Genomic DNA, 72,089 nt, shown 5'->3' with positions numbered 1-72,089 from the left:
TTAAATTTTATATTCCCTATAAAACATAAGAAATAGCTCTGTAATTTATTCTTTTTGTCAATTTTAATTAAATTAATCGGTAAATCGCTTAGAAATTATCTTCACACAATTTAATATAAATGGAAAAAATCTTGTGAAAGAATCAGAATTATAACAAATTGTAATCGTAAATTTGTGTCTCTAAAATTTTAAACGCACTCTAATGTCTACGAGCTTTTCACCATTCACCTTTCTTTCATTAAAAATGATGTCAATTTGTCATATATTATGTAGCTTAATTAGGATTTGACAGATATGTTCATTGGTTGATTAACGCGATCACAATTTGCCAATACTATAAAGTCATCTAAGTACTGTACTTAGAAAGTTTCTAAATAAAAATTGAATGATTCGGTTTGTTTGCTATAAATAGTGAGAGAATCTCACATTTGCACAAATTTAAAATATTAAAGATATTTTTTCTTAAATATAATTTTTTAATTATCAAATATTTTACAATTTTATATATTAAATTTATTAAAGTATTTATTTTATTTTTTATTTTTTCTGCAACCCGGTCTTAAACGAGAATTGTTGAAAGTATTTTATAATAATGGATTAATAAAAGCATTTAAAAGGGAAGACAACCAAATAATATTTTGAAATTTTTTTTAGTCTTTTTGAATGTGCTTAAAGAAATAAATTTAAAAAAATTGTATTATGTATAAATACAGTAGACTCGCATTTAAATGAACTAAATAAATTCGGAATATATAGAAGTAGAAATATAAATGTATAATTCACACATAGTAAATGTATAAGTTACAACTCTGACCCATAAATTACAAATGAGAAGACGACAATGACTAACAGAATTATGAAAAGCGAAGTAAGTTTATATATAACAAAGGCTATTTATAAGACTATACGAGAATAATAATTGGTTTGTTTAAAAATATTTTCTGCAACAAAAATCAAAAATTTAAGAAACTGCATACTCCATATATAGAAGGGAAGCAACATCTTTTTTTAAAGAAAAATTAATTATTTTAAAAGAAAAATAAATATTGTTTAAATATACGAATACATATATATTTTATATAGGATAGATAGAAAACATAGCTTTAGGCAGAGATGTTAAATATTAGTCGATTTTTAAGGAATTCGGACGCAAAAGGAGAAATCCGGCCGTATGCTACAACGGGTTACCTTTGTTTCTTTGGTTCTTTATCATTACCGAAAAAGGGATTTAAAAAAAAAATTAATTTGGTTTTTGATTGAATGAATGTTATACCTGCATGTACTAATTTTCTTCTCTGTTCCTGAAATTTTGATATAAATGATGTTCTATTGTCAGTATATATATATATATATATATATATATATATGGGCATTATTGTAAAATTTTAATGGTAATGAAATTTTTTTGTATCGTTGTTGTTTTTTTAAGAAAAGTTTTGGAAAATTATCATTGAAAAAGCTTTATTTTATTCATTTTGATAAAAATTAATTTTTTTTTCTATTCAGAAGAAGAAAATTTATTTTAATTTACTTTTCACAATATAAAAAATTTTTTTTTACTATACACACCTAAATTATTTTTTTATTGAATTGTATATAAAAGTCTACAATTTATTTGAAAAATGTTATGCCTCATTACTTTTTTGTCAAAAAAAAATAATAATAATTTCAAATGATTTAATAAGTATGTTTGAAAATATAAAGTGAAATTTTCAATAAAAATTATGATATATGTATATACATACATACATATATACAAAAAATACTTGAAAAACAATATATGTATGCCACTTAAATTGTATTGTCCATTATAAATTTATGAAAATATAAAACTGGACTAACAAATCTTTTGAAAAATTAAAATCACTATATCCATATATTAAATTGTAAGTTAATTTTTTTGGGAACGTTTCGAATTGTATATGCAGTTTAGCATTCATATACATATATGTATATCGAAATATTATTAGTGTTTATGTAGCTTTCAATTACTTTAAATATGAGGTGTGTTCATACAAATATTATATGTATGTAAAATATATGACAAACTAAGTATGCTTAATATATTTTACGCACTATAATATAAGATTTGATCAATCATAATTGTACAAGTTATACCTATACTAGATACATACTGTAACTTTACTAGAAATCACAATGTCATATTAAAAATATTGTAATATTATATGTATGTATATACGAGCTCGAACGCGTGATTTATTTTATTATTTAAAATTTAAATTTTGTATTAGTAAAATCATACATAAACTATTTCAGTAACTGTTATACTTATTATAACCGTTTTATTATATCATATAATGAATTATAAATAATTATTAGTACACAAGATTATAGTTTCAAAATTTTCTGCGATTCAATGAATATTAATGAGGTTTGTAATATAGTACATAATTTTAAACAATTTTCAATTCTTATTATTTCAAAAATATTGTCATAAATACGAACAACAAATTATTGACATGCAAATGATTCGTTTCTACTTAAATGATTCATGATGGTAATACTACCGACTTGACAATAGTAAATATAATATACAAGGAGAGTTTCCGAATTGTAAAAGCTCACTTTAAAAACAAATCACTGCCACCTGGATGTGAGGAGTTCAGTTGGGATTTACCTATTTTTCCTTATATCCTTCAACGTTATATGATCATTGGAGCATATGGATTGAGCTAAGAGCGTTCCGGAATTTCCGGATATTGTCTATATATGCTTGTCCATGAAATTTTTGGATGAAATATAAAACCGCACAAATTCAAAATCGCATAAAAATTTAGTTACACAGTTAAGAAATTTTTGTATAAACATTATAGGATGTGCAATTCGATATCAGGATTAAATTAAAGAAGTAGAAAGAAGAACATATTTTAAAAATTAAAGAAGAATGTGTAGTAAAGGAGAGAGATAAATTTTAAGACTTTAATTTAATATTCATAAATATATATAAACTTACATAAAAATTTTTAAGAAATTTGAGTAAGTATACATATTACCCTATTTTTTTAAGAAACAACGCAACAGATAAGAGGTTGGCAATGGGTGGATATGCAATTACGGACACAGTCAAACATTTTTATAAATTGTGTGAGAATAGGAAACAAAATAACCACAATGTTGTTTTTTTTTTTATATTTTATCCATTGACATTTTTCTTTTAATACCCAGCAATATTATGTTGACTTACTTTCTATTATTATTATTTTTATTTATTATACGGTATGAGTAAAATGAACACGAATTTCTAAATTCGGAATTTACTTAAATGAGCGCACAGCCCGTCAAAAAAATCTCATACTCGTATTTCTATTTTTTTTTTACTGCTTTCTAATTTCAAATTGTTCTGCTTATTGTCAATTTATATATGTAAAGGGCGAACATAAAATTTAAATCAGACTATTACTGGTGGGTTCAATTCGGTTACCTTATTCGTATACAGGTATGCCTCGATATATAATTTTTGCGACCGAAATTTTCCTATGTTCAGTGAATTTATGTATATCGAAAGAAGCAAGGGAAAAATTTAAATAAAAAGAAAAATGGTATTAAAATTTTTTTTATATATATCGAAATTATTTTTATCGGGAGTATGTATATTGAGGGAAACCTGTATACCCATTTTGGTAGATATTTTGTATTTCAAAATTAATCTTATTGAACATTCATAATTTTTTTTTTGTTCGATATATAAAAGTTTCACTGTAAATGCATTTTGTATGGATGTATATATATATATATATATATACATATAGATGTATATTTTAAGTTTATATAAATTTTAGGTATTAATAATATAACCTTATTTTGTCTTATTATTATAAATATTGGATTGTGTGTTTTATTCAAATATTTATTTCAAGTTTATTAAAAAAATATTAACAAAACAAGAAAAAAGCACACTGAGAAAAAAATGCAATTAAATCAAGGCGAGAATTTTTATTAATTATTTTGTTTGTTTCTTTTATTTTCGTTTATGTAGTGTTTTGTTATTTTTTAAGTTTCATTTAAAATAAAGAAGAGAGAAAAAAATTATACTGCGAAAATTTTAAAGTTTTCAAATTTTTGGTTAATTAGAAAAAAAAAACAAAAATGGTGATTTTTGTGTTTCCCTTTTTTTTTGTGTATTTATTATTTTTAATATTTTGAATTTACCACTCTTCTACTTATATCAATATTTATTTTTTTTGGATTTTATTATTCAAAAACTTGTTAAGTTTCTATTTTAATATTAAATTTTTTTTATTTTAAAATATTTTGCCACTTTTAAATATATTTTATTGGGGGGGAAAAATTGAAAACCAAAAAATCAACAATGTTTAATTCACTACTTTTTTTTTACATGTTTATTTGTTTTCCTCAACATTTTATTTGATTTTTTTTTTGCTTATAAGCAAAACATTATAATAAATATCTAGTTGCAGAAAAATAAACAAAAACAAAAAAAAATTAGTAATATAAAAAACAAATAGAATGTGTGCATTTGTATTTAAAATGTATGTATATACAAAAACAAGTAACTCACCACACCACTACACTATCAATAATATTAAATTTTATTTATCAACATAAATTTATAAATAAAAATATGATCGAAAATTTTATTTTGCAACATTTTACAGAAAACACTCATCAACATGTACATACAGGGTGTTTCACATAAGGTGGTAAATAATTTCAGGGGTGATTCTCGGATCAATTTCAAACATAAAATTTAAAGAGCTTAGTATTAGAGAATTAAAAGAGGGTGCAAATATAACTCGTTTTCGAGCTACAGGCTGTTTAAAAAAAAAAAGTGTATATCTTTTCTTTTTACAGTACATTTTTTGTTTTTTATTTTCTTACAATCAATTTTATTTGAACCATAGTCTTCGAAATAATACTTGCCAAAATCAAAATTTTTGTTCTTTTTTGTTTAAAATTTATGTTTTCTTTTTTTTTTTTATTTACAATTATTCGCTACAATGAGATCTAAAAGTTAATCTTATTTCGGGTAACGCGATTGTCATGTTGCAGTTTTATTGGATCGAATTTCTTACCGGGAGAATCCCAGTAACTTAAGGTCAGTGAAGCTTTTTAATTTTACCGCGTCATAGTACGGACTATTAGGGGATGCATATATTGTGCAATATTAACCAGTATTCGCATGTTTTTTGTGCGAACATAAAGAGGAGAGGATGCTAAAGGCCAGACTACAGTAGCATTGAGTTTTTTTTTAATTTACTCCTAGTTTATGTGATGCTTTCTATTAGCTTGTCTTACAGTAGTTTAAAGTAATTTTAATTTACTTATTATATTAATATTGAATTAATACTACTATTATTTTTTCCTTTCTCTTCCGTTTCCATTTATAAATGATGATGGGTTAGTTTTAGTTACTGATAATCACGTTCGTTGGCTAAATATTCTTTACTTTGCTATACTAAAATACTTGTACAAAGCAATCATCTGATATGATTATAAAAGTCAACAAATATAACATTTTCCTCTTTCTTTCATAGTTTTGCCAGTAAAACGAATTTAATGTGTTCAAAAAAAAGGCGAAAAATTCACATTTTCAATCGAGTAGCTTACTTATGTAATAACGAAAATTGTCTTCTGTATGCACTATAAAATATAAACAGAATGGTATTATACAAAAATATTTTGACAGTAAGTAGCATTCTTTTACAGTAATGACAATAAATATTGTAGTTTGTGCAGCTAAAAATATTTGTATGCATTTTGGATAGAATTTTGACATTTACTACATCTCTGATGAAAATTGTAAATTCTTTTAAGAATTTTCACATTATTTCCATTCAATATTAAATTTTCAGAATAAGCTAAAGATGATACACAAAAATCTATAGTTACACATAATAATTATTTTAGTTTTTCTTTTTGAGTGATAAAAATGTTGCTACAAAATAACCATATTATGTTTATAAACTATAATGCACAAAAGCAAAACAACAAAAAAAACACACACAAAATTTGTCAAAAAACATAAAAATTAAGAAAATTTCATTTTGTCAAAAAAATTTTTGGACTTTTTTTTTTGCAATAAATTTAGTTTTTTTTTTGTTAAATAATTTTTTAATATTTCTTTTATATTTTTACCACAATTATAATTGTATGTACATTTAATTCAATTTAATTTTGTTAGACTTATACATATTATGCACAATAATCATAGTACACTTATGTATATCAACTTTTAACAAGCTGCTTTCTTATATTATAAACGAATATTTATTTTTATACGATGAATATTTTATATGTAATACATATTTATAAACTTGTTATAATATTACATAAATATGAAAGAATAAATAAATTTAATTAAAATTTTGATAATTTTAAATATTTTTATATTTATAATGAATAGGATTTTAATATAAAAACCGAGCTAGCTAACTTTGAGAGTACGCAAACGTCAAAAAATATACTTATATACACAAAATATACTTATTTTTTTCTTAACTTGACAAGGTAAAAGTTTTTACTATACATACATGTTGTTTTTTTTCTTATTTTGTACATTTATATTGCATATAGGCACAACTACACAAACACTATACATAGTTTTCTATAATTGGGTTTGTGTTTGTTATTTTGCCACAGTGATGGAAATTCAAAAAATTTTATAGTACTGCCGTAAGTTTTCTGAACGTACCAAACCAGAACTGAGAGTACCACTTTATTCATCTATTTAATATTTACTATATTATAATGGCAATCCATAAATATTCGTACTTGTATATAATAATCATAAAAACGTTAGTGTTAGGCAATTTCTATTTTCTTGCAATTTTAGTCAAATTTTGTTTTTTTGTTGGTGTTGCTAGTAAAGCTTTCAATACCAATGATCTATTTTTTGTGTCTTTCTAAAAATTTGTGCGCATCTGAATTGGCATGCCTTTGAATATGAGAAACATTTTCAGTAATCGAAATTACACATGTATTACAGTTCTTATATGGGCAGAATCAATTATCTAATTTAGCCATATATTTTTCTTTTGAATTTTTTTTTTGGAACTTCCTTGGGCACTATTTTCGATTTTTATGTTCTGAAGCATGCGCGGACTTTAAATATAATGTAGTATTTTGTACCGTTACATCATATCTATAATATTTTTTTATGATTTAAGACTTAAGGATAAAATAAAATTATCAATTAAAAACTTGCAATATCCCAACTGAATATGAAGTTTTCGGTACATTATTTGTAATCCACGCAATTTAAAAAAAAATATGTGTTTTCAAGGTTAAAAAATATCTACAAACCCTATCCGCAAATTTTTCGGCAAATCATAAACGAAAAAAAAAGAAACACTGTTATACTAGCTAACACAATACATGACGTATTAACGACAAATAACAATATACATGTGCAATCAAAAATAGTAGCAAGCTTGATAAACAAAATAAACCTTTGCATTTAACATAACGCAAAAAGGATTTTGGATTTTATTCCTTATAAAAATAATATTTTAAGATAATGAAGATACAAAAGTAGTGAGTAACACTTCTTAGTTAAACGTTCCACCGTACCAATGTACCTCTGAAAACATCACATTTGGTACAATAGTATCACATTTTCCATCCCTGTTTTGCCATGAATTTTTTTTTGCTTAGCGAATGTATTCACCAAAAATAATAACTACATACATACATTGGGAAAAATAGTAAAAAAAATGTGTAGAAAAGTGACAGCTAAAATATTTATGTAATTTTTTTTCAGTAGAAAGTTGAGAGCGTAAATAAATAAATCAATTTGTTTAAGTCAAAAGTTGCCAAATTCTTAAAAAAATCTTAACTTTTCTTAAAAAATCTTCCACTGTTGCAGAATTTTTGTATGCGTTTAAACACTTTTTTGTGAAGGAAAGTATTTTAAAATAGTAGATTTTAATTTAATAACTTTTTTTTTGGGGAGGGATCAAGTTAAATTTTAAATTGGTTAACTTGTAGTAATAAAATATAATATATATACTTTGTCTAGAGAGCACATTTTTCAACAAAAATATTATTTGACAAATCGTATTAATTTTAACATATAAATTATACCTTGATGTTGTCAAAAAATGACATATGTGTTAATTAAGTTGTTTTTAGAGCTTACATTATCAAGGCTTATTGTTATTATTCAAATTTATCTGAAATATTTATAAAATTGCTTATGTTATATTTATATATTGCTTATATTATGAAATATAAGAAATATAGCTTGAAAGATTGTGTATGAAAGCAAAACATAGGATTAGTAACAGTACTCTTGTCATTGTTAATGTAATTAATTTGCTTTATAGTAGATAGGATAAAAATCTTTTATGAACAAAACTGTTTGGTAGCACTTTTTCGATTGAACTGATTGGTAACATTTTCAAAATAGTACAACACGGACTACATATATGTGTATATGTATGCATAATTTTTTATATTTTTTAAAATGGACAACAGATGGGGCTCGAACGTTTTTCAGAAAGGTTTAAAAAGTTGTCATTTTAATGCTTGTAAATATTTTGTCATTTGGGATGATATATGTAAATTCAACATGAAAAATGGAATTGCTTATAGGGGTAGACTAGTAATTCTAGTAATATTTTAATTATAAAAATGTTATTTTTTTTTAATCGGATCGCGTACTCAATAGATTTGTTTACTCAATAGATAGAAGATATGTACATATATTATGTTAATCGCACCAAATTTCATGATTTCGATCTATCTCAACTTTATCTTTAGGCTTACATAAAAATTTATGCTATTAAATTTTCTATTATATGAATTTGATTGGATTTAAAAAATTAAAATTCACCGAAACTCTAGTTTTTTTAATCAACTGAATTTCGATGAATTCTAATGAATTCTTGTTGAGGTAAAAAATGGTGACTTAAGAGAAGTGAGGTTAGAAATTTCAATAAGACTATATGTATACATACATGTACGTAAGACAGATTTACTATTAGGTTTAAAAATGAGTTGGGAAAATCCTATAAGGAAACAATGGGATTGGTTACATTATGTGCTGCTTAGATTTTATATTTATATATTAATATAATATTAGTTCAATGAGATAGTGAAAAAAATTAATGAATTAAAAAAATAAAAAAACTTACATGAAAATTTAATGTTGAATTATGAATTTCACCATAATGATATTGTGGTGGGTAGCGTTCAATTGAATGTTTCTCCTGAATTTTTTGGCATTGTCTTTTCATCTCTTCTTGAAGTTTATTTTGTAAACTAATTTTATCTTTCGATAAATTTTTAAAATGATCCTTTTCATCACTTGCATTATTAATATTATTAGTTGTTTCATTATTCCCTGTATTATTTGTTAATGAAATAATATTGCTGTTATCATTTATATTAGAATTATTATATATTGTATTCATTGAATTATTTTTTGATAAATCTAAAGATGAAGTATTTATTAAATTTGTTAATCTACGTTTTGTTGTTTGATTATTATTTGTAAATTTTGTTGTTATACCGATTGTTCCTGTTGCTGTTGTTGTTGTTGTAGTTGTTACTGTTGTTGATGATGATGATAATGGTACTGTATTGTTATGATTGTAAGATTGATGATCATTTAAATTAAAACGTTGTCCTAACATTTGTTCAATTTCTTTTTTAGTTTGATAAAAATTTAATTTTTGTGGTGTAATTTTTTTGGGTGATGTTTGTATTGTAGTTGTTGCAGCTCCATTTATTGTTGTTTGTTGTTGTTGATTTGGTGTAACTGTTACTGGTGCTGCTGTTGTCGTTATTGTTTGCGTATGATCACGAAAATTCATTGCATTTTCTAATAATTGTATTCTAGCGTGAAATTCCATCATTTTTGTTTTTGTTAATGGTGATTTTGTTGTACAATTAATTTTTGATAAATTTTGTTGTATTGTTGTTGTATTTAATGTAGAAGCAGTTGTAGCAATAGTTATTGTTGTTTTATTCATATCCGTAAGATTAAATGGTGATGATGATAATAGCGATGATGATGATGATAATAACAATTGAGTTTTTATTGAATCAGTAGTAGTATTATTTGTTATTTCATTACTTGTACTATTACATCTTATATGTTTATTATATGGGTTTGTTATTTGTTCATAACATTTTTCATCTAATTGTAAGGGTTTTAATGTAATTGATGATGTTGTTGGTAATGATGTTAATAATAATGATTCTTTATTATATTCTAAATAATCACATTTATAATTTGTTGTGTTATCATTTTCGATAGTACTACCATACAGTTTTTTTGATAAATTAATTAGTTCTGAAGCTGCTGCTAATGATGATGATGATGTTGATGAAGAAGATAATGATGATGGTGCTATGGAAATTGTTGATGTTTTCATTGGGGGTGAAGATTCTTGTGATAAAAATGTATTTTCTGTTGTTGTTGTTGCTAACGCTGGTGATAAAGATGACAATGATTGTATACTATTTTCCTGATAAATATTTGATATTTTATTATAAAAATTTTGATCAAATATTGATGATGACGATGTTGTTGTTGTTGATGTACCTGCCAATTGTTGAATCGATGTGCTGCAATTATGACTTTGATGTAGATATTGATTAGAATTCTTTGATAAAATTGGATCATTAATAATTTTTATGTTTCGACATTTTTTATGTTTTTTCAAACTAAATATGTAAATGAAAAAATGAAATAATTAAAAAAAAAGTGGGTATGCTTTGAGAAGATTATAATAGTATTTTATTTTTAGTTATAAAAATGTCACTTATTTATTGATAGAATTTGAAACAAGTTAACTTTGGAAGGTGAATTAACAATTTATTTTTGCCTTATTTTGAATAATTTTATGTCCCTCACTGCTTTTTTTATGAAGTAAGTTAAAAAAACAGTTTTCAATTATTGCAGAATGATGGCATGCGAATAATTTTGAAATGTGGTAGAAAAACATATATAAATTATACATATGTTGGGTAAAGTAAACTGGATTTCGATGATGTAGTAAATGTTAAATTTATTTATGCTAATGAAATAAAAAATATATAAAATACATGTAAATATATATTTGTAATGTATATTTATATATAATACATAATATGTACACATAGGACCTGATCGTTTATCTCGCTATTTTACTCGGAAATTGAGTAACTGTCATACACTTGTATAATGTAATTTTCGAGTGAGAAGAATTATTCCGATTTCGTATCTCGTTTTTTATTTAATTGCATGCAAAAGTGTTTCACTTTGTTTTTGAAAGTGAAGCATTGAGTCGATAATTTGAAAAAAATGCAAAAATCTAGTTAAAAAAATAAATAATCTTATTGGAATAGTAAAACATCCATTACAAAATATTTAGAATTCCGATTTGAAAGTAAGTAAAAAGTGAGTAAAAAGGCGAGATATGTATACGATCAGGCTGATATTTATTTTTTGTTTACTTACTCATTATTATTTTTAGATTTTTTTAGTAAAGATGATGATGACGCTCCCGATGTTGATGCTGATGATGGTTGTTGTGACAAAGAAATTGATGATAATGATATGCTTGAATTTTTATTATTATTATGAAATATATTTGAGTTTTTATTATTAAATTTTGAATCAATATCTAAAGAACGAAATGGATTTGTTGTAATATTACAATCCATATTGTTATCTATATTTAATTTATCATTTATTAATTGTTTATTATTTGAATTATTATAATTATTATGTATAAATAATTTGCTATTATTATCAATTATTTTTAAATTTTTGTAATCAATATCAATATTAATATCATTGATATTATTAAATTTTTTATTATTTAAATTAACATTATCAAAATTATAATCATCGTGATTAGAATTTTTTAAATGATTTTGTTGTTGCTGTTGCCCTAAATTTGTTGTAGATGATGATGATGTTCCTATATTATTATATAAATTATTTCCTATATTATTAGAAAGATTATTTGATGATGAAGATGTTGTTGTTGTAATTCCAATATTTTTCGATATTATATTACTAGTAGAATCTTCATTTTCATTTAATAAAATACGATTTTTATTTAATAAATTTATATGATTAGAATTATTTTTTTTATTACATTTATCGCTATAAATATTATGATAAATATCATCATTAATAGTATTATCAAAATTAACTGAAACAGTCTTTAATTTATTCCGTAATATTTTTGATGATGATGGGGATAAAGATGACGATGACGATGATAATGATGATATCGTTGTTGCTGCTATCGGTAAAGTTGATAATGATGATGTTAATTTTGTTGTATCTTCTAATATTATATTATTTGTTGTTGTTATTGTTGCTGTCACTGATACTGCTATTGAAGTTGTTGTTAATATTACATTAATATCATCATTATTACTATCAATTGATAATGATGATCTATTTTTAATATTAGATAAATTTTTAGATATATGTATTTTGTTATTAATATTATTAAATTTATTATTAAAATTTTGTTGCTGTTGCTGTTGCTGATTATTACTATTAGCAATTATTTTTTGATGATGATGATTATTATTTGAATTATTGATTGTATTAATTGGTGGTATATTTCTAGGTTTAGCTGGCACTGTTGGCTTATTATTAATAATACCCGTTGTATTTATTGATGTTGTTGTTGTTGACGATGATGTTATTAATGATGTTGTTGCTCCTGTTACAATTGGCAATAATGCTGACGATAAAGATGATGATGGTGAAGACGATGTTGATGATGACGGTAATATTGTTGTTGATTTTTGTGTATATAATGTTTTCGGTAAATTGTTATCATTTTTAATACATGATATTTTTGTTGTATCAATTTTATGAAATTGTAGTTCAGTATTCAGATTGTTATTTTGTAAATAATTATGATGAAAATTTGATTGTTTTGGATCTTTTGCTTCTGATGAATCTGGTTGTTGTGGTTGTGTATGATGTTTTGATGGTGATTTTGCTTTCAAAATATTTTGCATCATAATTTTTCTGCTTTGTTAAATTTTTGTTTTGGTTTACATAATTTTTTTTAAATTTTGATTTGCTTTATTTAAAAAAATTTTCTTATATATTAAAAAAAAAATCCTTAAAAAATCTCGTAGCAAATATAGTTATCAAATAAATATTGAATTAAGTAGAAGAGTTTTCATTGTATAAAAAGTTTTTTATCTTTATTTTATAAAAATTGTAAAAAAATTATTTTTTAAATTTGATAGACTTATAGCATTAACGTTTTTAACAGTTTATTATTAGGCTAAAAAAAATTAAACAAGTAAAATAAATTTAAGAGTTGATAATTCTGGCTGTCAAAACTCTGTTGAGTAAATTACTGAGTTGATTATGTTGAAATTATTTTTTGAAAAAACACAGATCTTAATATTAGTGCAGTCATTATTTAAAACAAATTTTCCGTTAGAATTTTCTACCTTAAATAATTGTACTTCAATTAAAATAATTGTACTCCAATTACAGCAATTATAGTAGGCGCGTCACTGGAACAATATTGCTGATTGTTTTAACCGTCTACACAACATTACTGTACATAAATCAATTTGTCGTACAAAGTCTACATTAAGAATGTTCCTTAAATTGTCCAATACAATGTAATCTTATGAAAAAATGCGCAAAAACAAACTTATTGCTTTGAAAAAAGGATAGTCTACAGCTCCCATAAGAATATATGTAAATTCGTCAGCTGTGAACTGTCATTCTCTCCTAGGGTGCAGGCCTATATTTCTGTCAGCCGTGGTTTATACACTGAAATTTTCAAGTCAAGTACAGTGTTGGGATATTAGCATTTTCAATGCGACAATTGGCATAATAAATTTTACTTCTGCGTTGAATTTTAAAAGATTATGCTAAAAGAATTTTGGCAGCAAATCAGAATACTTCGTTAAAAAAATTGAGTATTGGGACTTGTTAGATATAAAGACATTATTTCAAGTTTTATGAAGTAAAATTTAATGTTTTAATGTTTTAAAAGCTTTTAGCTGTCTATACTAAACAGACCTATTATATACTGCGTTAATAAGCAGCTTAAAGCCGATTTAAAATGTTAGAATACTTGGTCGAGTAAATTTTACTAAATTATGCAAAATACAATGTCATTTTATGCCAAATTTCATAAACTTGGTAGTTAAAAAGATTTTAGTTAAAAAACAAACAATTTGTATTTTATTCAGATTTAATTTACCTATAGATATATAAATAAATGAAACCATCCTTTAAGTTTTCATATTCAAAGTGACAAATAATTAATTTTACAAAATTCGAAACAGTTGAATAAAGTAGATGTCTATAAAATTTTTTTTAATTTTTGGGCTTTTTTTTCAAAGATCTTTCAATGCAATAATGCCAAAAACCCATAACTAAAAATGCAGAACTAAAATTTATTTTGCCACTTTTGGCATTAAAAATGTTATTATCCCAACACTTTACTTGATTTGAAAATTTCAAAATATAATGCCGTATTTTTTCAGAAAGAGAAAAAAAGCTGCGCAGAAAATCTGAAAAATAAGAGAAATTGAAATTTTCATGCAAAATATGTACGCGCGCATTTCTTCGGTGCACGTCAAGGCGAACCAATGAATTCACCTTTTCACTGTACTTTTCACTTCTATTTTCCTCTTACGTCTTCTTATTTTTGTATAAGAGTATACTACATTTGCTTTACTTCGTTTGTAACACTAAAAAATAATGATTTGAAATACAGATTTAAGTATGTTTTTGATCAGTGTCGAATTCTGAGTCGATTTAGCTTTATCTGTCATTTCGACCGTCGGTCCGCTCCAGCGACAATTCAAAACCTAATTGTGCTAAATTTACCAAATTTTCACAAATGTTTTATTATAGTAAATGCCAGAACCCCATTTAAATTCAATATGATCGGAATACTGGTTTGGGTAACTGCCATACAACTTCAAAATTTATTTTTCTATATCTAAAAAACTATTTAACCCACGGTGCTGAAACTTTGCAAAATAATATTTGATAAAATGGCACCTGTATTCATTAAAAATTATTGAAATCTCATGAGTATTTGTGAAACCTGCCATACAACTTCAAAAAATATTTGGCTTTATCTCAGAAATCATAGAAGTTATAATATAGAAGTTTTGTGAAAACAAAAAATTAAATTTAATTGTTTGGCATTATCTCAGAAATTATTGGAGCTATAATAAAGAAATCTCGTAAATACAAGTGTATTATTAGGGCTGTTATGTATAATAAAAATCGTTGAAATTTCTTGACTCCTTGTAGTAGCTCCCCTACAGTTTCAATAGTAGTTTGGTCATATCTTAGAGAAACACAGTACCGATTTTTGCATAAATTAACATGGCAATGCGCCGACTTAAAGTCATAGTCTGACGCATAGTCAGCTGTAGTATATTTAACACAAAAGATAACAAATTCGTGCGGGTGTCATTTTCTCATATATTTTCCCTCGTTTTTTTTATTTTTTTTTATAAAAAAAATTTCAATGCCTATGTGTGTAGTTCTAAGTGGCTATGATAATTAAAAACTAGATGACTTCACACTTAAATGGAAGAGCTTTTTAAGTAAAAAATCATATAATAGATATAAAAAATCGCGGTCCAGCTCAATTAATAAGCCCGTATTCTGTATTGTTAAAAGCAAAGTTTTGAAACCGCCTTTTAACCGTATTTAAACCTGAAAGTTAATATAGTGATATTGCATTTTCGGGCACAAATTTTGATTTTTTGATGTAGATTTTTTCTTTTTAAATTGAAATTGTATGTATTTTTACTATATATGATTAAATTTTGCAGTTTGTTGCAATAATAGTGCCTATGAATCATTTAAATCCTTTTTCGCGATCCCTAATTATTTTTGCATGACTCTCGCATCCAAAATTATAAAATTGGCTGTTATGTGATTTTTGCTCTCAAGTTTTCAATACTCAAAATGGGTACTCAATAATAATTTCGATTCCATTTTAAATATTTTTTTTCTCTTTCTAATGTTAAAAAAAACTTGTTTTAACATGTTTAACGATCTTTATGAAATAGAAGCGTCATTTTGTTTGAATATTTTAATATCAGCAATATTAACATTAACGGGATAAAATAAAAATTTTAATAAATAGTGAAAGCGTTGTAATTTCTAATTGGTTTTTTAAACGGTTCGAAGTGAGTACCTTAAAATTATTAAACTATAATTTAAAATTTAGCATAGAAAAGTGCTTTTTGAAATTGTGAAAATTTATAATTTAAAAGTATGAGTGTGCAAAATTCAGAATTTGTTTTTTGAAATTATTAAATTGCTTAAATTCAAAAACATAAAAAAGAATTGAAATTTTGTAAATTTGTTTATCAAAAAAATCAAACGAAATAAACATTTAGTATAATCAAAATATGTATGTACATATGTATGTATGTACATACATATATGTATGTACGTAAAATGAAAGCATACCTAGCTAACAAAACATTTTCATGGACGTAATGATCATATAAATGACTTCCGAAGTCTTAAGGTACGTCTCCTTTTTATTAACTGCATTATTGTAGTAAATCGTTTAAATATATGTATATATTGAATTTAAATTGAATATTCACAATTTCAACAATAAAATTATCATTTGTGTTTGGATTACAGGTTTAATTTGTACTACTTGATTTCTCCTATAAGACATAAATATTACTAAAATTAATTAATGAAAAATTAAGGAAAGGATAATAACATTTTAGATCCGCTATTGTGGTTTAAAACAATTTAAGTATTTTGCGAGGAAAAGAGCAAAATGGAAATGAGAAAAAGGTTAGTAAAAAAATTTGAATATTAATATTATTTTCAATATTTTAGTTAAATATTATAATAATATTGGAAGTATAGTTATATGATTACAATAATTTGCATACATACGTAATTATTCCATTCTGGTTTTGAATCATCAGGCTCTTGAACAATAACGATATAATAATAGCTCATCAGCTCTTCAGTTTCATGGTTGTCGTTTTGTAGTTAAAAAATTAAATGAATTAAATTTAACGAGCATTTAAAAGATAAGCGCATATCCACTTACATATATGCTGAATTATTTATTTAAATTACTTAATTAATTATATAATATTATGTAAATTAGTTAAAAAAAAATTTATCTGATTAAATTTGTTTGTATAATATACCCTTGCGTCAATTAACCCTTTAATTAATTAAGTTTTTATCGGTACCTACATATAATTATTTCGTTTTGGATCCAATTGCTGAATTGTGCATCGATACGGTATTATTACGGTGTCCGGGTATATGTGATCTTGGTAAGTATCAAAAGATTACATTGCATTGGAGAGTTTAAGGAATATTCTTAATGTAGACTTTATACGACAAATTGATTTATGGTTAATAATGTTGTATAGACGGTAAAAACAATCGGCAATATTTTTTTTAAATGAAATGCCTGCTACAATTTATGTTTCCTGGAGATTGGAGTACAATTATTTAAGATGGGGAAATAAAATTTGAATTGAGAATCAAAAAAAAGTAATAAAATAAGGAATATATGTATACGGTATTCAGAAAAATGTATATACTGTATTATGAATTATGTATGTATGGATATATGTATTTATATATAAATACACAATATTTTATCCAGTAGTTTATAACAAATGGAATATACATATGTAGGTACAACATATGCAATGAAAAATAGGGGTGGCCCTTAAAAGGAATAAAAAGGGTTATATATATATTATTCAAAAAAATTGTACAAGGATTTGTATGTAATAATGATAATAATAATTTTATTAAAATAATAAAAAATATAGTTCTTTAGAAATTTTCATACACGAACTGTAGGTATATAATAATTCGTTATTTTTATAATATTAATTTTATTTATTACCCTTATTAATAACAAGGAATATAAGTAAATATAAATAGTAGATTGTGACATTTTACTATCTTTGCCTTCCAAATGGCAATATTAAGGTTTTAATACGTAATTCAGCAATTGACACTTAAAAACAGAATCGGGTATTACTTAATACTGTATTACGGAATTTTGGAAATCAAGGTATATATGTATGTATACGAAAATCAAAGGGTAGGAGTGTAAGGAAACAAATAGGGAAAATTATAGGGAAATAAATTTACATTTATTTGCAAAAACAAAAAGTGTTTTTGAACATTAATAAAAATATAAAATAATATTGGGTTAAACCAATGGTTCGTAATGTAGCACTTTTCTATTCAACAAATGAAAATAGTGCTTTTAAAACCAGGCTAGCTATATCCTACAATATTAAAATTACTTTCAAAGATAGGCAAAAATTTCCTCTTACGGAAATAAGTTTCTTGTAAAGATCTATATAAATTTTTGGATATGGGTGTAGAAGTTTTGTAAACATGTTCTCGCACGGACGGACGCACAGAAGAAAACGAATAACCACTTTTTTTCAAAAATTTTTTGGAAAATTGCTAAAAATAAAAAAAAAATAGGCATTTTTCACTTTACTCTATGACGATCGGAATTGCAGTAATTACACTCGAACTCTACTGTCTCTCTTATTACACAAACATTATATTATTCAATTATAAATATTATTTATTTCAAAAATTGAGTGAATTGTATGTGGGTGTGTGTATATTATTGCAATTCTGATATCGCCAGCTATATATATATATATGTATAGGGTTCATTGTATATCGAAGAAACAAATGTTGTTTTCTATAATATTGAGATTTGAAAATTTTAAAAATATTAACTTAAAATTAATTTGTTTAATTTTAAATCCCGGCGGCATCCAGCAACGCCCCCCCCCCCCTCCTGCTCTTCCTAGAACACATAAAAATATTTATAAATTAAATATTATTATTAAATAGAATTAAAAATATTTCTTTAATTTTTGTATTGTAATTTGAATTTATTTTGGAATTTGTAGAGGATATATTTCAAATACAAAATTCTGAACTCAAGTATATTTTTTAAAATCTTATCAGTATCAAATATTTTAACAAAATTTTATTAAAACAATACTTTATTTCTGCTCTCTTGAACCAAAAAAAAAGTAATGTTCCCGGTCTGGTGATACAATAACCATAAAATTTTTAAATTGTTAATGTCATAGAGAGAAAATATTTTGAAAATTGTATATATATACTTATGGGAAATGTCCAGACTCCAGACTTTTACTAAAGGTATATATAGTAAGGTATAGAAAAAAAATAAATGTTGTCGTCTATGTATAGCTATGTATAGTTTATGTATTTTGAGTATATTGAGATCGAGATATTCTAGGCAAGATTTTTAAAAAATAAAATGAAATTTAAGAATTCTCTACTTTATTTTCACACTTTTTTATTTTTTAATTTCACCACCGCCCTATGGGGTTCTTTTCTTTTACTTTCAATATTTTCTTTACTATTTTTTTTTCTAAATCTCTTTAACTAATTATTTAGTAATATAACACATTCACATACATATTTCGTTTGTTTGTATTTTTTTAGTTTTTTTTATAATTTAATTTTTAATTTTTAAAATTTTAAATTTTATTTAATTTTTGCATTTTTATTAATTTTATATTTTTTTAATTTTTTGTTATTCTGATATTGAATTTGTTTTTTGTATATGTAGTAGTAGTTAATCACAAAATAAACATAATAATTACATATATATATATATTATATATATAAATATATATAAGAGTAACAAAACAATAAAAAAAAGAACAAAGATTTAAACGCCAAGTCTATATGAAGTTTAAAATTCAAATGACAGTATGTGCAACAACACGCAGAATACTTACGTATTAATTTTATTTCGTCCTTTTTTGTATTTGTTTCTAATTTCATTTTATTTTTTTGTTTTTGTTTTTGATACATAGATAAAAACGGTTTTAAAATTTTTTTCAACAACATACTACAGTGAAATACTATTAAACCGAACACTGTAAAATTATGAGGATCTTAAAAGTAAAATGTGGTCTAATCCCAAAAACGAACTTTAGATCCGAAAATCAGAAATTTTGGGGTTTCTCAGGGATCTATGAAAATATTAATTTTGTTAATTATTTGTTAAATCTGAAATAATTATTTAAATCTTAAATAACTATACCTGAAAAATCAGCATTAGAAATTATTACCATAAATGTAAGGTAAAGATCGATTTTGTTTAGAGCGTTCATGTAGAGTTTTTAATAAAGAAATACGACGGCATTATAAAAATACTGTACAATCTAATGAATACGAAGGTAATTCTACTTCGATCTCCATATTAATCGTATTGAGTCTTTTTAAATTTTTTTTTTTGAGATTTGCAATACGTCTGCGCTTCCTTTTGGAAACGCTTATCATTTTTCCTCCTTTTGAACTCAAATGAATAGTCTCAATTTAATTAACTTACCATATGTACTTATAGTAAAAGAAGAGGTGGTGTTGAGATGTGCTATTCATTTTTTAGCTTATATCTGATTTAATCTCCTCGCATTTCAAATAAAATTAGTACTGACTCTGAAAATGGCGTTCTGATCCTTCCGATTCTTTTTATGATTCTTCGTAGGACCGAATATGTGTTTTTTTCAAAATTAGATGTTTTTAATTTAATAGATGTATGATTGTATTTTAGTACTCGTAAATATATGTGTATGCTATGTGATAAGTTCAATTATTTGAGAATATTTTGTATCTTTTAAAGGATATTTTATTCAAGATTTTATGTATGATGTGCGCAAGGACATTTCTTACTATATAGTATTTTTATTATGTTCATGGAAGCATATATATACACAATGTATATATAGTTATGTTATGTTGTTTTCATGTTATAAATTTGATATCATAGTCATAGTTCACATAAAATTTTTTATAACATGTAAAAAGTTACTGAACCCTTTTTTACATCTGACACTTTTTTTTCTTGTGTGAATATATACACTCAAAAAAAAACTACAACTCTAAACCTTAGGAGTTTATCAATTTTTATTATTTAGAAATTAAAAAAAATTTAATAAATAAAATGAGCAGGCAGTTTACAGTTTACTTCTCTCATTTCCCTTTATAAGTTATTCAAAAAAAGTAAGTCACCTTATGCGATTCTTATACTTATATTTATAAATACTTATTATTCCGAAAGAACAAGTGTAGTACGAAGTTAACCTTCCTCATTTCTAAAAGTCCTCAATTCAAACCTATTTCAAAAAAAGTCTGTTCAAAGCAATAACAAATACCTTTCTTAGACCTTCTTAGTAAGAACAAGTAGGTAGTTGTATAAACTACTACAAATTTGTGTTAAAACCGTTGTATATTTCTCGTAAATCCTTGAGATTTGGAACCTAGTTCTGAGCAAAAATTTTATCAATTTTTGGTGCCCTAGTAAACGATATAGTATAATGTTAAAGCATTCAGTACTGAATAACTTATTGTTCGCGTTTCTGTCTTAGATGTAGATTAGTCTTTGCAGTGTCATTCAGATTTAATGGTTTTCATTATATAATTTGGAAATAATTTAAGGGATATTTACAAATTATACAAGTAACTTTTAATTGCGCATACGCATATCCGTATCTATATAATAGAAAAAATGACGGGAATTTAATATTTTCGTGTTAGAATGACAGGAGTTCAATATTTTTTTCAGTTATAAATATTTAATTTGTGAAAAACTTCTTATTTTTCTTAATTGCTAAAATTTATTTTTAAAGGTCATTTTCATTTTTTAAGGTCACACATTTTGTCAAAATTGGTAGAACAGAAATTTCTTGTCTGACTGCGCACTCTATGAAATCATTATGTGGAATCACTTTTTCGCTACAAGAGTCAAAAAAAAACATTGTATTCGAGGTTAATAGACGCAAGTCTGATAGGGCTAATTAAATACTTAAAATAGTAAATTTAATTAATATTTGCGAATCTGATATAGGAGAGTAAAATTTCTTTATTTTAATCTGAAAATAAAAGTTTTACGTTTAATCTTTGCCTGAATTTTTTTGAGTGTACTTATGAAATTGTATTGCAGCAAGGCTTTTCCTCCATTTAACATTAAATATACATATGTTACACATTTATACCTCGTCTAGAAATATGTATAGGTATTAAGTCCACAAAATCATATATATATATATATATATATGCAGTTAAAGTTGTATAAAAGGAAATCCTATACAAAATAGTAGTGAAATTATTTTATCATGTTTCTTGAATTTTTGGATATTAACAATACTTTTATATAAGTGAAGTTTATTTGTTCTTCTTATGAATGCTCCTAATTTTGGCAATAAATTTTACTCTATAATATAACGCATTTTTAATTATATACAGGTTGGCTCTCGTTTCTCATTTGTATGCACCGGTAAATACCATTTTGCAGACAATGACAATGTCCAGAAGAGAGGTACACTCCTCCATACAGGGTGATCACCAACAAGTTAGGAGTCGCATACCACCGGGTAGAAGCTCGAAAATGAGTAAAATTTTTGTTCGGAACATAATGTTAAATAGAAACCGTTAAAATTTCGGCAAATTTTTTTAAAATTCCTGCAGTTCCGAAACGGTTCCGATCTAACACTGTATTCCGAATAGAAAATTTACTCATTTTCAACTCTCTACGCTATGGTATATGGCTTTTAATTTCTTGATGAATCACCCTGTATATGTGACAAAATTGACATTACCTTTCAACTTAAATTTTCTTCTTATATAAAAAATATCAAAATAAATGAAAATCTAACATAGAATCATATAGTAAGACTTGTCACTGGATAAATGACATTTTTACCGAAGCATTGTGTATACACTAAGGTAGGTTATGTGATAGCACCAAATTTTGGATGTCGCGCTTTCGGTGGAAACGCACTTTTCCATGGTAGGGGAGTGTAAATAAACTATTTTTAGCAACCTGTCGGTCTGTCTGTCTGTGTGTGCACGCGTGCATCTCAAGTTCGGCTTATCCGATTTTGATGAAATTTTATATGTAAGTTTATTTCGACTATGGCACGGATTGATCAAATATCAGACTTTTGGGAAATATCAGACCTCGGGAAATGGATCTTTTAACGGGCCTGTTTTACATTTTTTATCATTTTTAAGAAAATATCCAACAGATTTACTTGAAATTTATAATATTTATTATAATTTGAATTTTAATATATAAGCTTCATTCGTCCGTCCGCGATACCTCCTAACTTTTGGAAGAAATCAAGCGTCAGCAACTGAACGTTTACTACAGAACAAATACACATTTTTGCGTATATAAAGAAAACTAATCAACCGATTTCATTAAAATTTAATATTTAAATTCAAGGAGTTTAACAACGAATTTATAAATTTTTTGAAAATATCAGGGCTCGGAAACTGGTCTGGGGGTCGATTTTATATATTTTGCCTAATCTACGGAAATTCGGAAATGATGGAATTTCTTAATTAATATTTCAGCTCTGATTCTTACCAGAAGTTGCTGACGAACTTTTCATATAAAACGGACGGCATAACTCTATTAAGAGCCAAATTAAGATTTTTCTAGGTATTATAACTAAAAGTTTATTAGCGTCCTTAAAATTGTAAAAAAGTGCTTAAAACGCATTTTCATAATCTTCGGTAATACTTTTACTAATCTAGATAATACATATTGCGGTCGGTTATATGCTTATTTTTTTTATTTATATATTTTTTTTATTGAATTTATAAGAAATTTTTATATATTGAACAACTATATAAAGTTGTGAAGTTCTATAAGACCTACCAAATGATTATATTTAATGATCTATACTAAGTTATACCAAACACAAAAGATTATTGTCTTTAATATGTTTCTTAAGGATAGCACCGGGGTATACTGTATTAATTATTTAAGACTTTCACAGCTTAAGACTTGCAAACTTTATAGAATATTTTTGAAATGCTTCTTTACTTTAAGAACAAGCAACACAACACCAAGAGGATCCATTACTAATAAGAGAATTGCACATAAGAGGATTTAGATAGACTAAAGCAACAATGGTCAATAAATTTCAAAAATGGTCGAATCACTAAATTGATAGTTTAATGGTCGAATCGCGGGTTTAATGCTTGCGAAAGAAACTGATTGGTTAAACTCGCTTTATTATATTTATATTTATTTCATATACGGTAAAGATATCTCACACATATTTGCTGCGAGGAGTATGGAAACTCTTTACTTTCTTGATATTTTGATCCTGACCGAGGTTAAGTTCACAACATGGGATCGTAATATTTTACGGACTTAGAAGAATAAGATTGAAGAACACTCTCATTTCTGAGTCAAACACGCTAAATTTTGGTCGTAGTTAACTCCTTCGGAGTGTGGCATCAAACCGGTGCTTTGTAGTTCTGCCTTGGAGTGTCTTGCAAAAAAAAAAAGAACCAAGTAATCCAACCAACCGATCATTATACTTTTATTCTTTTATAGGATACTACAGTTAATAATTAACAACATACACCTGATTTTTTTATAGTTTAAAATGTTGACAAGAAAAATTTGCAGAAAATGTAGTATCATGATTTTTAGAGAAATTTTTAAATCTGAAAAAAATAAATGCAGGTAAAATTAGAGCAATTCGATATACAGCCAATGAGCAACTAAAATTAAAAATAATCCAAAAAAACAGTACACGTAGCATGATCCAGTCTTGACAGTGACAAGAAAATTCTAGTTAAATCTGTGGACTTGACAGAATTTCGTGACAGAAACCATAAGAATTACCAAAAAAAAAACAAAAATTAAGAAAGGTGTAAAATGAACTCGGAAAATTGTGTTTATTTTTTGATACTTACACTATGAGTGACAGAACTCACTTTTGAGTGACAGAAGTAAAATTAAATATATTGCTTCTGAGGGCTAAGTAATCATAAACTTTCTATGTACAATTTAAATAAATAAATTTGAAATTTTGGCTTGTCAAACTCTCAATTATAGAAAGATTTAAAAAACGTAAAAGATTTTTTTGTACACACGCGAATCAATTGTTTTTTCAAGTACATTTTGTGAATTCATGAAACAACATGCGCAGAACTGCAAAAATTGTTTTTGATATAGTTTAAAAAAGGTTTACATTTCAGTGTCAAAGCAGACATTTAATGTCATTATTTTTCATTTTATTTTCCACATCAAAAATTTTGGAGAGAAAACAACATTATTTTTCAGCAGATAATATGACAGTTGTAAATTTTCAAATATTTTTAGAAGTCATTATGGAAATCTAGTATACAAACCCCATATGTTTTTAAAATTAAATTTGGAAATCTAGTACAAACTCTTCCAATTACTAATATTAATTACTTTATTTATAAAAAATTGTTGTGGGGGGGGGGACGCTTTTTTTTTATATAATCGGTTTACAAAAAAGTTAAGACAAAAATAAATATAGAGAAAGCTTTTCTCTTTTATAATGGCAAAAATATAATTATGTATCCCCGTTCTGTTTTAGATTGTATATATAGCTATCTCTTTTTAGTATTTTATATTATTTTATAGGTTCAAGATTGTTTTTGCTATTTTTGTTTTTTTACTATTTTTAGAGATAACACATAGTATATCTCTTCTTTGAGTTTATTTTTAAATCATAAATATATATTATGTAATACATTTGAACATTTACATACACACACTTATATATACATGCATATTATCCTTATGTTGTTTTAACTTAGATATTTGAAATTTAAAAAGGAAAATTTAATGTTAACTGGCATATAACAATTGGTATATAACACATACACACACACACATATATATATATATATATATATACACATATATGTATGTATAAATATATTTCTATTTTGGGGAAAAACCAATAATTTTTGATACACACACAAAAAATAATAAAAAAAGGAAAAAGAAAAAAAATTAGAAACACAACACACGGGGGGGAAAAATTATTCTAATAAAATAAAAAAAAAGGAAATTTCTCCGAAAATCGTGTAAAAAAAATTCTTTATTCCTTCATTAAATATACTTTATTGAAAAATAAAAAAAATTTTTTTTTTTTTTGAAAAGTGGAAAACAAAAAAAGAAACGTAATTGATAACGAGAAATTTTTTTACCGAGAATTTGAAAAAAAAACAACGGAGTAAAAAAATCAATAGTTAAACAAAAAACAATATTTTTTTTCGGAAAATACTTGAAAAAAGAAAAAAAAATTTGTAAGTGAGCGGTGAGGCAAAAAAAATTTTTAATAAAAGTTCTTATTGAAACTTTGAGAATCAAAGTTTATTAAAAAAAAAAATTTTAAATTAAAAAAAGATATTATTTTTTTTTCTTTATTCACCACCCACTATTTTCACCACAAAAATAGTTGAAAAAATATTGAATAATCTTAAAAATATTAAAAAGTTGTTCTGTTTAATATTTTCGGCGGCAAAAACAAATGTAAAATTAAGAATTTTTGTATTTGAAACAACAACTACAACAATAACAAGAGCAGTGACAACCCAGTAAAATTTTTAGTGTAAGAATTGCAAGTTTCTTTTATTTGTGAAAAATCTTGAACTTTTTATTGAAATTTTGCAAAAACGAAAAAAAATTTCATTATAAAATTATACAGGAAAAATAGCAAAAAATTTTAATTATACAAAAAAAAAAACAACAACAAATAAAATGGAGATACATGAAATACGAAAAGAGAAAAAATAGTTAAAGTTTACCAAAAGAAATCAAAAATAGGAAAATAGAAACAGATAACTGTGAAAATCAGAGTATAAAATACAGAAAAACAGAGCGGGGGCTCCAACATCCCAGGGGGATAGATAAGAATCAGGTGGAGAGGGAGAAAAAGAAAACATCTTAACAGAAATTACAAACGTCAGCAGTTTTGGAATATTTGATCGAGTAAATTCTCAATCCTAATTCAAAGGAAAAACCAATGTTGGAATATTGTTTCCAGCATATTGCGTTTAATTAGACCAAAAGCTCTTACTTTATCAAATTTTAAGAACTTGATGTTTTAAAATTTGTTGAACAAAAAAAATAATACTTTTTTTTTATTTTAATTGACTTATTTAAACTTGACTTTGACATTACACAGGATGTTTCGCATAAGGGAGCAAATAATTTCAGTGATGATACTTTAATCAATTTCCAGCAAAAAATTGTGTGGTGTGAGGAGGGGGTTCAGATATTCTTGTTTTCGAGCTACAGCCTGTTGAAAAAGAAATGTACCGGACCTTTCCTGTTTATAAATAAATGCACATAACTTTGCAACTATGCGACATAATGTAAAAAGAAGAAGCCAACGGTATGGTTTGTCGCATGGTTTCGCAGTTTGAAAAATCAATAAATTTATAGAATCATTGTTTTAATACCCCAAATTTAAATATTAAGTTTCAAGGAATTTAATTATTAAATTTCAAGGATTATTTCTCTTTATACATATACGCAAAAATGTAAAATTGGCCCGCAAAAAGGTCCAGTTCCCTTGGCCGGATGTATCCTCAAAACTGATGAATCCGTGCCAAAGCCAAAATAAACTCACGCATATAAAATTTCATTACAATAGGTTCAACCGAATAAAGACCGTTATAAAGAAGTTTATTTACGTTTCCCTACTCGGCATTCAAAATTTGGTGCCATCACATAACCTACCATTTTGTAAACAATGCGGTCGGTAAAAATTAAACCATCCTAAAAAAATTTACAGAACAATTTCAAGTTTTAATAAATTAACAAAATTCGAACTACTAAGGCAATTTTTGAATAAAAATTTGGTCTCGATTTTGGTTAATTAACACATAAACTGAAGGTAGAAATTTCGTGAAAATTTGTTAAAATCCCTATGTGTCTCGGAAACCGTTAAGATTTGACACCTATAGTTCTCTGAACAAAAATTTTACCTTTTTGCGATGCCCTAAACGATGATATACTGTTTATTGTACGTTTTGCTGAATCACCCTGTATAAGGTTATACTGTTTACATTAATTACATGTGTTATATGAGATTTACTTAAATATGAAATGAAATGGAAAATGTTTTTGTAATTAAAAATTGATAATTTAATAGATATTTTCGTCTATTTAAATATGTTTAAAAACTTGCAAAAAATGAAAATAATATTTGCAATGTCATTTAAATTTAACCCTAATTTTTATTTTTTCCATATATTTTTTTTAATTTCATTTGTTTAATCAATGAGAACTGGAAATTTTATTTGAAACTATGAAATTAAATATTTTTGGAAAGAAATTGCATATATTTAGGGGTATGCTATTTTGTTTCTTTTTTTATAAAATTGTACTAAAATCATTACCATATTTTTTTGCCACTATTAAAAATTCTCATTTTCTCAATTAGATTTACATAAGCGTATTTAAGAAATCAAAAGTTTGTACTTTATATTATGTATTTAGACTTATTTTCCAAATTTTGTTGAAAATTTGACAAGGTCAACAATAATATAAGCATAATGCATGTTCCAAATTTTATTTCCTATGCCGTCGCCGGGCAGAAATCAGCGCGGTTAAGCTAAAAAAGTTTAAAAATTTTGTTTAATTACAATAGAAATACAACTAAACAAAATATGCCAAAGGAGTAGGTAGACTAATGGAAGCTATATGTTGAGATGAGCTGATAAAATATATCATTGTCAAAGAAGAATTGTCAAGTAGTAGACGGACTGAAACTATGTGGTGAGAGAGAGTAATAAAATATATCATTGCCTTGCTTAAGAAAAATACACGCAAGTAGTATTAAAAAAATGTCGCAAATAAAAAACTGTTAAATGCAAAAAATCATCTGACAATACTGGAATTGATTTTTCTGGTTAAAGCTCATACAGAGCAAATTGAATTTGAATGAATGCTGTGAAACAAAAACTACAAAATTTACTAATATTTTCGGCCGTTTTTTTTTTTTACAAAACAGAGGAACACTATAGGGTGAAATCAGCTCTCATAAATTGATCTTTTACAATTCTATTTTAAGACACGAGTTTATTATACCCGTACGAACGTATCTTCGAAGGGTATTATTAATTTGCCTTCACGTTTATAACGCTAAGAATAATAGGATATTGGTATAAGTATATATTTGTAATCAGCGTCGAATTCTGAGTCGAATTAACCATGTCTATCCGCCTGTCCGCCTGTCCGTCTGAAAATAAAAACTAATTGAACTAAGCTCACCAAATTTTCTCAAATAATTTATAATAAGAAATGTCGGAACTTTATTTAAATTGAGTGTGATCGATGCAGAGTTTCGGGTAGTAAACCCGATCTCTGCCATGCAACTTTAATTATTTGCTGCTTATATCTTAGAAACTACATAAAGTAGGGTGCTAAAATTTTTTTAAACAAACATGGCAACATAGTCATAGCAATCAAGACATCATGAGCGCTTATGATAGCTACCATACAACTTCAAAACTTATTTGCTCATATATTATACTCTTTATGAAACAATTGAAATCAAGCGAATTTTTCATAAATGAATACGGCACTATGGCCATTATTTTCAATAAAGGTTTGCCTCTTTCTAACGAGTTCTATACATATTAAAAACGAGAGTATGCGTAAAACACTTGGCAATTAACATAAAACTCTAGAAATGATTCATTCGTACAGGAATTATAGAGTTGACATGGTCAACTTTACCTCTTCTCTTTTTGAATATATACGTTCAGTATAAAATATACCCGAATTACAAAATATTTTTTTATTACGTAATAAAATATAGTATACAACGTTTAATACAATATAAAAGTAGGTTATTTTTAATAAAATTTAAAGTATGCTTTAATTTTTGTATCCTAATGTTATTTTAAATTGCTCTTAAACTTCGTTTTGTTTTTCTAACCTTCACCTTCTTATTTTTTCTTCTTTGTTTTGTTCTCTACTTATTTTCTGCCAGCGTTTCATCATCATCACTTTTGTTGTTGTTGTTTTTGCTCAATATCCTGGAGAACTCTTTCTCTATATATAGGTACTTTACAGACATACTCCATGTAGAATTCTTTTTTTATAATATATACCTTTCTCTTCAATATATGATAAAAACAATATGAAGTACATGTACGTATATAATATTACTTAAAAAAACTAAGAGGGTAGATATCTCATATATATGCGATTGCGATAATTTAAAAAAATAATAATAATTGTAATAAAATATGTTGCAATTTGTTTCTTTTTTCGTTGTAAAAATTAAAAAATAAATTTTTTTTTTGCATATTTATAGGGAAGGGGAACAAATTTTGTGTTTGAATCCCGTACAAACGTGTGCTCGAAGGGTATACTAAATTTGCCTAACCTTTTGTAACGCTAAGAAATAATAGTCTGAGATAAAGATATAAGTGTACCATGACTGTCCGCCTGTTCGTCTGTTCTTACGTCCCAGCGATAGTTCAAAATTTAATTAAGTTAAGTTCACCAAATTTTCACAAATGATTTACAGTAGTAAATGCCGGAAATCTTTAAATTAGATATGATCGAGGCACTGGTTCAGGTAGCTGTCATACAACTGCAAAATTTATTTGGCAATATCTCAAAAATTATAGAAGCTATATATTATTAGGGCTATTGTATTTGATAAAAGTCGTTGAAATCGCGTGTATCCTCCTGGTAGTTACTTGGCCACATTTTAAAAACTGTTTAACCTACAGTACTGAAATTTTGCAAAAACAAATATGGTAAAATGACAGCTATATTCGTTAAAAGCAGTTCAGATCTCATGAGCTCTTATGATAGCTGCCTGTAACTTCAAAAGTTATTTAGTCATATCTGAGAAATCAGTCTAGCGTATAATTTTGAAAATTTGCACAAGCAAATATATTGTTTAGGGCATTTAAGTTTAATAAAAGTCATTTGAAGTCCTCCACTGGTTGTGGTAGATGCTATTTGTGCGATTGAGCCCAAAAACTATTAAGCTTATAAAGGTGAAATGTTAAACAAAGGAATTTGATGATGTGACCATGATTTTCATTAAAATTCATTTAATTTGTATGGATTTTTACGGTAACTATCATTTATGTATAACATAATACTAGACAGATAAAAAAGTAAGAGGTTGTATGAAACTGTATATTAATTATCTCCGACATTTGAAATCTTTTATTCGTATTGGTATCACAGAGTTGACACGGTCAACTATATAGATTCTCGTTTTATACTAAAGTTTTACATTTTTTTAAATTTTTTCAATATTTCTTTTCAAAAATTTTTATTTTTACATGCATATATATATATTTATATTTATATAATGTGTTTCTATATTAATACATACAATGGCAAAATAATATTTTCTGACAAAAAAATGTGTGTTAAATATATTTTAACATATTTTTGTGTAGCTATAGTCTTACGTGTTGTGATATTACAAAAACAAGAATTATTTTCTATATTACATTTATTGTACTTGTCCTCGTACATTTATGATTAAGGAAGCAAAAAAGAAACCAGAGAAACTAAATTAAGTTATAAAAAACAAAATTAAAAATATTGCATATTTAAAGGGGGTGGTTTAAAGGAAATTCCTATAAATAAGGAAATGTTTTTTGGTTTAAATTTTTAACAATTTAAAAATTTTGCGCGGGAGCGTTTTGAAAGTTTGCAAATTTGCGAAAAGAAGCCAGTTGATTAAAGTAAAGCTGTAATTCTAATCTAGAGCTTTCTAATTAAATTACGTACTTAAATTAGTTTTTATATTTTTTTTATTTCATATAAGTTTTTCTTAATAAAATTTCGAGTTTTTCCCACAAATCACAAGACTTAAATCAAATTTGTCAAACAGCAATGTTTCGACAAATCACAAGGTTAAACATCCTGAATTTGACAAATAATAAAGTTTAAAAGCAATGATTTGACATACGAGTATGTATGTAGTGAAATTGACGATGAAATAAATTTTCATATTTACAAAACGGATATTCCGGTAGAAAATTTTGTTAAACATAGTTGCAAATAAAATATGTAATAGATCATGTGGTAGCCCTCGAAAATTTTTGTTTTTTATATACTTTTTCGATTCGATATCTGGTCTGAAGTTAGTATATGCAGAAAACGTGAAATTTTTGTGATTTATAAAAAAAATTCCCATGTATTTTTGTTGAATTCTCGCATAATATGGAAAAAATTTCTCAATATCACAACACTGTAATTATACATTTATAATCTGTATGTGTGCAAAAATATATATATACGAGTATATACATTACGTATATACAAACTTGGTCTCTATTCTCTCTTTTTCTCATTTTTATTACACTTTCTCTCTCTTTCTCTATTACTCTTTACGTTTGCCTTTGCGTCCCTATTACTCTTTACTATTGTCACCTTGCCGTTCGTAATTGTCTTTCTTCTCCTTTATATAATACAAAATAAAAAAAAATATACAATATGAATGGATGCATATAAATAAATAAAGTGAAAGTGAAGTACACACAAAAATTTAATAATAAATTTTTTTGCATTAAATAAAATATTTTTCTCTGTGTGTGTGCATTTTCTTACTTATTTATTTAAATTGTTTGTGATTTTTTTTGTTGTATTTTTCTGGTATTTTTTTAATTTTGTGAGATTTCAATAATTAATATATTATTAAAAAAATCAAATAATTTTGAAATTTTTGGAATGCAAAATTAATAATAGTAATAATACTTAAATAGAAGAATAATTTGAGTTGAAAAAATATTAAATTTTTGATTAAATACTAATAATAATAAAAAAATACTAAAAAAAGTGGTGAATGAAATTTGAAAATTTATTTTAAAGAAAAAATATTAGAAGAATTTTAATAAATCAATTGAAACATTATTGTTGCTACTAATTCCAATAATTTGACACATTGTGAAAATTAAAAATTAAAATATTTAATAAAATTTTATTTTTAATTCAAAAAAACAAAAAAAAAAATCCCCCATATTTAGAAATAATCAAAAGTGAATTTTGATATTTGTAATTTTTGTAACTAAGAGCTGTACGTAAGGGAGGGGTACCTTATGTACAGCTCTTAAACGAAAAAAGCAAAAGCACTATTAAAATTTGACATGTGTGTACGAAAAAAAACAAAATAAAAATCAAAATTAGAAAATATTGCATACTTTAAGGGTTTTTTAAATAATATTCCTTTAAGAAATGCAACACGGAGATTACAACCCAAAATGTTATTAATATCTAAAATTAAAAAATATTAAAAAACAAAAAAGAATAATGAAAATTTATGAATTGAATTTTCGGATTTAATTTAATTTGTATGAAAAGTGTGGTATAAAACCAAAAACAAAAAAAAAAAGAAAAACAATAACAACAATAATAAAATTCGCATATGAGTATTATACAAATTGTGTGTGTGTGTTTGTGTGTGTGATTAAGAAATGTGTGAATTTTTACGAAAAGAAAAATGTGTGAAAAATTAATGAAATTTTCGAATAAATATTGTGTTTTTTTAATGAAAAACAAATGAAAAATATTATTTTAATTTTTAAATGTTTGTGAATTGAAAAAGAAAATTTTTAGTCAATTTAATGTTAGAAAAATGTAAAAGTTATAATTAAAGAGTGTACTACCTACAATATACATACACAAGGATATTTGGAATTCTATTTATTTAAAATTAAATTAAAAAAAAAAACACAAACAACAAAATACAATTACCAGCATTTTACAAAATACAATTTAAAAAAAAAATTATTTATTGACGTCCTCCCTCCCATATATTTATAAACAATATTAATTTTCATACTTTTGAAAAACAAAAAAATTAAAAAGTTATAAAATTTTTGTGTTGTTTCGTATGAAATTTTCAAAATTTAAGTGTCGCGATAATTCAAAAAAAAAATAAATTACAAAACTTTGATTTTACTTGTACGTCATCCTCATCCTCCTTCTGCACCTCTTCTCCCTTCTTCTACCTCCTCCTGCATATATGCAATAATCTTAAATATTTTGAAAATAATTTTTGGTGTTATTTTCTTTGAAATGGTTGAATTATTTGATTGAAAATATACGAATTTGAAAAAAAGCATAAATATTAAATTAATTGAATTTTAGAAGAGGAGATGGGTTTAAGAAAATAAGGGATTTAAGTGTTTTCTGCCTAAACTAGAAGAGATGAAGCGTTTTTTTGAGAGAAATTTTTAAAATTATAAAAAAATATTACAAATATATTATTAAATTTCAAATCGTATTAATATATACAATATTTTTATACTGCATCCAAAACTTAAAAATTGAAAATTGAATGAATATAATTATACATACATATATTACCTACATATAATATATTTAATAAAAAATTGCATACTTTAAATTATTCAAATATTTTAATAAACAATAAAAAACTAAATTTTATTGTTAATTTAGAGAACTGTTATACTATTACAGTTATTATATATACTATTGTCATTCAAAAAAAAAAGTCAACTAATGTGTAATAAAGAACAGCTTATTAAGCAGTTCCGCTCATCTTATTTGAATCGGACGGATTAATGAGCAGTCAAGTAAGTTGGACCAATGAGTAATCCAACTTAAAACACATTGACGAAAATTTAAATTATTTGCTTTATAGTAAAGCCTTATCCCAGATTTGAATTAATTACTAAACTGATATGGTTTATGCATATGGTTTGAAATTTATTATATTTCGAAAATTCTCTTACCATTAAAATCAATCATGATTTAAAAATATCAGTATGGAATATTTAGTATGATCATTATTTGTAATTAAATTCTAATTAATATTCCAGAACATTTTATTTATATTATTTTTGGTCTCGTAATTCTAAAATATATTTGAAACGAAATACATTTTATATACTATGTATTTGTAAGAATCAAGAACAATTCTTTTTTAGCATTTTTCCAAAAAAAAATTTGAAAAAAATTCTTATTAGTTTCAGTTTGTTCGTCCGCTCCTCCGTCTTTCCGTCTAACAAATCTTTACAAAACTTTTACAGCCTTGCAGATAGAAACTTGAAATTTCATATGTACATAGATCTTTACTAGAAACTTACTTTTGTAGAATAAAATTTTTCTCTATCTGCTCTCCTCTTAAAGTAATTATTATGAAAAATTTTTTTAATTCGACAAACGTAGAAAAGCAACTTTAATTTTTTTTTTGTTTTATTTCAAAGATTGCATGCATTCCTCATCCCAAATATATGCAATTTTTGAAACATATTCGTATATGAATGAAACTAATTTTCATAATGTAGAACACAGATTGTTTTTAAAAGTAGTATTTTGAAGGGAAAAGTGCTAAATTACAAACCATTGATTTGACCCAACTTTATTTATTATTATTTTTATAATCAAGATTAAAAGTTTAACCCTTTATGATTATAATGGATGCCTCTTATAGTTAAATTTTTTCATTCATATTCATTTCAATTTTGTGTGTGTTTAGGATTTTGTATTTAATAATACGAGAATAAAAAAGAAACATATGTATATATAAATATATATACAGTAGAAATATGTTTTAGTGAACACTCAGCCGAGCCGCATTGATTTACCTTACAACACTGTGAGCAAGAATTTGTATAAGAACCCAACATCATTATAACGAAAACTTTCTAATTGTAATTAAACTTTTCAAATTAAATTAGAATACTAACTCTATAAAAAAACCTTATATTATGATAAAAGATTACGTGTTCATTTAAAGTGTTGCTTTGATAAAATAAAAGTAGTTTCAAATTTTCTTCTAAACCACCGAAAACAATTACTATTTAAAGAAAACATTTAAGTTTTAATTCTAAAATCATCACATATTTGCAATCAGGTGTATCTCAAGAACAACAATATCTCAAGAATTTAGTATTTCAAAATCAACTGCGTACAATTTTTATTAATTATTAGATTAATTGCAGAAAAGTGCAGTTAAAACTCAATTTGTAAAAATGTTCATATTTAATAAAATATATGAAAACAAATGTAAACCTAAGGGAAAAATTACTTTTTAGTTTAATTTATTTGTTACTCAATATAGTGTACTGGCATTCTGAATAGAATTCTGAATAGAAAACATGGGGTTTTTATTGTGTTCACTATATCAAATTTCAACTGTATATTTGTACATATGTATATACAACAAAAATAAAATAAAAATACGTTGTAACTATTTTTTGAAGGCCGGAACACATACTTTTACTTTTTTTTAAAATTCAAATTTATGTCAGAGAAAGAGAGAGAGAGAGAGAACGCGATATGTAATTTTCTTACTGTTCGTTTGTTCTTCTTTCCTTGCATTTATTCGTATTTATACATACAACAATAAAAATATGATAAAAACCCAGATTTATATTGTATTAGAATATTTTGTCAAAATATTATTTGATATAGAGATTCACTTTTTACTACGGATTTTATTAAATTTAGAAATTCTATGTTAATAATCTTAATATATTATTAACATGTGCAAAAACAGGGTTCAGTTCTTATGCTAAAGCTTTTTTCGTAGAGGTTTTCCTGATTCAGGTTTAGGAAAAAACCTATGAGAAACTCTCTTTACCTATGAGAAACTGCAATTATAACATGAAAATAATGTGACAAAGTTGTAGGGGATAATGTAACACATCGCAAAAAATAAAATAAAAATTGCAGATTTTTTGAGATAATTGGTTTCTTTTTTAAATCAGTTTTCAAACCTTAAAATTTCGTGTTTGAGCAGTTCTTCTTGAAAACGGTTAGTCCGACATACCAATGATATACCATTATATAGATCCATTAATTACACAAAAATTTGAATACTCTGGCTTTAAATCAAATTGTATTGCATAATGATTGAGAGAAAGAGAGAGAGAATGAGTGCAGGGGTACACGAGTATCTCATTGATACAATTTATGCAAATACGAGTATTAAAAACATCATATAGTAAAAGATTAGGCGGAGATTAGGAACAAAAACAATACATTCTTATATTTAAAAATATATATGTTTACAGTTTTGTGTATACATTTAGATAACAACATGCAATATTTATGGTATCCTTGTAAAAATATATGTATACATAAATTGAGATAAATAAAAAAAATCATATATAATATATAAAAATCAATATATATATCTATATATATATATAGATTTCTGCATACATTACATTATGTGCATTAGTATAAAGTATACAATTTTAAAATAAAAAGAGTAAAAGTATGTATGTTACGAGGATAATCTTGAACATGAACATGAAAAATATTTTTGTTTTGTGTTTTTCTTATAATTTTTTTCTTTTTTCTTCTTGTTTTTTAATTATTTTCATTTCATATTATTACGTATATGACTAGTATACCTATATACGATTATAATATTTTTAATATATCATAAAATATAATTGCAAGTTAGGTATTGTTTTGGTATTAAATGTATGAAATGATATGCATGCATGTGATTGTATGATGATATAAAAAAGTATGATATGTAGTATGAAATTGTATGATGGTAGGGAATTGTATGATGACATGGAAATAATTACAATCATACAATTGCATTGCATCTAATTTAAAATAAATGATAGTGAAAAATAAAAAATCATTTAAACAATTGTAAAATTGAAAAAATTTGAGGGCTTTTTTTTGTGAATTTTAACTGAATAAACCACTTGTTGACGTACATACCAGTATATATACCATAGATTAGATGAGTCCAATATTGGACTAACAATTTAAATTGTAAAAATGCTTAAAAATTTAAATGACGAAAAAAATTTTTTCTTTAAGATAATTTCTCTCTCTTTCTCTCTCTCTCTTTCTTTCTCTCTTGTATCTCACCTACAAGAGTATCTTATTGATTACGCTTTCATAAAATACCGTAATCCGAGTTTTCGATCATATGTTGTGCACATGCAATATAAGGACTAATTTTTGTTTATTTTTTGTAGAAAAAAAAAATGCTTCATATTTTACATATTCCAAATTCTAATGTAAATATTGAAAAAATAATATTAGTAAAAAAAAAATGAAAAAAAACATCAAACAAAAAAAAATAAATAAAACGAGAAAAAATAGAGTTGACCGAATCAGCTCTGTGATACCCGTACGGATTTCTTATCTTATGTGCGAGTAAATATGCCATATGGCTCTGGAGCAGACTATGACTTTAAGTTGCGATATTAACAAAATGCCGTATGCAAAATTTCAGTACTGTGTTTTCAATATTTTCTAAAACATGGCCAAACTACTATTGAAGTTATATCGCAGCTACCAGAAGGAGCCAAGAAATTTCAACGACTTTTAATAAACACCTTGGCCCTACTAATATATTCCCTTGCACGAAATTTCAATATCACCGTTTTTTTATAGTTTCTAAGATATAGCCATATAAATTAGGAAGTAGTATGGCAGGTACCCGGACCTGTACCCCATCATAACCGATTTAAAAAGGGCTCTGGCATTTACTATAATAAATCATTTGTGAAAATTTGATGAACTTAGCTCAATTAGTTTTTGAGTTATCGTTGGGAAGGATGGACAGAGCTAAATCGACTCAGAATTCGACGGTGATCAAAAACATTAACTTGAGTCTATATATCAGACCATTATTTGTTAGCGTTACAAAGGGTGAGGCAAACTTAGTATACTCCTCGAACATACGGTCGTACAGGTATAATAATAAAAAACTATATATACAACGGTTATGAAACGGGTATAATAGTTATCAAGACTCTATGAAATTAGATTTGAAACTACAAAATTAATAATAGCTATAGGTTATTGACACAACTTATTGGCCTTAAAACCCCTTCATAACTTTTTAATTTCAGTAGATGATGAAAAAGATTAAGTAAGAGCGAGGGGGGGGGGATAGAATGTATGGGAAATAATTTGATTAGAATTAAGAAAAGTTCTTCTTATAAAAGAATGCTTTACTTAAATCTTGAACTATATTTCAAATAGCCTTATTTCACCTATTAAGTAGGTATATGGTTATATTATTATAAAAAATGACGACACAAATAATTGGCGGTCGTAAGTATTTTGGAGTGTACGAGTATAAATTTTATTATTTCAAATAATAAAAAAAAAAAGAGAAAAAATAGAGTTAACCTTGTCAACTCTGTGATACCCGTACGAATTTGTCATCCTATGTGCGAATAAAGATGTCATGACTGACTATGGGACAGACTATGACTTTAAGTTGACATATTACCATATTAATTTATGCAAAATTTCAGTACAATGTGTTTTTCAAAATACTGTGTGTGCCAAACTACTATTGAAGTTGCATGGCAGCTACCAGAAAGAGCCAAAAAATTTAAACGAATTTTATCAAGCACATCGGCCCTACTAACATATTTGCTTGTGTGAAATTTCAATACGACAGCTTTTATTGTTTCTGAGATATAGCCAAATAACTTTTGAAGTTGTATGGCAGGTGCCAGAAGGAGCCAAGCTATTTCAACGACTTTCATAAGACACATTGGCCCTGCTAATATATTCATTTGTGTGAAATTTCAATGCCACAGCTTTTACAGTTTCTGAGATATAGCCAAATAAATTTTGAAGTTGTATGGCAGCTGCCCGAACCGGTACCCCGATCATACCCAATTTAAATAGGGTTTTCGCATTTATTATAATAAATCATTTGTGAAAAGTTGGTGAGCTTAGATCAATTAGTTTTTGTGTTATGTTTGGGACGGACGTACAGACGGAAATATGTATGTGTATATTATATTATATCATGTATAATATGTGTATATAAGTATATACGTCTATATTATATGATATATATGATATATATATATATACATATATATATATATATATATATATATATGATATATATATATATACATATATATATATATATATATATATATATATATATATATATATATATGTATATATCTCGCACTTTTTAAAAATTTGGTGAACTGAGTTCAATTAGTTTTTGAGTTATCATTGGGACGGACGGACTGACGGACGGACAGACAGACTCAGAATTTAACGCTGATCAAAAACATACACTTGAGTCTATATCTAAGACCGTTATTTCTTAGCGTTACAAACGGTAAGGCAAATTTAGTATACCCTTCGAACATACGTTCGTACGGGTATGAAAAAGAAAATCAAAATTAAATCAAAATATTTTTTGGCACATTTAAAAAATTTTTTATTTTTTTTTGGTGACGAAAATATGAGAAAAAAATAAATTATTAGTCTTCAATAATGGGGCAAAAATTATTGCATAATTTAAATAAAACAATAAAAATTAAATGATATTTAGAAATACAGTAAGAGTAGGCTAATTAAAGATAAATTATTAAAAAATATATTTAAAAAATAAAATAATATTATTATAATATTCATAAGTATGATGTGAATAGCACATATTTTATCTTTAATTATCGAAAAAACGTTTCCTTCGTACAATTGAGTTTAACAGAACTTGAGACATAAAAGAGTACAGAAGCAGATGGATCAAAACAAACAATGATTTACAGACAGATAGACAGACAGACTTTTTCTAAAAATAGTTTTAATTATATATTCCCTGGAAACATAAATAATATAGTTTATATATTGTTAATTTAATGTCGCTAAAGCCGATATATATACGAAATATGTCTCCACCACATAATCTCCCTTATTGTATACAATGCAGTCATTTAAAAATATATGGTGTCATATTGCATAAATATAGACGATAAATTTTTTAATTCTGAATAGAATAAAATGTACTCAGCTTCATATGGAAAAAATTATTGATCATTCTTCTTAAATTATACTTATACAAAAATTTGCAGACAAAAGTCTGTGATTTGTTATTATTTTGCCAGTATATATGCACGTTATTTTAAATTTTTATAATTTGTTTCCTCCAAGAAGTATGGAGACGCATAATGCGGATTATATGTATACCAAATATAAACTTAATTTTGGATGATAATCCTTGGGTTTTTTTTTGGATCCATATCTTTCGTTTATTTTTTTTTTGGATTAATAAAAAATAAAAAAAACATAATAAAATTTTAATATTTAAATCTTTTTTTTTCAATCACACTTATTATGTTTACCAGTGTGTCGATGTACCGTGGCTGGGTTTGGCCACAAACAGAAACTTCAGGTATGTCAAAATAAAGTTCTTAAAAAAATGTTTTTAAATCTACCTTGATTTATAACTCAATTAAAGAAAATTAAAAAAAAAGTAAAGGCGAAAAGCATTTATGAAAATGTTTATGAAAACCTTGTATATTGTATAAGAACGTTTTCTAACCATATATATTAACTAATTGCAAAGTTGTAAATAAGCTATTTGTATATAAGGGCTATAGCGTAAGGTCATGATAAGCAATAACATTCGTAATTGTTTAGTTTTGCTTGCGTATCCTGAAAAATCAACTAGATCACCTTGGAAGTCTATGGAAGAGTTCTTACGGCATTTTCGTGATTTTCGACTTTCGATGGCGTATGAACTAATTTTGCACTCAGGCGACGATATTACGCTTTTTGTTATAAATATTTTAATTATACATTTTTTCCTATTTAATTTTATTTTTTATTTTTTTTTCAATTTTAGATGAAACAAGAATGCATAAATAAATATTTTTGGTTGTCGATGAAAACTGATATACAATTATAAAAAGAAGTATTTAATTAAAAAAAATAATTAATATTGTGAATACAAAATAAAAACAACACCGAAAATATTTAAAATTTATTTGTGTATAACAGTTAAAAAAAAAAAAATAAATAAAATAAATATACTTGAGAAAATATGGAAAAACAACAGTTAGATGCATTGCATAACAACGGGAGAAGATAAAAAATTTAATTTAATGTACGCATATTTAACGTTAATTTGATTTATTCAGCAATTTAAAATGTCTTACTGAATAAATCAGCTTAATGCTAGATCTGCATTTTAATAAATGCTCTACTATTCAATATTTATATAATATATATGTATATGTATGCTTATATTTTCAATTTACTGCAACATTAGGTTGACGTTTACGTCCATCTAATGAGTTGAACAACTATACTTAGAAATTTGAAAAGAAAGCTTTAATGTTATGTCACCTGAAAAATTAAGGTATTTTTTAATAAAAATTTTAAAATTTCAAGTTTTTTCAACTTTTGAAAATCATGTGATACCGAAATCTCTACAGATTATAAATGAAATGTAGATTATTTATGAGGATAGCCAATTATTTTTTGAGGTTTCTCAATCATATTAAATATAATGCGTTTATTTAGTAAAGGCCGTGGATTTATATTACTTACAATTTCCAAAAGTATATAAAAATCAGTCTAAATTGATTTTAAGTTACTGTAACTCGAATCTTGTTGAGCTGTAATCTCTATAAATAAAAGTTTTATCTACTAATATACGGGTCTGTATATTTTATTATTCTTATTACTATTTAATTTATTTCATAAATTTAAGAAACAATAAGTTTTAGCAACTTCAAGTTGAATAAACAAAATTCATTTAAACTTAAATTCACATAAAAAGAATATAAGCGTATTTCAAAACCAAAATTTGGAAATATTATATACGATGGTGGTATATGGCTGAATTCTTATAGATACGAGACAACCTTTTATATGAATAATATATGCCAAATTGTAAACATTTTCATGCTCTGATGTTCATACAGACGCATATTCATACATGTATATGTAGGGAAGATCTGTAACCTGTGGACAGTTGGAATTTTTTTGACTTTGTAATGATGTAACTTTGGTTAAGTTCTAATGATCATACGATCTAGATTTTTTATATTAGAATTTGAAAAATATTTTGAATAGGTTTCTCAAAATCGCAAATGCTAAAAAATAACTTTCACTTGTGCATATGTACGCATACACATACATATATTATATATATATATATATATATATATATATATATCTATAAAAACATATCTATATTATGTTTTGCAGATCATCATTCTTCTATAAAATAATGCACAACAAATCATGATAAAGAAACTTTTACCGAGAAAAAAACGAAGAAAAAAAATTCACATTTAAATTAATTATATAATATTATATATATATAAAGGATATATATGTATATATAGAAAGAGAAAAAAGAAACAAAAACAAAAGGAAAAAAAGTAATAAAAAGAAAAATAAACGAATAATAACACACACATTCTTTTATATTATATTGTTTGTATATATATATATATATATATATGTATAAATATACAATATATATATCTACATATATACATAAGTATATACCTCTCCAATGATAGTTTGGATAAAAAAGATTAAAATAATAAAATAAATTTGAAATTATTGTTCTATAAAATTGTTGTAATTATTGTAAAAAAATTTATTTAATAAAATAATTAAAACTTTTTTAATATTAAAAATCATTTTGTAAAATAAACAGTTATTATAATAAATATTGTTTATTTGATTTTATTGTTATTTTTGTTTTGTGATTGAATTTGTTTGTAATTAAAATTCTTTTGAATTCGCATTGCAATATCATTGTGTACGCGTGTAAGTGTGTATAATAATAACAAAGATAATAATAATAATAATAATAATAATAATTATAATAATAATAATAATAAGTTTATAACAGGAAAAATAAAAACAAAAAAAATCGAAAAAAAACAACATAAACAAAAGAAAATTTACTTTAAAATTTAAACCGGTAAAAGAAAATAAATCGTAAAATTAACTGTAAATAAAAACAAAACAAAAATTAATTTATAAAACAAAATTTAATTATTTTAAATTCGTATATATATATATATATATCAATATACCACCATTTAAAAAAATTACACACAAACATATACGAAAAGAGAAGATAATAAAATTTCGAAATTTTTTTTTTTCTGTTTATTTGGCCCACCATTTAATAAGAAAATGCCAATATAATGTCATTGCTTAATGTTACTGGTGAGTATGTTTAAAAAAATTTCTCAAATTTGTTTTTTATTATTATTATTATTATTCCTAGCCTTATCATGAGTTCCGCAATCCTATACCAATTCTACACGAACTACGAACTATAGGAAAATTATACTATTATACATATAACATAAAATTCGGAGTTCTATAATAATTTCGGAATCGTTAAATAAAATAAAATTTTTATTTTAGGTTTTTAAGCCAACCAAGAAAACATTTTAATATTTGTGGGAACATATTTTTTTTTAATTCTGATTTTTAATTCGATATCATTAAGTCTTGACTAGATTTTTTGTTGAAAACTTGACTAGATTTTTTGTTGAACATTCCTCTGCTTCAACACTTGCTGAAAGAATATACACAATCGATTATTGGAAAAAAATTTCTTAAACCTTAAAAACCATAAAACTTTTACCTGATATGCTTTATACAATATTCAACTGGCCTCATATATAAGATTATATATTAATATAATCTTATATATGATCATATAATCTTTATTGAAAAATATTTATCTATATATTTTTATTGATATTTAAGTAATCAACTTTCATACAAAAAGATATTTTGAGCACTTATGCTTATTACTTTCACTCTGTCCGTCCGTCCTCGGAAATTTTTACAAAACTTCTACACCATTGAAGATTGAAAGCTGAAATTTCATACGTACATAGACCTTTATTAGAAATTTATTTCCGAAGAAAATTTTTATCTACTCGTATCTCACCCCTACAATAATTTTTACCTAACTATGGTAGCAAAACCAGAAACATTTTTTTATTTCTGCAAACCCAGAAAAGTAAAGGCTGGTTTTTGATACCGTGTCATATTATATTTGAACTTTAAAAAAACAAAATGATATTTACGGTTACCATTCCGCGAAAAAAGGCCTAAAATTTTAATTATTTTTCTTAACTCTCGAAACTAATCCTCAAATTCGAGCATCATATTAAAACCCTTTAATTTTTTTTACCTCAAATTTATGTAACCTTTGAACTTTTTTCTTATGGGAATAAAAGTATTTTTAATACATAATGTAGTACACGGATTGTTTTTAAAAGCAATATTTTAATTTTTTGAAGGGAAAAGTGCTACATTACAAAGCATTAGTTTGACTTTATTTACCCAACTTTATTTATTTAATATTTATTATACTTTTGCAGTTAAAAGAGCAAAATATACCGGGAATCAAACAACCCAACTAAGTAGTTACGTTACTTTAAAACTACAAAACGTGAAATCAACGACAGTTGTTGTTAGAGGATCGGAACCGTGCTGGGAACAAGATTTTTTATTGTAAGTTTTCGAAAAAAAAAGTGAAATTTGCATTTTTATTTTATAATTGTTCCCTTTTTGTTTTGTTTTATTTTAAGTCATTTGCTAATTATTATGGAAAAAAAATTCTTGATAATCAAAAAAACAAAAAGTAAATAATAAGAGCAGAGCTCTAATCTGTCCTGTTTTTCCAAATATCCTACAATCTTAATCTAATAAAAATTTTTATTCAATTAAGATTGTAAGAAAATATTTTTTTTTTTAACATCTTGTTTTAATTTGCATAATTGAAAGAATTAGAAACTTCTATGTGTGATCATTAAGTAGTATAGTAATTATGTTAATCGCTAGTATATGGTTTTATATTTTCCTCAACATGAAATTTCAAAATTGCAGCAACATTGTATATAAATCAGTTTATAAGTTGTATTTACTGAATTTTAGTATAACTGTAAATTTTGAAGACATTGCTATGGTAATAATTGCTCGAATCCAGTATACCTGAATATAAAATTCAAAAATTTAGAGTTTAGACAATAAGTTTGATATGCGTTAAAAAGTATAAACTCAAATACAAATTTTAACAAAATTACGACCATCTGTAATTCGAGTATATACATATATAACAATGCATAGAATTTGCATTTGCATTTCTCTAACACAGCTATAGAGTGTATTTCTATATTGAAAACCTAATAACTTCTTTATCGTGTATAGTTATAATGTAGAAGGTGTAACTAGCACTAAATCAAATTAAAATTTAACATTCTATTTTTTTTGTATACTAGGGTATTTCCAAGATCTATTTACAAGTTTTTTTACCGAAAAAAAAAACATTTGATCACGCAAAGAGTTTTAGTTTTTTCTTTTAACAATTCTTTGGACTTTAAAATTACAAAATTAATATAATAATAATTCTAATTACTATACAGTTCCGTAATTACAATTCATAAGCTGAATTGTGTATTAGTAACAGCATTTACTGTAATTTTGAAGTCACGGATTATTTTTTTTGTTTTTTTTTCTTCAAAAATCCTATAACATAACATATCTAATATAAAATATTTCCTTAAAAGAATTTAATTTAATTCTTATAATATTATTCAAATTTTAAAATAAAACATAATTTTTTTTAAATTATTATTTTACAGTCGAACAGGCTTAATATCATCTAGAAAAATGTAGAAGAATTTATGATTTTAATCGAGTTGTGAATTTAAGCGATGATCGAATAAATTTCCATTATTTGAAATTAAACGAGCTTTTAAAATATATTTTCGCGTACTTACTTTGAAAATAGCTGAAAATGTTTTTAAATTACAATAATATTTAAACAAATAGAAAAAAGCAAAGGCATCTATTAATCTTAATTCATAGCTATTCCAACGGGTACATCCGAAAAAAAATGCGTTCACATTTAATAGTTTTGTAAAAAAAATTGCCGACAGATGTCGTAAATAAAAAGATTTGCATTTTTTGTTTAAAAAAGTAAGAATTGTTTCTCTCGATTTTTTCCATAATTTTTTTTGCCAACTTTTAATTTTGTGATTTTAAGCGAGAGAAATTAAATGAAATTAGACATTTTGATGTCGAGAATTACGTGATTTTAAGAGAGTTTCTATTAATATATTTATATATTAATAAATATATGGAGCTTTTGCTTGTCAAAAATGTTATGAATTTAACCGAGTTTGGATATAAAACAGGGTTGATATTAAGCGTGTTTGAATGTATATATACATACATTTTATTTATATTAAATATATTTTTTTTTAAATTAAATATTTATTTAATTTTATTAATAGCGAATATGTATTAGGATGTTAATTTTCTAAAAAAAAATTTGTAAAACTTATATATTTTATGACATTTAGTAAAAAATTAAAAAAATCTCGTAATTTTATTTAAACATTTTTGATTGATATAAATATATATATATATGTACTTATATATATATGTATATAAAATTATTTTCACGTAATATAATCTTTCATTTAAGAAACGAAATAAAATTTTTTTATAAATTGTATAATGCTCATTATTCAGTGATTCGTTTTTAATATCGTAAAATTGAAATATCACAAAATATCAATCATCTGTTTTTTTTTTTAAATTGTATGATCGTACTTATTAAATGCAATATTAATATTGTACTGTATATTGCTGTCTATATAATAATAATAATAATAATTGCAATAATAATAGTAATAATTTTGGGTGATCATTTAGAAGAAAAACGCATGATCCCTAATGCATAAATCAATTCATATTTTCATAAAATATCATAGCGAAATGATGATCTGGAAGTCCAAAGGGGGAACTGATTGCTTATTTATTTGATCAAAAAAAAATTTCTAAAAAAATTTACTTTTCAATGTAAGAAACTTAAAAAAATATATTATTACGATATTGGATTCAAATTGTTATAAATAAATAAAATTCATATCTACATATGTACGTTATATATACGTATATATATAACACTCATGTTGTATAATGTTTTATTCCATATTCACCACAATTTAATTCATTATATTTTCATAAATTAAATAGCTATTAACAATATATCTTAGTAAATAAATAGAGTATTAAAATTCAGTCCCCAGCAGCTAACATATACAGAGTGTGTCAGTAATTAATGACATAACATATTTCATCATTTAGGGCATCAAAAAATGAGTAAAATTTTGGTTACTATCATTGATTACTGAATCACCCTGTGTAAATATACATTTTCAATATTCAGCTTAAATAATATAAAACTCTAAATTGAATTTAAAAACATATTACTGAATTGAGGAAACATAAATGTATTTTATTGCCCTTTTAAATACTTTATATACTAAATATATATATACTAGAATTTGAAATTTATAGACTAGATTTCTTTTATAAAATTATCCATATGTACGTTTTTAGGAGGGTATATTACGTTATTGATAAAAAATTATGATGTAAAAATTAAAAATACGGATAATAATTTTTGTAGTTTCTTATGATAGAAATACAAATTTTCGTGTAATCCAAAAAAAAATATTGAACTAAACTTCGCGTGATTATTTTTTTTTTTTTTTATTTTTGTTTCCTTTAATTTTGTTATTTTTTTTGTTTTTTTTTTTTATTTTTATATAATATATATACATATGTGTATACAACGTTATATAAATATATAAATAGTGAAACCGATAATGTTAACAACAATGGGCTATTGGTTGAAGTTTGGACAAAAGGAATGATATGGGATCGTGCATTGGGTTATCAATTAATCAAATTAAATACGATACCAGTTCGTGGTGATGGTGGTGGATTACATACGACGAATTCATATAGTACTGAAAAATGGTATCCATTGGATACTGATGTTATAATGATGGATGGTGAAGTTACAGCAACAAAAAATCCAACTGGTCATATGCTATTACTAGATTGTCGCTTTGAATTGCCTTTCGGTAAAGATTACTAAAAACAAAAAAAAAAAATATTTCCTACTTTATTGTTTTTGTTTTTTTACTTGTTTTGTTCTTTTTTTTTTAATTCTTTTATTTTCTTCTACATATTTATTCTAAGTAATTATTATGTTTCTTTTTCTTTATGTTACAATTTATCTCCAAAACAAGTGTAATTTAATAAGAGAGGAAAATAAACAGTTAAAAATTATTTGAAAAACAAGTTTCTATGAAGAAAACATGAAGATTTCCGACTACTTACTTAAAATTTCTAATTCAATAAAATTTTTTTTTTTTTCTGCAGTATGTGTATATATTCGATTTTAAACCGTGAACAAAAAGATTCGGTAATACTCTGTGCTGCTACACAATTCAGAAATTACAATTCATAAGCGGAATTTTATATTAATGAAACAGAGAAACTATTAATTTCTCAGATTTCAAAATTAAAATAAATACGATATTATATAATCCATATGATTCAGTTTATGAGTTTCTATTACTAAATTGTGCTGAAATACAATTTCTTTCAGTAATTCTGACTTACTCATAACGGTTTACGTTCACCTATGAGTGGCTATAAATGCAATTCAATAATATGGTTATTTAAAGTATATATATTAAAATTATGAAATTGAATATACTTGAAATGAATTCAGCAATTTATATATTCTATAGCTGAATTAGAACAATTTTAGTATTATTTCATTAAACTGAAATTCAAAAAAAATTTGCTGAATAATAATATAAATAATAATTTATATTGTCATTTTTCTCAACATACCATATTAAAATACCATATAACTATAATTCCATTTTTTGTGTCTTTTTTAATTTTATTTATTTTAGCTATAATAATAGTATGTGTTATTTATTATTTTACTTTTACTGTTTATTATAAAGTATACCTATTTCTTTTTTTTTACTATTTATAAAATACAAATACCTATATTACATAACACATTCACGCTTAATATAAACATTTCATAAAATACATATAAATTAAATTGTATATTTAACTTAATTAAGTTTCTATACATAATTTGCTATACATATATTTTGTATTGCTTTAATTTTTTTTGTTCTGTTTTCAGTTTTCATAGCTTTGAAAATTCATTAATAGTATATTAATACACAATTCAGCAATTACAATTGACAAGCTGAATTGTGTATTAATATATAGTTTTACTTTATAATTAATTTTGAAATCTATATAGCATAATTATGAATAGAATTTTTGCTATACATATACATATATGTACATATATATATATATATATATATATATATATATATATATATATATATATATAAATTTCTTATTATAAAAATTTTTCGTTTATAAAAGTTTCGTTTATATATAACTAAAGAATTCAGCAATTCTTATGTATAAGCTGAATTGTGCAGTTATATATAATATCATTCTAATTTCACTGTTAAAATTAGGGCAAATATTTAAACGAAAATCAAATTATTGATTTATATATCGAATTACTAAATTGATTTTCATAAGATTTTCATAAATTTTATTAATAATTAATATGTATATAGAATTTTTCATTTCTTATAAGTTTTTTTTTCACAATAATTAAAATTCTTTTATATAGTTGTGCCCAAAATTATTTTAATAAATTTATTCACAAGTAAATTCAGATATAATTGCTAAATGTTGATGTTAAGTGGAATGTTTAGTTGCAATTTTGTAGTGATCAAGAATATAATTATATTGTCTATAATGAAAAAAAGTATTTTCAATATTTCAATCATATGAAAGTTAAATATTTTATATAAATACATTTCAGCTTATATAGATTGTAATTGCTGAATATAGCGCTATAATTGAGTTGTATGAAAATTTCATCTTACAACTGCAGAACAGATAATTGAAACAATCGAGTCAAGGTTAAAAAATTCAAAAACTTTTCTTCTCGAATTAGTGAGCTTACCGCCCTCTATCAAAAATCAGTTAAGCAGTTGGTACTTTGAATTTCGTACAATATCTGTGTCAACAAATACTGATTTTAATTTTTATAATTCAGCAATTCAATATAAGTTTAAAATTATATATATATATATATTGTATTTATAGAGAATGGATGTTGTTTCAATTAAAAAATTCTGACAAATTTGCAGTAATACCCGCATTAATAAGTATCAGGTATTTTTTTTTGTTTTACATATACATGTATGTATATGTAATCTACATATTCATACAAAATTCAGCTTAAGATAACTGATGAATTATGTATTTATTCCGTATTCCTGCAATGTGAAGTCAGACGCTAAATGTATTCGTAATTCAAATATTGTATTATATTCATTTTCATAATTGCATGGTGTATTCTTTTGTTTGAATATTTTATTTTTTGTAATAGTATTAAAATTCAAATTTCTAAAATATAGCGCAAATTTTTTAAATTGAATATTATTATATACCTGTACATATAAACAAATTATATATATATATTATATAAATGAATTAGAAGTAACACCGCTTTAAAAATCAATATACTAATAATATAAAACATCAAAAACATGAAGAAACCCTCTCCAAAACTATTACAATTTCAAGAAATATTTTTAAGTTATATAACAGAAAAAAAACCAAAAACAGCCCATTTCTTAAAAAAGAATTCTTAAAAAATTTTTTGTTTTTATATATTTAAAAAAAATAAATTTGTGTATGTATGTATAAAGTGACCATACTGAAAAAATATTTCCTATATGGAAGTTACCAAAATAAAACAAATCTGTTTCCAACACTAGTTTTATTCCCCATTAAGTATACAATTTTAATTTCTAAATAAATCAAATTGATATTTATTTTTTTGCTTCTTCACTCCTAGGAGGAGTATAGGGTTAGTGCATGATAGCATGCCCTAGTTTCATAGCGTCATAGAGTTAACAAGGTAGGTGACTAGCCTGCCAAATTTTGAAATTAAAAAATTATAATTACTTTAAGCTTAAAAAGCTTTGCATTTTTTTTAACAATATAATTTTTCATGATTTGGAAGTTGCTTTAAATTATAAATTTAATGTTAACATATAAAATGTTAACAGTATTACAAGAAGAAATTGCTTTTATATTTTTTTTTACATTCTCTTTTATGCCTAATTTTTTGCATTCCTTTAAGGTTTTATTCGTCAAAAATACTACTCATTAGAAGGTATAAATAAAGTATTCGTGACTTTAAAAAATTGCGATTAAATTGTTAAACAATTCAGCAATTAAAACTCATAAGCTGAATTGTGTATTAATTGTCCATATTCTTATTGTAATTTTGAAGCTAACAAATTATATAAATAAAAGAATGGTCATTTTATATGTACCTATATAAACTTTTATATATACATATACATATATATATATATATATATATATATATATATATATATATAAAAACAAAAAAAACAAATACCTATTATCCTTCGAAGATCCTGAAGGCACACCTGGAGATTTGCGGCGTAAACTTGAACTTCTAAATGGTGGTATTGTCCAACAAAATCAACAGCAAAGACAAGCCCAATATTTAGGAAACTGTAAGTAAATACGAAGTAAATTTATTTTTTTTTTTTTGATTATTATAGTGAACAAAGTTAATTGAGTTGAAGAAGAATTTTTCGTTTTATTTTTAACTCTTCAGAATTACGCAGCTTTCAAATTATAAACAATATATAGATAGACCCCAAACTTAAAATTATATGTGTTAGGATGTTACAATGTTTGATAAAAAATCTGGAGAATTCGTGAAGCATAAACTAAAAAAAAAAATTGCATACAAAATTTTTTTTTTTTTTTGTAAAAACCACAAAAGTCTCCGTGATTTCAAAATTTGCAAATAATACGCTATTAGAATACAATTCAGCAGATGAGTTGTAATTGCTGAATTGTTAGGTAATGCAGTGTAACTAAAATTTTGAAGTCACGGATTATCTCAATTTAGAATTTAACATAAAATCGCAAGCATAATCGGAATGTTTGGGTTTTGGTGTAAATATTTTATTTTTATATTCATTATTTTTCTTTAACAACTACAACGAATTTTGGTGTTTAAACTTAAAAAATAAAATTTTTTTTGTTGTCATATGAAATAATTGTCATGAGCTTATTTAGTTTTTGTTATTGTATCAAAACATTAACAACGATAACGCGTAATAAGTTGTAGGAACATTTCAAAATGTCAAAATTTTTTTTTTGTTTTTTTAATTTAAAAAAGATTCACTTCTTTGTCTGTATTAATGTGTTTTTTTTTGTCAAATTCATTCCGCAATCGCGTGGCAGACCTTTTATATATAAAATGTTAAATTGTTCTCAATCCGGTTTCAGGCTCCATAACTTCAAAGTTGCAGTAATATTATGTATTCATACATAACTCTGTGTAAAGAAATTTTGATATTTTTGAATTATATATCAATATCGTATTTACAGTAATTTTGAAGTCAGGGAGACATTAATGTGTTTCATTCACACACAATTTCAATTTCACCGTTAAATCACCATCCATATTATGGTAATCATTATCAACATTATGGTCACCATCCAATGAAATTATTAGTTCAATTTATTTCAAACTTTAAACTATGTTAAAGATGTCAGTATCATTATAGGACGAAGCAGTGAATCAATATAGCTTAAATATTGTGATATTTTTGCAATTTAATTAAAAAGTGTTTTTTATATACATAAATATATTGGCAGTGTTTTTCGTTTCAAGATATGTACCTTCTAAAATCTAAAATGTAATAATGCTGCACTGATACACAATTCAGGAATTAAAATTCTTAAGCTGAATTATGTATTTCAACGCCGTATCATTTCGATTTTGATGGTACTCCTATGTAAATATTTCTTTTTTTTTTGTAAAAATATGAAAGTGTTTCCAAAAGTAATCGCAACATTATGGCGCAATAAGCACTAAGAATACACTAATACATCAGTAATTACAAAAACACACACAATTTTTACAATAAGAAAATATAGTGATTTTTTTTTTGGACACATCCTATATACTTGTTACTTAAAAATCAATTCTGGCATTCGAATTCTAGCGCGAGCATTTAATAACACACATTATTACATTTGTAGTACACCGATTAAATCAGATTCAGTTATACAATGTGAATATTTGTATAACTTTATATGAAATATTTCAATTTGAATATCTATAGGATCAAATCATTTACACAATACCGAAATCCGCATTTTATTCAATTTAAATTGTGTGTAATAACTAACAATTATTACTCCAATTCTTTTGTTTGAATTTTTTGCCATATTGTTTTTTCTAACATACAGAAATTGCAGAAATATACTATATAAACAAGATCTAATATTGAATATTGATTTATTCAGCAATTATAATTTTAATTGCTGAATATGTCAGATTGATTTTAGGATTGCATTTCAGTTTTTTTCATATATAACTATAGAATTCAGTTTATGCATTCTAATAGCTGAATTGTATAGTAATAGAAATATAACTGTAATTTCGGATGTCATAGTAATTACTAACTCTACTTTTATTGTAATTTTTTGATTTTTGTCCTTTATAATATTTCATAAGAACATAATACACAAAAATACAAATTTATTTTTTAAAAATTTTTTCTAATTTGATGAATTTCGTTTTAAATTTTATTTTCAAAATTTAATACTGTAATTTAAAGATTTTATTTTTAAAAAACAATAAATTGGACAATTATTTTTCCTTAAGTTTGTCTTTTTTTATGGGTTCCCTCTATTTTTTTTGACTTTCTATTTTAAAAAAAAAAAACAAATTCGTTTCTATGTCTATATTTTTTTTAGTTACAATTTTAATAAAATTTTTGAAAATAAAATTATTAAGATTTTTATTATATTTTTTAACTAATTAAAAAATTAATGATTTCAAATAACATAAAAAAAAAATACTAATAATAAATATGAATTTCAGCGGGGTACTCTGAAGATAGCGATTACACATCAGATTTTAATTATCCAATTGGACAAGCAAATTCATCTGCAAGTCAATATCGAAATATATCGACACCGCATAGGTCATTAGAAACATCTAGAGAAAATTCATATGAAAAAGACGATCGATCATCCTATTACGATTGTTATTCTGATTCAAAGAATATGACGGTAAAATGTCAGAAATTAAAAAACTACTTATATTCACAACTCAATAAACACATTAATATACAACAATACAGCTTATGAGTTGTAATTGCTGGATTGTATATTAGTACCATATTATAATAATTTTGAATTCAAGGAGTATTTTATATAATTCAGCTTATAAATTGTAATTGCTGAATTGTGTATAATGATGGAATAATTAATTATTGCAATACCAAATATCAGAATTATTAATTTTTAATTTTTAAATCTTTTCCTTTTTGAATTTTTATATGTAGTGTTATTCACCACAAGAAATGTCTAGTTATAAAGAAGAAAATGATCCGCTGTTTTATAATAGTCGACCAATGAGTAATAATTATATATTGGGTAGTAGTAATAATCAAAATGGAACTAATATAAATATTAATAATGGTAGTAATATTAATAATAGTGGAAATATTCAACGTAAACGTAGTTTTGAACGTCAAACAACAATGTGTGATTATGACAATTATGATAATAGTTATTTTGATACAGATAATTATATAAATAATAGTTATAATGAAAATCAAAATGAAGAATTTTATGATACATTATCAGATAATATATCAGAAGATAGACAATGGGACAGCGGTGGACGTTGTACGTCAATGAATACAAAAGTATTACCAAAAATTCCAATTAAAAATAGTAATAGTATGATTGATAGTATAACAAATGTAACACGTGGTGCAACATTACCACAACCACCATATGGTACAACAACAATAACAAATAATGGGACATATACTGGTAGTGGTATTGGTAATATGGATCAGCAACAAGCATTTAAAAAAGCTAGAATATTACCACAACCTACTGCTGGTATTACTCCTATTACTACATCTGTTATACAACAACAACAACAATCTGATTTAATATATCAACAACAACAGCAACAATTACAACAACATCAACCTCGAATTTTACCTCAACCAAAAACAGCGAGTGGTCCTGGTACAATAATACCAACAATGCCAATTGGTGCAGCAATAACAACTGGTATAATTAATTATCAAGATAATTATTCAATAACAACAACTACAACAGCGCAACAACAACAACAATCTTATAATAATAAAATAACAAAAGTTCCACATAATACAAATTATAATGAAGATTATAACTATTTTTATACAAGTCAAGATAGCTTAAATTATTATAATGATAATAATTTAATGACGTCAACAACAACAGCTACAGGAAATATAACAACAGCAACAACAACAACAGCAGGACAAATTAGTGGAACTGGAAATGTTGCAAATGCAATTAGTAGAAAAAGTAAAACACTACCCTCAGTACCGGTACCAAAATTAGGCAAAACAAAATATTCTAGATCACTAGAAGGTAATGATAATGATGTTATAACAACGACAACGGCTAATAATGAGTATTATTATGAATCGTCATTAATTGATGCACCGACAACAAGAAAATCACATAAAAAGTTACCACAACCTGGTGTTAAAACTGATAACGGAAAGGTAAATTGTAATTTAAATATTTATTCCTTTAGAAAAATAGTTTTCCCTTAGAAAAAGAAATTTGAAAAAAGGTTCTTATTTCTTAATTAAAAAGTTCTTTAACATAATTAACGTTTCTTCCAAATTTGCTTTTTGGTCATTTTTTTTGGCAATATATTTTTGTATATGAATAAAAGTAATTTAAATTTGTAATCTAATAGGTTATTTTTAAAAGCAGTATTTTCACATTTTTAAGGGAAGCATGCTACTTTACACAACCATTTCTTTGACCCAACTTCATTTTAATTATAATTTTTTTTTTATTTTAATTAAATAATATTTTTTTCTTATAGGTTGAAAATGGTACATCTTCAAAATATTCTTCACCTATTCTTGGTACTGGTAGGACGGGTAGTAAATTACCGCAACCACCAACTTGCACTGCAACATCAAAATATCAAACGAATACAACAGCAATAACAACTACATCAGTAACAACAACACCAACAGATGAATTAACAAATAATAAAAAACAACAATCAAAAAATAATATTATAGATACAAAAATTAAAACTACAGAAACGGAAAATATAATATCTGAATTAACAACACCAAATAGTACAATAACAACAGCAACCACATCAGCAACAACAATAACAACAACAACAGGAACAAAAACAGAAACAAATCTATCTGATATAAAATCAACATTTAAAACTGATAGTTATTTAAATACTTTAGATAGATATAAAATAAATAATTATAGTAATGATGATAGTAGTAATAATTATGATGGTGATAATAAATTATTTAATGATAACAATGATATTATTAAAAAATCATTATTATTAGATATGATAAATACATCAACAATAACAGCAACAACAACAACAACATCATCATCATTAATAACAATAAATAATAAAAAATATTATGATGATTTTGATGAAGATGCCTATATGAATAAATGTAAAATGGATATTGAAGAAAAATATGGTATTAGAAAATATTTAGAATTAGACACTGAATATATTAAAACAAAAAATTTTAAATATGATAATAATATTATAAAATCAACATCGTTATATTTTAATGATAAGAATAATTTAATTAATTATAATGATAATAATTATGATGATAATAATGATTATGATAATAAATTTAAATTAGATAATGATAATTTTTCAATATTAAATAAATACAATGAAAAGAATTTAAATAAAAATATAATAACAACTTCAACAACATTAACAACAACATCAACAACAACAACAACAACATCTAATGATGATTATAATTATTTAATTGATAATATATTATGTAATTCTTATAATAAAAATTTAAAAAATTTGTTAAAAAATAATTATAATAATTATGATGATGATACTATTAAAAAATTAAATGATATAACAAATAAATATGATAAATATTTAAATGATAATTTTAAATATAAAGAATCAACGGATTCATTTTTAGAAGCAATTAAAGAATCGGAATCATTTTTAGATAAATATAAGTTAAAGAAAACAACATCATGCTTAAATGATGATAATAATAAAAAATATGATGTAATTGAAAATATAGATATTAATACAAATAATTTTAATAGTAAAACAATTAATTCAACAATATCAGATTATTTAGGTAAATTTATTTAATTAATTAAAATTTTAAACATAAATTATTTGAAATTCATTAGACAATACAACACCGCCATTTGATGCAAAAAAAAATATTCAAATAATTATAAATTTTGAAAAACAAATAGTCAAACCCGAGTAATTGAAGCCCGCCTAAATACAAAATCCGATTAAAAGTCTAGTCATTTTTAAGATTGGAAAAGGAAGTCGGATCGGCGGTATCATAACGGGCCTAAGTGGCCTAAGGTGTACCTTTCGGGAGGTTATGTCAACTTAATCTAAACTAACCTAACGTATTATAAAACAACGCCTTAGAATTTATGGCCTTAATTTCGATTACTACACTATTTTCTTTTTGAATGTTTCAATATAATTTTGCATCAAAGTGAAATTTTTAAATCATAATTACATTTATACATTTACTCGTATACATTATATACATTATGTACATTATACGATAAACCTTAAAAATATTTAATGAAATAATTAATCTTTCTTAAATTCAAGAAATTTTTAAACTCTCTAACAAGAATAGAGTCAGTCCTCTATATTTGAAATTTATAAACATCAAAACAGGTATTAACAATTTTTCATGTTCCGCCAATTTATAACTTTATATATACCTAGGTCCTCGATTTACGTCCTAGATGCGTTCCAAAATTTGGGGTCGTGAAATATGTAAAAACGGAAAATAAAATCGAAAGATTCAATAAACAAAAAAAATAATTACATTCTGCTTCACAGTTAAAATAGAATAATTACATAATAATTCATTGAAACTCAAAATTTATCGAAATAAGAAACAAATAAAAAATTAAAAAAAAGGCGTTTAACAAAATATTTTAGAAGTAAACAAAAAAAGTCGTTAAAACAAACGTCGTAAACCGGGGCTCTATCGTACTATAAATGGTAAATTTTAAGAAGATATTTGAATTGATATTTAATTAAATTAGTACAAGCATGTATAATAAAAAATTAAATTTAACCTGTTCTTGAACTATGTGTATTGTTACATCCATGATGGTTTTTAAATTTAAATGTTTTATTTTTTGCATTTTTTTCTTAAATTTTCTTTTCAATTTTCTAATTTATTTTCATTATATATTAATTAATTTATTTTTGAAATTAGAGTAAATTTACCTGAAATGATGGATCACTTTCGAGGGATATATTATTATTATTGACTCAAAGGATTAATACATGCATCCAAACATGCTTCCAAACAATTAAATATATATTTAATAAAATATAGTAAAATATCATAATATTCTGGCAATTCTGAAACGAATCTTTAATTTTTTGCGAAAAAAACGAGAACGTTCTAAATATTTCATTGACATATTTTTGTTAACATTTTGTTAGAGTATTTTCATAACTTATTTTGATTTTTTATTTTTCTCATACAAATTTTATTTGTAAATATATTTCTTTTTATTTCTATTTATTTTTCTATTTTTCAAATTTTTGTTTTAATGAATATATATAGGCAAAGAAAAAGAAACAAATATAGAGAATAAAGAATCTATAATATCTACTTTCTCTACTTATGATAAATTTAATTTAAATAACAATTCTGAAAAAATTTCTATATTAGACAAATATAAGGATACGACTTTTGGTACAAATAAAGAAACATTAGATACAGATACAGTTGATGATAAAGAGTTAGAAAAAACAATAACAACCACAACTACTACCACAACTACAACCACAATTATAACTACAATTACAACCACAACTACAACAACCACAACAGATAAAATAACCTCAAAAATAAAATTAGAAGATAATAAAAATTCTGATAATATAATTACAGATAAATATGACGATGCTCTTAGTACAATAAATTTTGATAAGAATACATACAACACTAATAATAGTAATATAAGTAATATTAGTAATAACTATAAAACAACAATAATAGATGCGGCAACAACAACCACAGCAACAACAGCAATATCAACAAATAGTATTCTTAGTAAATATGCTGATTTATTACCAAAGTCAATAGAATCATCAATATCGTCTACAACAACTCCATCGTCAATATCATCAACATTATCATTAACAAAAACAATAACAATAGCAACAACAGGTACAACAATGCCAACAAAAACTTTAGAAGCAATATCAAAAGGAACAATAGGTATAATAACAACAACAACAACACCACCATCGCAAATAACATCGGTATCATTTAATAAATATGACATTAAAAATGATATTGATAAAAAATCTGTTATTGATGTTACAACAACAACAACAAATAATGATATTAAATTATCAAAATCATTATTAACTGATTCAATATCAGATAAATCAACAGCAACAACAACAACAGGAACCAATAATATTATATCAGTTGCCGCAACAAAAGCAACAACCGATAATAATAATAAAACATTTGGTACAATTAATAAATCAGCTGCAATTTTAGATGAGACTGCATCATTTTTAGCTAAATATAATTTATCAATAACATCAACATCGACAATATCACCAGTAACAACTACAATAACAAAAACATTATCTAATACAACAGATATTAATAAAACAGATTTATCAAATATAATATCAACAACATCTTCGATACCAATTACAACAGATTATAAAACATTCATAACATCATCTGGTTTAACGAAAGATTCTCAATTTCTTACTGATACAATTAATAAAAATTATGATATACAAAAAATTATTGGAACATCAGGATCAGTAATAACTACATTATCATCATCATCTACTGATACTACTGATAAATCAGTTATTATATTACCAACACCGATTACAACAATAACGACAACAATGCCCGATACAAAATCAACAATAGAAAGAACTGCAACAACATCAATAATTGATACATTATTAAATAATACAAATATTTCTGATAGTTTGTCAACGACCACTGAAACAACAACATCATCTGATTATAAATCATATAAAGATTATCTAAGTAAAACACAAAGTATATTAAATTCAACACAATCAAAAATACAAACATCTCATACAAAAAAAGATGATAGTAGTTTTTATGACAAATACGATGATCCTTATAGTAATCAATTAAGTGATAGCGGTAATAAATTAGTGGATATTAAATCGACAATAACAATAGCTTCAATACCTGATGATGTAAAAACCACGCAGACAACTACGCAACAATCAATATTTACTACTACGACACCCATGGTTGTTACTGGTAAGTCTTTTTTTGTATTTTTATTATTACTACTAATATTTTTATTATTATTATTATTGTTATTATTATTACTATTATTATTATTAATGTTATTATAATTATATTACTTATTTTTGAAGGGGATCATTTTAAACCTACTAAAACTGATATTACGCCATCGGTAGCATTAGAGCAACAAAAAAATTTAACAGTTAGTTCTGAAAGTGTAATGCCTTCAACTTCACCCTCATCATTTTTGAGTAATTTAACAGGGATACAATCAATAGTGACACCAGCATCAACACCACAACAACAAACTAAAGTGCCTATTACAACTGCTCAACAGCAACAACAACAACAGCAGCTGCAACAAAAGCAGTTGCAACAGCAACAACAACAACAGCAACAACCATCATTCCCTTCGATAAAACCGGGTAAAATGTTTGGTTCTTTAACATCAGGTTTAAAAGGTGTTGTTGGTGGAGTTGCTAATCAAGTAACAAGTCAAGTACAACAGCAACAACAACAACAACAGCAACAACAACAACAACAGCAGCAACTTCAGCAGCAAAAATTACAACAGCAACAACAGCAACAACAACAAAAACAACAATCGCAACCGTTTGCTGCTGTAAAAGGTTTTGGTTTTGGTTTAGCATCAAAATTGAAAGTGCCAACATTGGGTGGTGGTGGAACTAATCAGCAACAAAAACCACAACCACAACCACAACCTCAAGAACAAGCTTCTATTAAAACTGCTGTTACAACACAACAATTACAACAACAACAAAATCAATTATTTAGTAGCAATAGTGGAGTACCTATAAAAACAACTGTACCAGCAACAACTGCATATTCAACCGTACCTATAACATCTGACAATTTAAATAATCAATTAAATTATTATGCCGCTGTTACAACATCTACTGATATTGTAACAACGTCGGCACAAAGTTCTATTGATAACAACAATTTAATAAAACAAGAACAACAGCAGCAACAACAACAACCAAAAATTGAAAATTTACAAATTTCTGAAATGGTTTACGATGAAAATGGTGAGTTAATTATAATTTCAACGACAGGTGAACAATTTTATTATGACATATATGGTCGTCTAGTTCCAAAAACAACTTCAGTTACAACATCAGCATCAACTGTAACAACATCAATTGATGCCGTTTATGAACAACAACCTCAACCAATGCATATTGATACTGTTGCACCAATATCAACAATAGCACCAACTACCACTATTATTTCTACAACAACTACAACAGGTAAAGTTGTTGATTATCGTTCTTACGGTTATGAGGAAGATAATTACAGCGAAGATGATTATATCGCAACTGGCGATATAATATCTGACTATCAACAAAATTATATTAATTATAATAACAATTTATTATTAGCTGCTACAATGGCAGATTCGACAAGTACGTTGGGCTATGATCAACAACAACAACAACAACAGCAACAACAACAACAGCAGTTACAACAGCAAAAAGTAGCACCAGCTGTAACAACTGCTGTCACATTAATTGGTTCACAACAACCAATTAATTCTGTACAAGTTGTTACAGCTTCGAAACCTTTGCCAGTAACTACAGCACCACCAGTAGTTACAACATCTCAAACGAAACCACCTCAACAAGCTCCTAGCAGTGGTGGTGGTGGGCTTTTTGGATCATTTTTATCTAAAGCTAAAGATGCAGCTGCTATTGCGGCACAGGCTTCGTCTGCTTTAACAGCAACTGTAACTACCACAGCTCAAAAATCTGAAAGTAAAATTGTCAACGTAACTACTACTACCACTACAGGTAAATAGTTTTTATTGTAATGTAATTGATAAAATAGAAAATAACAAGAAATATATTTGAAGGAGCTAAAACAAGTGGCGGTGGTTTTATGAATACACTTGGTGGTGGATTTATGAAAGCTTTATCTTCTTCACCAATATCAACTTTAACTGAAAAGACTGGATTAACTGCACAAGAACCAAATCAACAACAAAAACTGCAACAACAACAGCAATCTGAACAATTAAACGATACTAAACTGATACAAAATAATTATGATGCAACAGTAACAACAGCTGCAACAACGGTATCAACAACAGCATCAAATGATAAATATGCTCATGATGATGTTTATAGTCAAGCTGGGGATAGCAATTATTATACGGACCAATCACAGCAACCTCAAAAGCTTTTACCACAAGTACCACCAACAACAGGGGGTAAGAAATTACCACAAATAAATGGTAAAAGTAGTTTGTTGATGAAACAACAACCAACTGAAATTGATGATGAATATGTTGATGATTTGATTCATGACAATAATATCATTATTAGTGACGATGAATTTTATGATGATGATGATTATTTTGATGATGAAAATGATGTATATTATATGGATCAACAACATCAATTACAACAATATAATATATATAATAAAACAGCAAATAATCATAGTAATAATATTAATAATAATATAAATAATAATCAGCGTCATCATCAAAAATATTTCGATCATAACATAAATAGTAATAGTAGTAATAGCACCATGCATCATGCTTCATCCATTCAGTTCAATAATTCACAACAACATCTCCTTCAACAACATTATCATCATCCAGTTCATCATCATCATCAACCAGTTGTTCAACCGAATCAATTAACAGCAGTTGGTAATGATTATTTACATCAACAACATCATGATTTTATGTCTATAAATGATCCATATTATGATTATCGTAATGATTATTTCAATGAAGAAGATGAATATAAATATCTTAAAGAACAAGAAGCACAACTTGAACAACAGCAACAACAACAACAGCAACAACAAAAATCTAATAAAGAGCAATTATTACAACAACATCAAAAACAGCCACCTTTAGAATTTATTGAAGAGAGTCATGATGATTACATTGATGATCCAACATTAAAGGATTCAAATTTGAAACAGCAGCAGCAATTAGGTAAAATTTATTTACGATTTTAATATTATATAAATTTCTATTACGATCAGTCCCATAGCTTTTATGGGGCTGATCTTTTTTAAAATATATGTCATGAATCGTCTCGCTCTTTAATTTTACTTAAATATTGATCTTTGATTAAGCTCCGTAATTATCATAAAATAATTTTTTTTATTTCACATTCTATTATTATTCAAGGTGTTCATAAAAATAACAAACAACTTCATTCATTAAAAACACAAGAAACTATTGATGAGACATCAGATCTACTTGTCAATGAGCAAAAACAAAAAGATCAACAATTAAAACAAAATTTACGTAAACAATCTAGTGTTGTTCTTGAAGAAGAAGATGAAGAAGCTATTGAAGATGATATAGAAGAGGAAGATGAAGGTGGAATTATTGATGAATCATTAATGAGTCCATCAGAAATTTATGAACAAGATGATAAATTATCAGCATTACAATCAACAGTTAATAGTAAACGTGGTTCAGCACAATCATCTGATTTATTGCAATCATCTACAATAATAAATACAAGTAGTGATAGTAATAAAATTTCTGCTGCTGTAGCTAGTGCCACTGCATCTGGTATAACACAAACTGGTACAACACTAACAACAATGACAGCAGCTGGTGTTGCAGCCGCAGCTGCTATAACAGCTGATATCATTATTGATGGTGAAGATTTACCAATGCAAAAGAAGAAAATTTTACATCGTGGTGAAACAGAAGAAGTTGTAAGCGGCCAAATGACAATACGTAAACCAGAAGTTACTGCTAGACAAAGATGGCACTGGGCTTATAATAAAATTATCATGCAACTAAACGTAAGTACAAAAATTTTTTTATTAGTTTTATATATTTTAAAAACATATTTCAAAATAATGTTATTATTATAAACAAAGATATTGATCGTCATATTTTTTTTTGTAAGTAAAATATAATTAAAAATATTCTTATTTTCACTTAATGAAAAATTATATTTATATGTATATATTAAATTTAATATTACGAAATTAGAGATGATTAGATGCTTATAGTCATCCATATCATTTGTTACAATAGTGTCTTTAAATCTTTCCTTAAGAATATTTACTTACTAGCTATACAAAAACCTACACAATATTTATATTCTGTATATTAAATAATATATCAAGGCAGTCTGCGCAACTTTTATGTACAAGCCGTCAGGGGCGCGTATGATTTATGCGAAGCTTTCTCAGTGCTGGGGAGTTCAAGTCCAACTCCCTGAGGCATATTTTCTCGTATTTACTTTGGAGTGGGATATAAGAGGGCTACAAAAATTAATGACTGGCTCGGTTGTTCGGAGGAGAGGAGCTCCTTTATCTAAATCTCTCTTCAGAGATTACTGAAATTACTGAGATTAGTAATCTACAATGCTATATTTAGCATATTAAATAATTATTAAAAATATTAAATTAAATTTTGTGAGATGAACAAGTTGTTTTTAAAATATTTGAATACTTAAAAATGTAATGTATAAAGAAAACATTTATTTCAAATGACTAATGTTTATTTACACCATATTTTTAATGTTATCTTCGCTACTGTCGTCTTCATCATCTCCCTCCCGCCGTTTTGGATGGTTTAATATCGTAAAAAATTTTAAAAAGAATAGAAAAATATTGTTATTTGTTTTTTTCTTTTTTATTGTTTTCTTTTGTTTTTTAGTTTAATTTTGTAATACATATAAAGAAAAAACCAGTGCGGGTGCCCTGTGGTGTCTTCTTAATTACTTGACTAAGTGAATTTCATTGTCCTTTTTTTTCATATTACTGTTTTGTATTCCTGTTGTTTTTTATAATTTAACTAATACAGGATGTTTCACATAAGCTGGCAAATAATTTCAGGAATGATTCTTTAATCAATTTTGAACAAAAAATTGTATGGGGGCCCGTTGTAAAAAAAAAAGATACCAGGTTTTTCCTGCTTATAAATAAACGACTATAACTTCGGCACCATGCGACATAGAGTAACCAACGTGGACTTGTGTTATTGACGATTGATTGCTCTTTATTTTCGGTGTGATAATCAATTTGATCTGATCTATAGTTTTTAAAGTAAAGCTCGTCAAAGCCAGGATTTTTGTTTTTTTTTATTTTTTTTTAAACTCGAAGTTTCTCGAAAACTTTGGTTAATATTTTTTTTTTTGTTTTTTTCGATGCGCTACAATGAGGTATAAAAGTGAATCAATTTAACATTTTTCTCATAGTATTGACAGTAAAACTTGTTAAATGTTTTTAAAGAACATGCGAAAAATGCATATTTAATACAAGCCCAACATACACTAAATAATTTTTTAGTTTAGTATGTATAAAAAGGGAATGTATCAACATTATGCGAAATACCCTGTATAATTTACTTGTAGCATATAAATTATATAACAAAATAAAATTATTGTCGATTATTTATTAAATTGAATAGGAATACCAATTGATTACTATCGTAGAGCTATTATTAATATATAATCAAAATATTTAGCTTCATCAATGAAAAAATGGGTACGAGTATAACCCTGAAAATAGAAATTCAACTTTTAAAATGATTATTTGCTGAATTGTATTCATAAAGTATTAGAATTTGTATACATAGGATATCTAAAATTTAACAGCACTCTCGCAGTAGAATGATATAGACTGATTCCAGACGCACAAGAAACACATGCTGATATTTTGCTTTTTTGGCCGTCCTTCTCGATTTATGAGGTCTACAATGTTTGAATTTCTGAAAACTATCTAAATTTTACTGATGACTCGGAAAATATAACAGGTGAAGTCGATATTGTATAATCACAAAATATGAATAAAGTTGAATTGCTGATTTCTATATTAATATCATATTTTACTGCAATTTCGAAATCAAGTATATTGAATAATTTCGATTTTTTTTCTTTGCTACTACATATATTGTAGTAGCAAATACACATCGATTAATTTATATAGTTTTTTAATTACATCTGGTAACCTTTATTAGAAAATTTTCAAATTGATATTGAACTGCTATGTTTTAAATTTTTTTTTGATTTCAATTTCAGTTTTTCTAATATAATTGTTGAAAATTCAAGTACCTACATACAACCCATAAAATAAATTTTGGGAAAATTGAAAATTAAAATAATAATAAAAAAAAAATATATATATATATATAAATAGTTTTTTTTTTACAATTTATTAAAACTAATTACAGTGGTCTAAATAAATATTTTTTTACTATAGTATTTTTAAAATACATTTGAAATTATAAAAATAAAATTTATGTACGAAGTTACTTTCAAAAATTTATTGTAAATTTACACGAACTTTACATTAATCCCCACGAATATAATTCTATTTATAATTTCTTACATATTAATGGGATATTAAAGAATGCACACTGAGAGAAAAAAAAATGTAACAATGTTAAAATCCTCTTTTACTTCCTCTTTGGATGGAAAAGATCTGAACCAAAATCTTTCTAATTTCAAAATCTCTAACACTAATACTAAGCCATGCCAGGATATTAAGTAAATTTCATTAGGTACTAATACGTAAAGCATTAAAAAAGGTTTTAAATTCAAATCAAAGAATTTTTTTTTATGCAGCTTCGGCAACACTAGGCAACATAATTTAAATTTTTTTTATCATTTGACAATGATAATTAAAAAAAGTTTTTTTAACCTTTTATTGATATGCAAATTTTTCGTTTGTTCTTAAAAATAAAACCTTTAATTATACGAAAACGATAAGTTGATTAATTATTGTTATAAAAAAAATGTATATATAATAGGCAAAATTTCATGGCCACACTTAATTAAAATACAAAAAGTTTACTTAAAATTTATGTGAAAACTGTTTAAAACTTTACTTTTGTTATGACAATAGTGCACCCGTACCATATATTTATGTTTATAAATGTGTTAATACTGAAATTAAAAAAATTTTTTTGGTTCCATTTAAGTGTACTACGTACTAAAGAGTAGCCAAAATTGAGCAAAATAACACAATCAAAAAAAATGTGACATATAAGACTTTGACAATTATTATTTTACACGTTTTAGGCAAGCATTTTTTTTTTCATATAGATTATTTTATTTTTTGGGTATATTCGAAATCTTTTGTTTGTGTCGACTATTTATGCCATCGATTACAAGTTGGGAAAACAATTATTGAATTTCCAATTGACAGATGGATACTCTGGGCCAATTTTATTGTCTATTATATACTATTTCAATTTCTCAAACATAGTCACAGTTGATATTTATACATACATACACATATAAATATATTTAAAAAAGAAAATTAACAATTATTGTTTTATTATTGTTAGAGCAAATGTCAAAAATTAATTTAATAATTTGACATCTTCTTTGTTTATATTTGATATTTTATAATTTATGTACACGCCTTTATTACGGTTAAATATTGTTGTAACTACAACAAAAAAAAAAACAGTTTTTAATTTTCAAAACCTTACATCAAAATTTCAATAATACTGTATTAAAACAACTTTGTACTACATTTTTGAAATTAAAGAATTTTATTTAAAAATATCAATGATTTTTATTATATTAAAAAAAATGTTTATTGTTATAATTTGAATAAAATGGCAACAAAAACATTTTATTTACTTAAATCTACATATATAATAAAATTTAGATAACATAAATAACACACTGAGAGAAATGATCGTAAGATCAGTCGATCAATATTAAAAACAAATTAATTTGAATTAAATTTAAATAGAACAATTTAAAAATTAAGTATATAATTTGAGTTTAATTTTTATCGTTTCAACGCCCTTACGTTGAAAGTTAATAAAAAAACATAGGAGCGTCTACCCAAAATGCAGATCTAACATCAACATGATTTATTCAGCAATTAATATATTGCTATAATTACTGCGAATAAGTCAATTTGACGTTTACTTTACATTTTGGTGTAGGATACTCGTACTTTTTTATAATTTTACTCGTATTTCAAATTTTGCAAAATAATTTTATTTTAAATTTTTTTTTCTCAGTGATTGTATCCTTCGAAATTATTACTTAATATGTTCGCGAAAACTTAATTATTATATAATCTGAGTATATTTTCTGTGATAAAATTTTACAATGTGAGTAAAACACCGAATATTTAATATATACATACCACATATTCATATATATTTATATATATACATACTTATTTTATATGATTATATTACGTGTGTACATAATGTATAAAATAAATAAATTTAATTATATGTTATTTCTACTGATAAAAATTTAATTTGGTTTTAATTTAATTGTCATTTCCTTAATTTTATTTTATATTCTTGTATTTAATTATATACATATATTACCTCCTGCTTTTAGTTTATCATATATATATGAGAATGTATTTTGAATATTCTAACTAAGTGTTCCTGTACTATTGATCACAATTAATAAGTAGAAAATCCACAACATGTAAATGTTGGTAACGGATATGGGGATTTTCGATGATTCAGAGATGACACTAAAAACGTTCAAAATTAAATCATAAAGTTTGTTCACACTGTGTGTACTTACAAATCTGCCGAAATTTACTATTTTATTTTTGCAGATTCTAACATTTACTTTTCGAGTGTGTTTTATGTTTATTTATTAATTTATTTAGAACTCACCCAGATTGTCTTCTAATTATTATTTATTTACATATATTACTTCTAATTATTTGTAACAATTTAAATATTAATTAAATTGTGGAAAATATTGCACATTTCCCAGTTTTGACTTATGAAACATGATTTGTTATAAGACCGTAACTAGAACTAAATTAACAAAAATCTCCTACATTTTTTTTGATAATGTTAGTTTATTTGAGAAATTCTAATTTTGAGTCGGAAATCGGAAAATTATAACTTAATTTCATGTTCATTAGTGTTTTTCGAAACACGAAGTCAGAATTGATGCAAGATAACCATGAATATATAAATTAAGAGATTTCATAAATACTAAAAAAAAATAGCATAAAATTCTCAAATCCCGTGATCTTGTCGGAAAATTAGAAATACAGGCTAGAAAGAAAGCACAAAATTAATTTCTTACCTAAAACCCATTATTTTATAAGATAGAAATTAGAAGGTATAATAAATTTGGAAATTTTATCCGGGCATATTCGGTTTTTGTTTTTTTAAATCAGCACTTACAAAAGCTGTTTTCGAATTTATCACACACTAGTTTATTGACCTATTTTTGACACACCGAAAACTCCGAAGTTTTCGTGGCTTTTCCGGGTCATATGACAGTGTTTTTGCAGTAAATTATGAGATGATAAACTTAACAATAATAGAATGTAACATCTTGTGAAATAAATTTTAATTTTGCCCGTATATTTTATTGAAGCGTGTATATAAATTGAATATAAGTACATAGGTATATAATTTATTACCATTAAATATATACCTAGGTACATAGTATACATAATATAATTGTTGATCGCGTTGAGTTGTTTTTATTGAACCTTAAATGGAATAAAGAAGTGTAGCATAATCGTGTTGCAATGCATGATTGCATTTAAAAATTAATTGTTGTTATACGATTCAGCAATTAAAACCTTTAAGCTGAATTGTGAATTAATAGCTGTATGTTGCTGCAATTTTGAACTTAAGATTTTAGTTTGTTGATTTTTTTTTTTGATTATATTTAGTTACAAAGGATAATTGAAGCGGCTTAATACAACAATATTTTGTTTTTAAATATTAAAAAATTTAAAAATGCAAAAGCTTTTATATCGTTGTGCCACAAATTCATTTGAATTTTTATTTGAAAATAAATCAAATAGTAATTTAAATTTATTAAATAATAAGGATAATAAAAATAATCTTAATAATAAAGATTGTAATCATGATAATAAAGAAGAGGATGATGATGATGATAATGAAAATGATGATAATGGTGATAATAATATTAATAATGTTGATTTTACTAAGGATATTGATAATGATGTTATTATTAATAATATTAATATAATTTATGATAATAATAAAAATAAGAAATTTAATAAAATAACATCAGCTGAACGTACACGAAGATTTAGTATACTGTTACAGAATCCAAAATGCATTTATGTAAGTGTAATCATAAATTTAGTATAAAAATTCTTATATTATTAACGAATTAAAATATTTCCCGTCAACCCGAAATAATTCTGTCGTATCTTACAAAATAAATAAAAAAAAAATTCATAGTTTTTCTTATATGGGTGTAAATACGCCATCCATATGGCAGAGGAATATAAGGAAGATAATTTTGCCGCAAATTTTTTCACATATGTATATTTTGCTTTCACATATTTTCATTATTTTGTAAGAGACGACAGTATAATTTCGGTCGACAGTATATGTACTTATATAATGCTAAGGAATATTTTCATTACATTCTGAAACAAAAAAAAACCTGATGTGGTCAGCACATAACCTACTGCAATATGTATTGTCTAGTTAAATGAAAGTGTTACAGAATATTATAAAAATGCCTGTAAATACTTTGTTCCAATTTTTAGGGCATTAGTAAGCTTATAGTTAACATACCTAGAAAAATGTAAATTTGGCTCTTAGTAGAGTTTCGCTTTGTGTCACTCGAATTCAGTGAAATGCTCGTCAGTTAGTTTCGGTAACTCAAATATCAAATTTCAAGAAATTCCGTCAATTCGTTCCGTAGATATGGAAAAATTAGGTGGTTTCGCGAGCGGTCGAGCAAAGGCTTATATATGAAATTTCAAGTAAAATTGTTGAATATTTTTTCATAATGATAACCGCTAAAAAGTGCAGTTTCCGAGGCCTGACATATCCCAAAAGTTGATCAATCTGTGCTATAGTCGAAATAGACTTACATATAAAATTTCATCAAAATCGGTTCAGCCGAACTTGAGATACAGGCGTGCACACACAGACAGACAGACCGAAAGGTTTCTAAAAATAGTTTTTCATTTGACCCACCGAATAGTTTTTTTATCCCACGGAAAACTCAATACGCAAAATTTGCTCCCATCACATAATCTACTATTTGTTTATTGTAGTAAAGAAAATACTACAATAAATTTTTGAAAAATTTTGGCTTTTGGTGTATAAAATCAGATGTCCACACATTCAATACTCTCAAATTGTTTTTAGCTTAATATCAGATGCATAAAAAGATTTTAACAATTTTATAGAAACATAGTAGAATGA

At 25.0% G+C, this 72,089-nt stretch overlaps 2 protein-coding genes and 1 long non-coding RNA gene across 4 annotated transcripts in view; 2 read left to right on the top strand and 1 right to left on the bottom strand.

The window, feature by feature from the left end:
* The window catches only part of LOC129613781 (serine-rich adhesin for platelets-like), a 20,285-nt gene extending 8,593 nt beyond the window's left edge, over positions 1 to 11,692 (bottom strand). Inside the window, exons 1-2 of one of the 2 annotated variants that reach the window (XM_055528007.1) lie at positions 11,429 to 11,692; positions 9,117 to 10,566 (exon numbers count right to left, since the gene is read on the bottom strand). In XM_055528007.1, coding sequence (XP_055383982.1) covers positions 9,117 to 10,566; positions 11,429 to 11,634 — 1,656 coding nt within the window. In that variant the 5' untranslated portion in view covers positions 11,635 to 11,692. The remainder of the gene's footprint in view (positions 1 to 9,116; positions 10,567 to 11,428) is intronic. The other variant, XM_055528008.1, reaches the window with a different exon arrangement.
* Positions 11,693 to 25,680: 13,988 nt separating this feature from the next.
* LOC129613782 (uncharacterized) lies at positions 25,681 to 43,099 on the top strand. The gene is made up of 4 exons (XR_008697336.1): positions 25,681 to 26,104; positions 26,257 to 26,409; positions 41,404 to 41,664; positions 42,774 to 43,099. It is a non-coding gene; the product is annotated as an uncharacterized LOC129613782 (long non-coding RNA).
* A 633-nt stretch (positions 43,100 to 43,732) lies between these two features.
* On the top strand, positions 43,733 to 69,958 carry LOC129613729 (mucin-5AC-like). Its single transcript, XM_055527916.1, has 20 exons — positions 43,733 to 43,754; positions 44,930 to 45,062; positions 48,219 to 48,490; positions 51,923 to 52,027; positions 54,421 to 54,611; positions 54,887 to 55,112; positions 55,170 to 55,631; positions 55,749 to 56,116; positions 56,449 to 56,506; positions 56,654 to 56,818; positions 59,330 to 59,614; positions 59,660 to 59,881; positions 60,050 to 60,934; positions 61,054 to 61,421; positions 61,467 to 61,866; positions 61,999 to 62,733; positions 62,796 to 63,316; positions 63,422 to 63,896; positions 64,095 to 64,726; positions 69,887 to 69,958. The coding sequence occupies exons 1-20, from the start codon at positions 43,733 to 43,735 to the stop codon at positions 69,956 to 69,958; spliced, it is 6,597 nt and encodes a 2,198-aa protein (XP_055383891.1).
* The last annotated feature ends 2,131 nt before the right edge of the window (positions 69,959 to 72,089 follow it).

Source organism: Condylostylus longicornis, unplaced genomic scaffold (assembly GCF_029603195.1).
Source record: "Condylostylus longicornis isolate FDR11 unplaced genomic scaffold, ASM2960319v2 ptg000091l, whole genome shotgun sequence".
Lineage (NCBI taxonomy): Eukaryota > Metazoa > Arthropoda > Insecta > Diptera > Dolichopodidae > Condylostylus > Condylostylus longicornis.
The sequence above is the reverse complement of the archived record's forward strand: the minus strand, read 5'-3'. Positions and strand labels throughout refer to the sequence as shown.

Coding starts and splice junctions, on each gene's coding strand:
- LOC129613729 (XM_055527916.1), top strand. CDS start 43,733: ATGTCATTGCTTAATGTTACTG. Junction 59,615..59,659: donor TACATACAACACTAATAATA/GTAATATAAGTA, acceptor CAACAATAATAG/ATGCGGCAACAACAACCACA. Junction 61,867..61,998: donor TGTAACAACGTCGGCACAAA/GTTCTATTGATA, acceptor TTTCAACGACAG/GTGAACAATTTTATTATGAC.